Source organism: Vidua chalybeata, chromosome 1 (assembly GCF_026979565.1).
Source record: "Vidua chalybeata isolate OUT-0048 chromosome 1, bVidCha1 merged haplotype, whole genome shotgun sequence".
Lineage (NCBI taxonomy): Eukaryota > Metazoa > Chordata > Aves > Passeriformes > Viduidae > Vidua > Vidua chalybeata.
Genome location: NC_071530.1, coordinates 31392536 through 31453483, shown reverse-complemented (window position 1 = coordinate 31453483; position 60948 = coordinate 31392536). Strand labels below are relative to the sequence as shown.

Below are 60948 nucleotides of genomic sequence, written 5' to 3'. Positions count from 1 at the left end.
TCATGGAAATGTGACATTCCTACCTTGAATGAAAGGAAAAATAAGTCTGAAGTCTGCAGCCATTTTAAACAGGTGTATGTTGGACAGGCCAGGTGTGGTCACCAGGGGTCTAATCATGTACCAGTTAATTCCCCTGACCAATCTGGCACCAAGTGCATCCTGACATTTTGAAAAAGAGCTGTGTTCCAACCTCTGGTGCTATGTTCAATGACTTGGTCTTTTTCATCAAAGGGGAAAAGGACTCCACATTTTCTTCAAGCTGGAAGTTTAACAAACTGACAAATTTTTCTCACAGACTGTAGAAGTTTCTGCTGTTTAGCCCTTCAACAGAAGGCATGACACACCTGCTCTGGGCTCCTATTGGCACAGGAGGACCTGGGAAAAATTCAGACTCACACAAGCAGTTTGTTTTGATCTCTGTTCAACATTGTCCTGTTCTTTTCCTGCTCAAAAATTTATTAAAATGAGAGACGTAGAGCAATGCCAGCCTATACAGGTGGCAAGGTCCTGGTGAGCAATGCTTTCTTTCCATCACCTGGTAGGTGTTCCACATATCTCTGGCTTCAAAACTTTAGAAGAGACATGAAATGTTTGCATTCTGTCACTATAGACTATTGGCTAATTAGAGCCACCTGATAAAATATAGCAGTTTCAGTCCTCTCTTCTAGTCATATGTCAACACAAAAACTGTTTCACTATATTTCAATTGACTAATACAAAATTATGACCTCCATCAACAATCCAAAATATTAACACAGACATTAAAAAAAAAAAAATTAATTTGTAAACATGTGACCATTTCAGGTTTTATTACAAACCTTTATCAGTGATCTTTAACCAGGAGTAAAATAGGTAAAAAAAATATTTGTAAGTGCAAGCTTTTTGCAGAACTAGCGTCTCATAAACTGAATAACATAAACTGAATACCAGCTGAAAAAGCTGTCATTTCATTATATTTCATTATATTTCTTTAAAGTTTAATTTTATATACAAAGTATTATATTAGCTAATTATTTCTTAATTGCTGACTGCCTTAATTTTTTTAGCAGTAGGATTCATCTATCTACAGGTTTGCTGCATCTAAAGTATCAAAAACATGCTGAAAAAAGTGCACATACTAATTGATTTTGCTACTTCTATCTCTCTCACCAATTTTTATGACAGGAAAAGTATCCATATAAAGGTTAAAACAAACAAACAAACAATGAGCCTTCTCAGCACACAAAAAGCTCCTGCATCTCTTATGTAACTTAGCACCATGACTTACAGCCTCATGTTAAGAGAAATTATGAATTACTTTGTTAGACTTACACACATAAACACGAAGTATACATTTCACTCACTCTACCCTTACCATCTTCTACTTCATTGAGAACATCCTGAAAAGCTGGGTAACAGCTGCTTTCTTTGGCCTTTAAGATCTTAACAAATCTTTTTTTTTTTTAATCCAGATAACACTGAAGCTATAATTTTACAAAAGAAAAAAAAAAAAAAAACAACCAGTTGAACATCATGGTTGTCTGTCAAATATATAGAACTTACAAGCACACTCAGAGAATTAATGAATAAATATGTCTCAAGCCTACTAGCAAATTAATACTGATAAATGCTGCCTGAAATCCTTGGAAAAGTAAAAAAAGTAGGGAAGGAACTGAATTCTTCACAATTCTCACTCACCTGGCATCATGGCATCACAACAGTGTGAATAACAAGCATGGAAAAAGCAGAGGATTAAACACAGCACCCAACAATTTGGAAAGTAAGTAACCTTGCCTATATTTTTCAATTAAAAAGAGCTATTTTGCTTGTAACAAGCTATGATTGTTATCATTAATCAACATTGTCTGATTCATGGCCAAATTTGGCAATAATTTCCTGAATATAAACTTCGTTCTCAAACTCATTTTCTCCAGAGGGTGAGAAATGTCATGGGAAGAAATTTAGAAGAGATGGACAAGAACAACAGAATCTCTTACAGATATTTAACCCCTTAACATTAACTTCCTCTTATATTTAACTCAGATTTTCTTCTGTAATTTATGCAAACACTGATTACTTTGGGAAACCACGATAAACTATTTGCAAAAACAAAACAACATAAAGTTGTTTTGGTGCCTCATTTTTCAAAGTGCATAGAGAAAGGCAATCCAAAAGAAAGCTCTCCTTGATGTTTGCAAAAATATCTGAAATCTCTTGTTTATTTTTAAATAAAATGTTGTCTTTTCTTGCTTTCCAGAAGTTCAGTGCAGTTTGGAGGCCTGTATGAAGACCATGCAGAAGAAGAACAGCAAAATCCCTTCTCACAGTGTCAGGAGTCTGCTGTGACCACCATTGATTCAACTGCATGCAGCAGAGTCCCGGAATTAGAACCTTGTCTACAAAATACAAAAACAGCCCCTGAATTTCAAAGCAAATACTACCTCATGATAATACATAGCTCTTCATCCCCTATTCCTATATGTACTTTAAGGATGAACAACACTGAAATTCAGAATTTAGTTCTAACTGCAATAAGATAAAAACATAAAAAATCCTGAAGACAGAGCTAAAAGACTATTTATAAAGAACAGATCATATTTCAGCTGTATTTATTAATCAACACCATGCCCAAACACCCTCTCAAAAATTTTTGGCTGCAAATCCTTTGAATGGCTCCTTGCAGTCATTGCAGAAGTGAAAAAATCTGCATTTTACTATTTAATTTCCTAATGTTACATGGTAATCTGTTTTTCTGAAGAAACACGAGAGTTAACATAAATATAAAATATTAAATAGATCTTATTTCATATATTTTATTACACTTTGCCAGTGTTTACAAATAGAGAAACTAATAATAACAGCAAAGCATTTTAATAAAATACTTATGGAGCATTAAAGCTCACATTCTGTTCCACACTTTATTTTTTTTCCTTTCACTTAAGCCAATTCATCAGTTCTGCCTCAGTTTTAGTTGAGTTTTTAGTACTGACACTACTCTGCCTGGCCCACTTGCTTCACTGCCATGACACAGATCAAGGAGCTGATCCTGGCCAAAGCCTTCAGATGATTTGTTATTGACAGGATTATAAATCTTCATTTATCCAACAACTGATTATCAATCATCTCTGTACACAGTCAGTCCCAAACTGAAGTCAAGACTTAGGTTTGCTTGAGCTGTGAGCTCTCTAGAACACAGCTCATAATGCTGCTGTTTCTACAGGTAAGAGAGGCACAGCTGAATAATTAGTGGTGCTCTCCTTTTTGATGCCATCCTTTGATATGAGTGTTAGTCTCATCAAAAACAATAAGATGCCTTTTGTGATATGAGTTTAGTTAACATTATATGCTCAAGGCAACAGAGTAATGCAATCTATTGAAAACACATTTAAAAGGTAATTCAAGAGAATAACCCTATTTTGTACTCTGGAACCGTAGCTTCAGCTGATTCCAAATTCTGATGACTCTACAGACTGCTTAAGTCTTACCTTTGAAATTAATAAACCCAAAATATAAATTCTTGAAAATTCATATTTCAATATGACAAAACAATTACACTTTGTACAAAAAAATACTTTAAAACATTTTTCAGTGCCAAACATCAAAATTGGTAAGTGACCTTTGAGTTACAGAATTCAGGGCTATGAACCCTTGCTATGAACTCAGTTTTAGGTCCCTATGCAGCTAAAGATGTGCTGCTACATCCATAATGTGTCCCACTGATTCCTTTCTGTGCCAGTGACTTACAAACAAGAAACTGGAAAATAACACAAAAGGAAGCAATAAGGGAAAATAGCGGTGCAAGTCTGCTTTTGTATAAGTAGTTACAAACTCATGGTGCAGTTTAGCTTGTTTTGGCAGTGAAGACATGAACAGCACAAGAGCAACCTCAGCGTAAGTGAATAAAAATTGCAAAGCAAGTGGCCAAAAATCCTAGAGAAGCTAGGATGAAAACCACAGTACTTTTATTTGTCTGTTTTAACCATTATCCTACACCCAAAATCTAATTTATTTGGGCCTGATAGAGTAACAAACAGGTTCTCCAGCACCTTGAAGCTCAGGCTCCATCCTAGCCTGCCCCTGAGCACCAGCAGCTGCTCCAGGGCAGCAGAAGTCTGCTCTCCCAGAGCCCATCCTCCTCTCCTAAAAGCCTCCTGACATCTGGTCAGCTCCCATCTCATCCATGAGTAGGGCATGCCTTACCCTGCTTGTGTGCTCCCTGGAGACTCATAAGGCAGACATTAATTTAACGAGTTCATTTGTGGCTTTATGAAGTAATTTATGCTTCCTTAACACAATAAACTCCTTAACCTTCACAGCCTTCATAAATCTGATAGGGTTTGGATTTGCTCCAGTATGGAAAAAAGGAACAAAAATGTCATTGAGAAGGGTTATGTTTCTGTTTTTGAACACTAAAGCCATGTTATGAGAGGTAAGTACTAGATTTAAATATCAAAGTTATAAATTAAACTCCTTTTGTATATACTGAGTGAGCAGTAAATTCATGTCTAAACCTTTTATTTCTCTTTCAGTATCTCCTTTGCAAAAGGTTGTAAAATATTTTAAAATAAATTTTAAGCACTTTGCAATGACAAATATTTTGTGGTTTTGGTTTGTTTTTTTTAAATAACACAAACACATGGAAATTGAAAGTTACGAGATACATAAGATACAAACTTTATCAGGTAATCTGGGAAATTCTGTGTTCCATTTGCAGAATATGCTAGTTAAGTAAACAGCCACAATAGTGCTACAGGTACCACTTGTGACAACCAGATCTTATATATTCATCTCCCTAACATCAAACCAAGGAAAAAAATAATCCCATTCTCATGTGAAGCAGAAACACCTAAGCCAGCTGAATGCCTGTATCAGTTTTCACAAAAATTAGCTTCCTTAATAAACAAAGATTTAGCAATGAACTGTGAACTTATTCGCCAACTTCCTCTTCTCTTTATGCTTGTCATTATTTGCTCTGGGTCTTTTTCTTTTCCCTACTAATCTGAAAAAAAAATCTTGACCTTTCCAAGCTGCTCAACAGTGGATTTCAGATGCATTCAGGTTGCTGTGCTTGGAATCTTTCTGCTTTGATGTTGATGGGAGTTTTGTCACGGGCTTCAATCGGGAGGAGATTTCCGTCTCGGTAGGGGAGTTGTGGTTCTATCCCTGCCCCTATTCATAACCACTGCCTCTCAAGATCAAACTGAAAAGATAATGACCAGCCTGAAATCTGAACACTGCTAACAAAGTACTAGCAGACAAAAAGAATACTTTTCATCTGCCTGTCATTGCCATTGGTATTTATACACAAAATCTGTAATACTGCAACATAAATGGCACACATTATTCCCTCTTTGAAACTTCATTTTCTTCCATAAAAATGCAGGAGTAATAATTAAAAAACCGTTCTGTGAAAATTGCTTGGCTTTTCTCATCTTAAATTTGAGTTTCTCCAAGTCTGACCTATGGACACGAATCACTACATTCTTCTCCCTCCAGCCAAAATTTGGCTGCATCTGTACATCAGAAAATTTTTCACAAGACTGGAGTATTTGCATTTAAAAACATGTTATTTTGATGAGTCAAACCTCAAAATTTTGGAAAAGAGACCCAAAAAGTCATTATCAGGACCAGAGGCATGACTTGGGAGTTGGAAAGGACAGTACAAAACCTTTAATCCATGATGTTGCCTTTTTGTACCAAGTGTAAATCTGCTGTTGCTATAAGGCAAAGTTTCCAAAGCAATTTTAAGAGAAATTTTATTGCAAGGGTAAGATAGGAGTCTGATCTGGCTTGCAGTCTCTCTCTCTCTCCTTTTTCTTCAAAGTGTTGAGATAGACTCAGTTGAAAAGTTGAAAACTAAATACTTCATGTTAGTCCCAGAACATTCAGAGCACAAAAAATATACTGAAAATTTTGTACCCAGTCCTAATTCTAAGTGTCTTCTACATATTGTTAATAAAGCAAGAGATTTCTAAAGAGCTTTATGACATATACACTAAAAGAAGGTGTTTTTCTTTAAGAAAATCTTATACAAGTAATTGTTTTTATAGTTTAATCCTAATAACTCTTACGTGACACATTGTGAAATCTTGTATACAAATCTCTTATGATTTACATTTCAGAAGCAGCACAATTTTAGGAAGACTCGTGCAAAATTAAATATTCCTTCTCTTATTACCTTCTTATGAGCTTTCCTCCTTTATGAGCTGTAAAAGTCTTTCATCTTGCAACTTAATAAACTGCTGTTACATCGTGTTGTCATCAGAGAGCTGACTGAAGGTAACGATTCCTTGCGTGCCCAGCTCTGGTGTGGCAGCTCCACATGCAGGAGAGGCAGTTAGTCATCACTGCCCACGAGGGAAGTGACTCATGCCTCATCTCTCACAATGACGTACACTGGACAAGAAGTACATCACCTTGCACTGTACTGGGGATGGCTCTGGAGACTTGAGCGCAAGGAGGAATATGTCTTCCATGCAGTAAACAATTCAGATGACAGCAGTCACACCCATTATACAAAAAGCAACAGAAAGAAAGGAAGAGTGACATGCTACACAGAACTAGGCCTCCAGCAACAAGTCACTTCTGATGATTATATTAGAAGTGGGATAGCTACTTTTTAAAAGAGGCACTTTCATTAAGAGCTATTTTGCATCAGTTGTCTCTGGTGCCAGTTAAAATATCATTCTCTTTTTATTTTCTTTTTTTTTTTCCTGATTTATCACAAGAATTCAGATATAAAAACCTCTTCTATGAAGACCACTGTGTGCTGGAGAAGTGTTTGAGCCAGCTCCCCAAACTGAAGGTCTTTTCTTCTATTCTTCATCCCAAGGCAGTCTGGGGTGTTCCTCATAGCACAGACAGCTTTCTGCACCACCTCATGCAGCACCCAAATCAAGTCAGATGCAGGTTATTGGTTTGACAATACCACTGCTGCATTTCTCTTTAGACAGACAAAAGATGAGGAGGGATTCAGCTGCCCATCAGAGCTCTCCAACAACTGATGCATAATAGAAGCCAGAACCTCAGCACATTTTGTTTGGACAGAGTGAAGAAAACCTGATATATAAATAGGAAAGTTTCAAATCCAGAAAATGCTTTCTAGAACACCTATACTACACAAACATACATATTTCTTGTTCTTCCTTCTAGACTTGCTTTCCCAGCTTCCCTATGGATATTCACTGACCTTTCCCAAGCCCCTGGGCTTGGATATATGATCATACACATCACCTTTTGAAAACCATCCCTGGATATGCCATAACACCTTTCATCAGTGTCATATTTTAATATATATAATTGCATTTAGTAATCTCTGCACTGCCAAAAATACATATAGTCTTTTCTTCCAGAGAGCCTGATTGGTAGGTAACAGATACAGAATCAGGGTCCTACTTCCAGATACCAGCAAGTTGCATTTAGGAGATGAGAAAAGACTCTCACAGACCTAACTCTGTTCAACTGTATATGCTTGATTCCTTAAGTTAGTGGGAACTAGAAAAATAATTCTGACAGCATAATTTCATAATAAATTGTGTCTTCATGTCCAAAAATAAACTAACTCTTCAGATTCTTCTTCGCCAGGGCTCTGTATTTCATGGCTTGGCAGCTCTGCAAGTTACTGTGAATTTCTCTGCTTGCTCAGAAATACAGAACTGAAATTTTCATAGAAGCAAAATGCTTTTAGCCCGCCTGAAAGAGTTAACAGCCATTATTGAGTACAGGCTAAAGTGAGTGCTGTCTGGGACAATACCAACAAGAAATTGGTTAATTCTGTGACACCAACAAGCATATACAGCATTAAGTGACTCCTAAAATGAGGTGGTAGACCACTAAATGGTATAGGGCAGGGGGCTGAAAGGGACAGAGACAGCTCCCCAGCAGGGGAGTAATCCCCTCAGAGAAGGTCAGCTGGCTTGTGGCATAGGTCAGCAACTGGAGGTAAGAAATAACAGAAACCCCTGCTATAGCATAAGCATGACTCTATTGGTAGAAGGACTGGAGGGAGAAGGGGATCTGCTTTGCACAACTGAAGTGTTCACAGATTTTCCCGTTGGACACTACAGTCATGGAAACAACTCACTTGCTACAAAGATTTTAAATGGAAGAAGTTTAATACAGTTCTTGTACTTCTAGTTCTCAACACAGATGTCACAGAGCCATTACAGCAGAAAAATCAATGACTTTTGTCAAAGTAAATGGCATAGAATATCTTCAAAACCATACACAGTCAAGGGAGGAAAGGTCAGGAAAAAGACTGACACTGTGAAGCATCAGTATTTCTTCCTCTTGGGCTTTATCAGACTTAAACTATTCTTAAAATGCATCCAGCTTACTGGATGAGAGATACAGGTGGAGCCTCACGGTGATGCAAAGAAAAGATGCACCAAGAATTAATTTTTGAACCTGCTCTGCTGGTCAAACCAAGGCTGTGGAATCAATTTGAGGTTTTGTCCAACCCCTGTTCCCTCAAAAAAAAAAAAAACAACCAAACAACTTTTTTTGTTTCAGACTGACACTAAATTCCATCGAGAGACGACACTCTCACTGCCTTGGTTGCTGGTCTCTCTTCAGATAACAAATAACAAACACTTCGGAACTGAAAATAAGAAGCACAAACCCGCTGCATTTCCCCACTACCCACCCCGGGAGAGGGGAGAACACCCTCTGAAATTCCCTGCGAAAAGCCCCCGACGGGCCGGCAGGAGGCACCCGCGGCGGCCGCCGCCGCTGCCCAACCGCTGCCTCCCGCGGGACTGCGGCGCCAGAGAAAGGGGGCTCGGCCGGGGAAAGGAGGCTCGGCCGGGGAAAGGGGGCTCGGCCGGGGAAAGGGGGCTCGGCCGGGGACAGGGGGCTCGGTCGGGGAAAGGGGGCTCGGCCGGGGACAGGGGGCTCGGCCGGGGAAAGGGGGCTCGGCCGGAGAAAGGAGGCTCGGCCGGGGACAGGGGGCTCGGCCGGGGACAGGGGGCTCGGGGCCGGCCCCGCTCACCTGCCGCTGCCGGGGCTGCCTCGGGAGCCGCGCTGGGGCACGGGACGCAGCTGCGCTGCAGCCGGCTCAGACATTTATTGCCCCACGCACACACCGATCGCCGCCCTGACCGGTCCCCCGCCTCACCGCGTTCCCGTCTCCCCGGGGATGGCTTCCCCGGCCCCTTCCCGCTGTCGCAGCCGGGGCACGGCGCTGCTCCCTCCGCCGGTGGAGCGGAGGCGGCCCGGTCTCTCTGCCTGGACGGCCCCGGGGGTGGCGGCGGAGCCCATGCGGGAGGGGCCGGGGGCGGAGGGCAGCGCGGCGGGGCTGGAGGGAATTCGTGACCGTTCACAGCGTCGAGTCCCCATGGAGCAGCACTGGTACATCCTCCTCCGCGCCGCCGGGAACGTGTGAAATACGAATCCCCCTCTCAGCATCTCTCTCCGCAAATGTGTACAAAAGTGCCATAAATTAACTGTTTGTTGCCTGCCCGTTCCTGCTCCCCGGCGCGCCCGGGGGATGCCAGAACAGCGCGTCCGGTGGGAGCTGTTAGACATAAACAAGACCACAAATGTGCGGCTCCCACTCGGAGCTCCAAAATAACGACTGGGACAGGTCCCGCCGGGTCCCGCTTCCGCTGCTGCGGGGACGCAAGGGCAAGGGGCTCAGGAGGAAGCAATGCCCCGACAGCGGTTTCATTTGGGCAGCTCTTAGTTAAACTTCAGGCCATGAGAGTAGCAACCGCCTCTTCCACGCGGTGGGAGGACAGCTGCTTTCTGAAGTTACGGTCACTGTGCAACAAACATTTCCTACCGGGATTTAAAACTGCTCCTCTGCTTGCTTTTTGCAGAGAAAAAAACCCGGGTCACTAGTGTTTGCCTTCACAGCTGCTAAAGCTGCCTAACTGTATCTGACTAAGCACAAACAAAACACTGATATTTTCATAATACATGTTTTCAACCCAGTGAAAGCAAAATATCAGCGGATGTCTGAGAAAAAACACCCATTATGTCAGCTGCAAGGAAAGCCAGCTTCACTTGGTGTCTGACAGGTTTCCCTCTGAGGTTTCTTCAGTTTGGCACTTTCAGGCTGCTCATGTCTCTACCAGCTTATGGTGGTCTGCCAAGCTGTAGAGCATCTCTGCAGACAGCCACTCATCCTGGAAAAAGTTGATTTCTGTCATGCGACTAATGCAAAAACACCCTTATAAAATACGAGCCTGCTCTTGGCATGGGCATCTGGAGACCTCTGTAATCGTGGCGTTGTTTTCAAGAAAACATCTAGGATGGAACTATGAGTTGAGTCTACTACCAATGTACCTTAGAGACGGGTGCCTCTGAGTGCACAGAGTCCTGTGCTGCTGCATGTACAGCTCTCTCAGGAGCTGAGCACGAATAGTGAGGCAATGCCCAGCAACCCACCTTGTGCCAGACTGCTGCCCCACAGACCTTTGGAGCTGGCTTGCTTCCTTTGTGCAAAAAAACTGTACTTCTGCTTGATGATTTTTACTCTCCTTATTTTGCAGCACATGGGGCATTACATTTCTTCCCCTGGTTTCTTTTCTGTGACCACCTTTGTTCTTATGTTCCAAGAGAAGGTGATTACTTTCCCCTCTGCAGGGGTCAGCCAGAATTCAGCAGTGTTGCTAGGGCTTGGAGCATGGCTCTCTCACCAGTGCCATCCATTTGCTTTTCATGCTTCACTTGGTCAACATTTAACCAACTTCCAGAGCACTTTTTCACCTCTCTCAAGGAAACTGAATTTTTTTTTTTTTTTTTTTTTTTACTTCTCTTGCTCTTTAGAGACATCAATCTGTGCAATATAGCTCCTCACAGCCAAGCTTGTGCTACATCTCTTTCCTGGAATCACAGAGTGGCAGAGAAAACACCTGTCTTGGTGCAGGGGTTTTCCAGGCTTCCCCAGACAAACCTTCCTCTTGGGTCACAGCCAGAGGAGTCTACAAACTTAAATGGGCACAATGAAAAAAAAATTATCTATTATCTATCTATCTATCTATCTATCTATCTATCTATCTATCTATCTATCTACCTACCTACCTATCTGTCTATCTGTTGAAGGCAAGTAATTTCCCCATTTCCTGTGGCGAAATAAAACATGCTTTAAAGAAAACTTAAAAGATCTATAATTAAACAAGGATGAAAAATCCTAAAAGTTGACCCAAAGTCTCTTCTTGACTTCTGTAACCTCAGTGACTGTCCTCATAATTTGTCCTCAAGATTTACTTGCCTTATTCTTTTCTGATAATCCTTTTGTTTCTTTAAATCTCATCTCAAATATTCAGCAGAAAATCTAGGAGTGCACTTCAGCAAAAGTATGGATAAAAGCTTTGATGTAAATTTTCTAGTTAGCTACTGCAGCTGTAGCACAATAAATGCATGTATTCAACACTTTATATAGAGTGGATATTTGAATTTTTTAGTTGGCCGGTCATATGGACAATTAACAGATTGTTAACAGACAAATTCAACAGTAATTTGAGATCATAATAATACATTTTGAGGGATATAAGGTGACAGTTGACTAGACATACGTGAAAAAAATATTGATCTCTAAGATCTCAGTGAAGTAGTATAATAGCGCTTTTGTTCTCTGAAATGAAAAAGGTTGGCACCTTCAAAACGTAATTTTCTGATCCCTATTAAAAACTGCCTGTAGAATTTTCATGGAAAGCTTTGTTTAGTTAGTTCAGCTGAGGGATCACATGGTACATTCTGTCAAGTCATTGAAATGAAGGGATTCATACAGATTATTGCAGTACATGTATTTTTATTTCTTCAATATGATAAAAAAGTAATCTCCAAATTCTTTTTCTGAACCTGTGACACATTTGAAATCTGCTATCAACCTCCACAATAACTTTCACTTTTGATTTTCCTCCATGTATCATTGCTGTCCAACTGGTAGGGGTTTGTTGCAATAAAAATTTGTCTCAGTCAGTTTCTTTTCACTGCATGTATTCCTGTGTGTTTGCTAGATATCTCCTCAAGACCACAGATGATGATGATTTTTTTTTTCCTGCAGGGCATAAACAAAACTTGAAAAAATGGAAGAGATCAAATAGAGACAGGATTAAATTTAGCATTTTTGCAGGTAATGCCTCTTTACATATTGGCTTGTTACATACTCCATTGTTCTCTAGCTCTCTACTCTTCACATGCATATTGCCATGTCAGCTACCACCAATTAATTAGATAACAATCTAGACTAGAGTTCTTAAAAGAGTGAGAAATTTTATTCTAACACTGTGGTAATAGACTACTGTGCTAAAATAAGCAGAACATAGAGGCTATTGAACAGTCACAACTAAAGGAGGAACAAGGGTGCAATCACTAATTATTACTGGCTAAATAGCAATAATAAGTAGCAATCGTAGCAGCTTCTAGGCGATCCTCAGTGCCAAACTAATTTTGAAATCTGCAAATGTAAAAAGAGAAGACTACCCAAAGGTTTCAATCTTAGTTTCAGAAAAGGCTTCAGGCATTTATTTCAACGAAAGTGAAACTTAGAGACACCAGTGTATAAGTGTGGATTGCGTTTAATGCAAAAGTCATATTTACTACAATACATCTGAATTACACCACTTGAATGTTTTCAGTAAATTGACATTGGATGCCAGTGAAATCAGTTCTACTCATATTTAAGAGCAGGAGCTTAAATGTATTATTATTTCACATCTTAAGCTCTTACAATTTAAACCAGAGTATTTTTATTCCATCAAGGCTATGAACTTTATTTCTATGTAGTTTCATGCTGCTATAAAAGAGAAAGAGAAAAAAAAACCTGAGAAAAATTGAATTTTTTCTCTGTAAGTAGAAAAATCTCTCTGGTTTATGACAATCTGTAAAAATTGATTGCTTCTCTTAATGTAAACAGATGGTAACATCCAGGATGATTGACATTTGCTATGTCCATGCACAGCTCCCAGGGGAATCTACTTTTAACCATATTCTACTCTGTCTGCAAGTCCAGCAGTAGGAAAAACAAATACTGTCAAGAATTTCCACTTTCAAAGACCTTCCAATAGTGAGTCTGAGTACTCTCTGACTTCTGCTCAAGATACAAAGAAGCTGCTAGCACCACATGCAAGGCCAATGTTGTGTCAAAAGTCAAAAGCATAAAAAAATGTGTATTTGCAAAGGGAAAATCCTACCTATTCTCCACCTCCTTCTAGCTCAACATGGTAATTACTTATGGTAACTACTGCTTTTCCTGTTTGTGTAGTATAATTTTAGACTCCATTCAGGTTTTAGTTCTTCAGTCTCCTGTTTTGTAATGTACTCTTTTTTCTTTTCCTAATTAAGTATTTTATCACCCTTCTCATCCTATTCTTAGGTAACTCTTGCCTGCTTCAATTATCTTGACTTCTTTTCCCTTTATGAGCAGCAGTAAACTTGAGTGACTGCTGTCAATAAAAATGGAAGACTTCAGGGGGAAAATGTACACCAACCAGAATCCTGTTTATGCTCTAGCTACACCTTTTTTCTCCTTTAAATAAACACTTCTTCCACATCTAGTTATGGAAGTTTCCTGTTAGGAATTGACATAAAATGATGAAAAATCTGGCATGCCTAAGCAAAAATTACTGCAGTACAAAAGGAAAAAGAGTGACTGGAAAAAAATTACTTCACTTAGTTTGGCTTTCACTTTCTTGGCTTTTTTCCACTCACCTGTTTAATGTTGCATATTAATCCCTTAGATTATTAAAATTGTAAGCAGAGGATCTATTTTTGCAAGACTGAAGTAGAACTGACAAAAAGGAGTTAGTAAGAAGATAGTGTTTTATATATTTGGTGATGTACAAACTCAAGAACCTTTAAGTCCTGAAAGATGTATATGCCCACTTAGCAGACACACATATTAGCATCAATTTAAGTTAGGAAATTGAGCTGTGAAAGTAAATCAATACCTTATTAATTCACCTACTTTTAAAAAAATTCTGAATGTGTCTAGGTCTATGCAGAAAATGCTTCTCTTGCTACTTGCTTTCAGTAGTTTTAAGAATCTTACAGAAGTTTGACAAATGTGTCAACACCAAAAGCTCGGCCAGCTTTGAGATCGGGTTCTTCCTTGAATTTGGTCCAACACTTCCCTTTAAAACACATACAAGAGACACAAGGTATGCATTCAACTGAAAACAACATAAAAATAATGCTTAATAGAATTTTAGATCAGCAGCACAAACATTTTTTGATAAACACTCCCTGCCCTGCAAACTTTTATTTTAAACTGTAGCTTGGACTAAGCTTCCATAATATGTGGGGATAGAACAGAGATCTCATTCAACTGAAATACTTTCCAAAGGAGTTTTCCAGTATAAATATTTAAGGGAGAGCACTTTTTTTGTCTGGTCTATGTGTTTCTGCAATGTGTTTAGCAAGAAGCAAAAGGTTATTCAAATAAAAAGCTATAGTATTTGAAAATGCAATGAGAGAGGTCTTAATGGCAACCTAGACTAGCATAGAGCACAGAGGCATGAGGGAACAGATGCAAGAGAGAAAGTGAAAAAAACCAGAAATGCTGTAAAATGTGTATCTGGTAAAGAAATCTCTGAATATTTATGGTCTCCAATACACTTCAGTTAAGAACAGTTTCTTCTTCCTAGGACAAATGATAAAGGGTGAAACATTTTTTTATTTTTTAAAAGGTTGTGCTAAAATATTTTTGTAAGAAATTACTAAATGCTGAAGGCTAGGCATTTTCCATACACAGAAGTAGAAATGATAGATACAGCTTTGAATTTGTATATTATAAATCTTACATTGCACACTGCTACTCATGTAAGTCAAAGAAATGCCTATGCTCCTTGACCTGACAATTTAGAAGTAGGTAAATTTTGGTACTTACTATGAAAACCATCCAACAAACCATAATAAACTGATCAGAAAAATGCCCATCACTGTATCAACAGTAGTTGGGCAAAGAAGCAATCCATCTGCTTGTGATAACCTCTGCTCTTTTTTTAGTGAGGCTCTTCTAGAAAAGGTATCTCGCTGTCTTCTCTCCATGGAAGGTGCTATCTAGCAAGCAAAGATAGCACATGCCAGCTCTAGGTCCCCACAGCACTTCCATTTTCATTGTCAAATCTCAGGATATCAGGAAATGATGCAAGTAGCTTTGAGGAAACGAAAAGGAATGGGAAGCAGGGACATGGAAGTTCAATGGAAGTTCAATTAGGAAGTTCAATATGAATTAACCCTGATATTTGCTACCTAGCGAGACAGAAAATAAAAGCTAATGGAATAAATATAAAATGTAACTTTAGATATTTTTAGCAATGCAAGTGAATTTACAACTGCAGATAGAAATACTCGACTTGGTGTCACACTTCATGATTTCCAGAGTAGAATGATCACATTTGAAGAACTAAAAGGGTAAAATGTAACATGCAGATTCATCCTTATGTAAGAATTTGTTATTTTCTGATATTGAATATTTGAAATGGTGTAAGCAGAGGACTAGTCTCTCACCAGTAATGTAGAATTTGCTTCAAAACGCACCACTGCCACAATACTAAAAAATTGGCCAAGGAAGACATTAGTTGGTCAGATGTCCATTTACTTTGAATTATGACATAGATTGACTTCAGAAGTTTGACATTCAAAGAGAGGTCACTGAGAATTTAACAAGTATTTAATCAAACATATAATAAAGATATATCTTTCCTATATCTCAGGAAAGATGATTCTGTTTTGCAGTACAAGGTAAGAAGTCTCAAAGTATAAATTCATCTTTTGGAAAATGGAAGGAAGTGGACTTCTTATGTGTATATGTGGAGATTTAGGGACATGTTTTAGTGGTGGGATTTGCAGTGTTAGCTTTTCAGTTAAGCTCAATGATGTTAAAGGTCTTTTCCAACCTAAATGATCCTGTGATTCTCTATGCATTTCTTCCTTTGTGAAACAGCATTACTTATTTGCAGCAAAAGTATGGTAAAGTCTACCATAAAAACTTCCGGCATTTAAAGAAAATAGTATAGCATTATCATTAGAAATTTGGCATACCGTGAAAGTTATTTTAGTATAACACAATGCAGGAGCCTGTCGACATTTCACTAAGAAAAGCTCAATATCTTTTCTATGAGTTGAAGTCAGTGCTTTCAGGTTTCCATCTATTTGTTCTATTCATTCCCTGTGTGCGATACAGTGACTTAAGTCTTCGATTATTTATCTCTATCAAACTCAATTATCTTTCATTTTCTAAACTTGTATTTTATCTGTGTGTGTGTGCGTGTATATGCACATATTCCTTACCTTCAGAAATTTTTCCCTTTGGTTATTCCTTTGGTGTGTTCAGGAACAACCATAGCTTCCATTCACAAGAGCTGAACAAACCCCACAGAATTCATGCTGAGCTAGAATCTGCTGGTTTAATTCCCTGCTGGGAGTCTGCCAGTTGGGAAACGCTGACCAGCAAGTACAGGTCTTAATTACACAAATCCAGAAGCTGCTGCCAACCTTTCCCCATTGAGAAGCATTTGTTTTCTAGTGTTCTTCTTGATGAACAGATTATCATACAAACATTATTTATTGCTGCTTTATACTGTAAGCAATTAAATGAAGAAACCTTTTAAACTCAAGGGAACTTTAATAGGTTACTTGCAAAATGTTATTGCAGGCAACAACTTGTACATGATTTTAGTTCCAAACCCACCAAAAAATTATACAAATCAGCATTGTAAAAGTGTCAGATTAATGCCATACAGGCTTTGCTGGCAGAATTAATTTCTAAATTCTAGATGTGGGGAAATGTTACTCTCATTTTTTTCCTTTTCCATTTTTTTTAGAAAAATTTACAAGTGAAATATTACTACAAAACTTTTTTTTTTATAAGGAATTTTTGCAAAACATTTACATTTTTACCATCAACTATTTTTCTGTTTCAAAATCATTATGTAGATTTAATACCCTATGCTGCACATCAATTCTTGCGGGATGACAATTCAGTGACATGCATAAAAAAACACCACAAGGCATTAAAATGAAGACTTAAATACAAATATTGTTGCAATAAAACAGTTATAAAATTGAAAAATAGGACCTAAACATCATGCTTACTTAACTTTGACAAATTAACTTTTTCTCCTAGATTACACACTTTTATTACTGCTCTCGTGAAAGAATGTGATAAATAATGACTTAACACCAATTGCTAATGTAATCAGCAACACATACACAAACCTAACCAAAGAAAGTATATTGTAAGAAAAAAACTATTCTAACACTGGAGTTCTACCATGGTAAATACACTTTGCACTGATAATTACAATAAAGCAAAATTTTTAATGGTGGCAAAGGGAATGAACAGTGAAATGCCATTAAACAAGATACTACTGCACATCTGTGCCCTATTACTTACAACAGCTATATCCCACTGAGTCAAATAAAGGACATTGAAATTTACGATCCTTTTAAGACAGAAAAGTGGATTCAGAATGGTATGCAGAACAGACTGGCAGAATGTTTCTAATTCCAGCGGTAAAATGTGCACCTGCTAACACAAGTTAATGTACTTGAGATGCTATGAAGCCAACCAGATTTAGATTTGGATACATCTATAATAGGGATTCATTGCAGATTAAAAATTACTTCAGTTTCCTATCTGCATACATAAGTATGCATGAAAAAATTACATATGAAATGGTTGTGCAGAATGCTTGTAACTTCAGTTTACAAAACTGTTAACTTTTAGGAAATATGATATTAACATTAGGAAAGTTCTTTGCATAAAGTAATGTAGAGCACTGATTGTGAAGCATAATGATAAAATATATCTTTGACGTTTCATTTCCTTTATAATAAAATTAACAGTTAATACTACCTAATGTTCATCTGTATTAAATGTAACACCTAATTGATTCTGACATTTTAAATCCAGATACATCAGTTAAGAGTACTTTAAATAAAATATACAAAATAATGTACAAAACCCAACTAAAATTTAAAGACTCTGTTACAAGTCTAAAAAAGCTTTAAGAAACTTGAAATTTATAACCACAGTGTAAAATTGTTTTTCTTTAATCTCAAAGCTTTTTATGTAAACTGAAAGTATAAAATACCCTCAGCTTAGTATTTTGCTACAAAGGGCTGGCCTAAAGTGTACACAGTGTAAACAATGGTATTTCTTTTGCTTCAAAAATACAGATAACACCACAAGATTGATAAATTGTTCAGATGAGAAGTATATGCTCTTTAGGGAATGCACAGGGTACCTGTTACATCTTGCAAGCTAACAGCTACCACACACATTCTTCCTTTCATAATTTGTAGGGGAAAAAATCATCTTGTTCTTCTTGCACTGTACTTCCTTCAGTTACATTAAAATATTTTGGTGTATAAATCTCCTTAAAAACTGGTCATGAGAATTTATTAACAAGTGACTGTAGATGTAAAAGGTTATATTTATGCCTAGATTTATGCCTAGGGGAAGTAATTAAAAATCCTGAGTATGAAATATTTGGCCATCTTTCCTCCTTGTACCTACTACTAATTTTCACATAGAAAATGCAATTTTTATTGTTGTTTTTTCTTTTTTTTTTTTTTTTTTTTACTTTTCCTCTATATTCACTGTCACATCTGAAAATGTAATCAACCTTTGAAATCAAAAGTCATGTCCCAAAAAGATGATAATATTTCTCTTTTCCCAGTTTGTTTTGTGGTTGGAGGGTCAACATAAGACTTGATAAATAACAGATATTTATTACCAGCCTACATATTATCCTTGAAGAGAAAAGAGATGGCAATATTTAAGGGGAAAGAGAAAATGTTTACTTATTTCTTTCCTTATTAAAATGTGATCACTTTTTTTCTTTGGCTATTAAGTCAAAGCACAAAGAACTCAGCACATTAACCACAACATAATAAACTAGTATTTACAGAGAGAAGATATTGGACAACACTCAGTTGTCTGATTGATTTCCATGAGTTCTAACAAAATTAAAACAATCAAACACCTAAGGTCGAGTTTTTCAGATTCAAGTTATCTATGAGTTAGAAATGGGCCACAGATGATTTAAAATACAGAATCATACAACCACAGAATGGTTTGGGTTGGAATGGACCTTAAAGATCATCTAGTTCCAACCTCTTCGCCATGGGAAGGGAAATATAAAATGAAATGAGTTACCAAAAATTGACACAATTTTTTTTTTCATTCTACATAAAGATATCATTACTTTTGTAAATCATATGTTAATATCTTTCTATGGTTTTATCTTTCCTACTGTTTAGACTAATTCTACATAGCCTAGCTGTCCGCACAAAGAGAGGAATTAGAGCTCACTGATTGTCATTTATACACACTACTATAATGTAGTAGTCAAAATTAATCTGAGGCCCACCTCAGAACCACTTTGCAGCATGCATCATCCAGCTGCTATTTGAGTAATTCCAAAATTTGAGAAAAGATGGCCAAAATTAACTGATGTGTTGTATGGACTGAGCAAAACCCCAAAATATGTCCACTGTTGTTCATCCTGTGTTCTGTTTTGCTGTGCCTTATGGGAAAAGGATGCTCTCATTAAAATATTACAAATTTATGTTAAAAACAAAGTGCCTTCATCAAATGGTATTAATCCTAGTCAAGGTCCACCCAGTTTTACATTGATACTATCAGATTTCATAAACACATTAACATACAGTGCTAAAATAGGGGGGTAAAGATCACTTAAAATTGTTACGGAATATACAGATATATAACTAAAAAAGTACAGTATGGAAATATTATTCCTCTATCTGTTTATCCAGTCATCAATTTGCGCTGTTTGTATTTTTGAAATTTTTGTCTTGTTGCACCGGTGTACACTTCCCATGCTGACCCTCCAAACTGGAACACTTACAGAAGTCATGACTGAAAAAAAGATTTCCTGCTCTGTAATCCACTTTACCAGCCCACTTCCATATCCTGAAAGGTATGTAAACTTAAGTGCAGCACTAGGTGTCCATATAAATGATCCTTTCAGAATTCTTCCATGTTTGTTGAAACGTTAGGGGTTGCTGGGTTTGAATCTTGAGAAATGGCAGCAACTGTGACAATTCTTGGAGAACCAAGAACCTCAGTAACTGAAGAGTCCAGTTCTCCTGAGGTAACTATAGCAAGGGCTGTTCCACCACCCTTCTTGTTTTGATGAGTTTTGACATGTTTTGAGAGATGGTCACTTCGCATAAACCTTTTAGAACATTCTGGGCATTCAAATCTCTTTTCACCTTTTTAAAAAGAAGAAAACCAAAATGTTACTGAAAGAGAGCACTGAACACTGCTTGATCATCTGAATCTCACCCTATCCTATTCACTACTCGATGTCTCTTTAGAAGAACACCTTTCCCAACTGTCTCATTTCCAGGTGTGCTCTGTTCAGTCACAGGCTTCTGGCCACTACTCTTCACTACTAAAATGTTCTCAACAAGTATTTGCCATGCTGTGATCATCTGACGAGAAGTTTGAATTTCAGGACACCAGAGAATTTCCATAAACTTCCATAAACCTATCAGAGCAAGGGAGGTAAAAGCACTCAAAGAACAACTTGGTAGCATTTTTTAAGAATACTTTTGAAATTGAGATTACAGTGATGGGAAACAAATTTGGAAACATGAATTCCAATGTTCCATGAAGATGTATGAAATCTACACCAAGAGAGACAAATTCAATTTACCAAAAGGTCCTGTTACTGTTCAAATGTAATTAGTGCTTAGACATCAGGTGCTCCAAGTTGGGGGAGAAGGGACAGGGAGGGGGAGATACTCTCCTGGGGCTACAAATATGAAGGCTGATACAATTTTTCAGCTTTTAAGAGACCAACACTTCCATTCTGAACTGTTAAGAGACTTTGCTTTATCAGTTCCCATTTGAAACTCTAGGTAATTTCCCAAGAAAACCAAATCTAGTGTATGGACTAGGTTAATAAATTTCTTAAGGACTGAGCTAATCCAAGGGAGGAAACAATAACCCTGGTCCATGGCCAATCCTACGTGCCTGACCTAAATTTGTTACATTTAGATCAGGCACCAGCTAATGTACATCAGCTATCTATGATGAAATGGTCATCTCTTTCTAGCCTAGATACAAAAGAACAGTTGGAATAGATCCCTTTTTATTTCTATGATTTCACAATCAGCTTAAATTAATGAAAACTGGAATCTACCACTTCCTTGTTTTAAAGTTACTTTGTTCACATTTAAGGGTAATTTTCAGCTAACTTAGTAAGTGAGAACCTTGATACCTTTGTTTAACTATGGCCACTACGATTCAGACTTGCTGTACTATGGCTACAGAGCGGGAAGACCAACCTGTGTGGGTTCTTCTATGCCTTTGTAACTCATCACTCCTTGTGAATCGCTTGCCACAAAAAATCCAGTTGCAAACAAATGGTCTTTCACCGGTATGCCAGCGCAGATGTGCCCGAAGATGAGATGTCTTGCCATAAACTTTTCCACAACCTTCAATATGGCAGATATGCTGTTTCTTTTTTCCTGGCTCATTGCTGCCTCTAAAAAGATCGTATTTAAACAGCTAAGTAGTTATATTCTAAAACATTACCAGCTATTAGGAGAAACATTTCATGCAAAGAGGCAATTTTAATCCCTGTCTAAAAAAGCCCACACAAATGTACTTTCTAATAGAAAGCATTCAGAATCTAGGCAATACAGAACAATCTCGTTCCCAAATGAGGCAAGCTGTGATAAGGTGCTTAAATATATACTGATAAAAGTTACACTTACCTTCCTTCTCCCTCTCTGCAATTAGGACATGAGCAGGCAACTCTTCTCAGTCTCTTGCCAGGCTGCACTTCCTGGTCAGAAGCTTGTTGAGCTTGTTGAAGCTGCACTTGTGTTATCTGATCGGGACTAACAGCACCAATTGCTGCATTAGCAATGCCACCTACTGCTACCGTTACAGGAGCTATTGTGGCTTGCTGTACTTTTACTCCATCCTGTCCTTGCTGTTGACCTGCAAAATAAAATTTGTTTGTACCTTTTATTAGTCATTTCAATAAGTGAAATGCGCAAATAAATTTTACACATTTACATTAGGTGGAAAAAAAATCCACCTAATGTTAAGGGAAGCCACAAACAAAATATTAAATTGAGCCATTTTCCTGAAGTATTACCTACCTGCTAGTTTAATGTAATTTGTTATTAAAACAGCACACAACTGCAAATTGCTGATGATACTAAGAAAAATTAACTAGTTTAACAAATGTATTCTTTTTCTTAAAAGCTGAGATAGGGAATATCTTACACAGAAATATAGTTCAGTCAATTGCCAATTAATGTCTCTCTAATAACCTTTGAACTATATCTGCATTCAGAAAACTACAATTAACTAATTAACAAGTTGGCACTTTATGGCACTTACAGAATTGTCACTTCTCTTACAATCTGTCCTGAATCAACACTGAGACAGAAAGGAACTTCTGAATGAAAAAGAAACTTGGAACTAGACTTGAACAAGCTAACATACCAAAGTTTTTCTGAGACTGTTGTTTTGCAGGATTCTCTACTCAGGATGGGGTAACCCTGGTTAGATGTATAAATGGGGGGACAAGAAGCAAGAGCAGCCCTGGGGAAAGAGATCTGGTGTTTGGGTTGATGGCAATCTGAAGATGAGTCAACAGTGTGCCCCGGCAGCCGAAAGGGCCAGCTGTACCCTGGGGTGCATCCAGCAGAGTGCAGTGAGCCAAGGGAGGGAAGTGACTGGGATGTGACTGTCCTGCTCTGCTTTGCACTGGTGCAGCCTCACCTCAAGCACTCTGTGCTGGTTTGGGTGCCTTAGTGGAAGAAGCACATCAAACTGTTAGAGTGTGTCCAGAGGAGGGCACCAAGATGATGAAAGGTCTCAAGGGCAAGATGTACAAGAAGCAGCTGAGGTCACTTGGTTTGTTCAGCTGGGAGAAGAGAAGGCTGAGGGGTGACCTCCACAAAGTCTACACCTTCAAGGGAGGCAGTGGAGGGAGAGGTGCTGAACTCCTCTCTCCTCTTTCTGGTGACTAGTGATAGGACATGAGGGAATGACATGAATCTGCACCAGGGAAAGTTCAGGTGGGACATTAAGAAAAGGCTCTTCACTGAGAGGGTGGTTGATCACCAGAACAGCCTCCCCAGGGAAGGGATCAAATGTAATTCCAAGACTGATTTGATGAACGAAGAATTCAGCTTCTTGCACAAGTCCATTATCTCATTGGCTTTCTTGATCTAAGGAAATCTGGATTACTGGCTTGATATTAAAGCAAAAGAAACGATTCTAATATAGGTAAGAAGAGTAGTTTCTTGAACAACAATGTAATATTATGTTTGTGTTAAATTTTGTACTATACAGACTTAGAAAATACATATAATAAACTAAATCTGACACAGAAATGACTTCCAGTCACAATATGACAAGATGCCAGCCCCCTTAGTAACAGGAATGGGACAAAAAATGCTGCCATTTTCAAAAATTCACTGCCTTCATACAACTGTGAAATTAAAGGAAATACTATCTCCTTATTTAGAGAGTGTAACAGGCAACCAGAATTCTTTAGAGCAGAATACAATATTTAAGACATGAAAGTCCTCAGTATTGAAGCATTCATTTAAAATTTAGAAATTCCTCAGGGATAACATGATTCAGAGATATTTGAATGGGTTTTAATGACTTCTGTAGCATCGATAACAGACACCACCAATGGGGATAAGAAGAACGCTCTCTCTGAAGTCTAAAATGCCCAGCTACTGAGTTGACACATAACCCTGCATGGGACAATGACTACTTCGTTCACACGATTGCTGAGGGGTAACAGATGCTTGCACAGACTATCTTGTGGAACACCATGCTACCAGGCAGAGACAAAATCTAACACACACCACCTAACACCACCACATACATACCTGCACATAAGTTAGTACTGAAGAACATGATATACAGAGAACCTCCCAAAGTGACTTGAGTTGTCATCTAAAGGCCACTGCTGGCTACAGGAAGCAGAATAAATCTGGTTTCTGCCTAGGTCAGTACCAGGTTATTTTCACCTGATGCACTGACCAAATTTTCCCAGTTATTTTCCTTAGTTTATGACTGGAAGTTGCATCTGATCTACCTAGATATGAATAAACATTAATTCCTTGTCTTCTTAAGAAGGCCACAAATACTGACAGACACTGAGTGTTTTCACTTCTCTGAAAAGAACAAGGACAAGCCCATAAGAGATAGCATTTGAACCCCACTTGCTATTGGACAGATAGTTAAAACAAACAAAAAATCTAAAAGGATTCTGGTATCAGCAGCAAAGAAAAAATAATTACAGGTTTAACCTTGAGTGCAGAGTCCCCATATATTTAGGATAGAACCATGTCTTTATTTTCAGAATAGCAATGTACTAGAAATATATTTATTTCCCATACTTTAATAGGAAAGAAAAGCACTCATGACACTCCTTGAGGGAGAATATGATAGGGTAAGAAAACATGATATAAATGTAAATAGTAGTATCAAGTACTTTGGTCTAACAGTGGCTGAAGAGGGTATTAGAGCTCCCAAAGAAAGTGGTCCTGGGGCAACTCCTTGTCAGGCTGTTAAGCTGTTGGAACACTGAATGCTATAAACAGCCACAGTCAAAAAAAGGCTAATAATTTTTTTATATATAAAATGGCTAATATGATAACATTCATATGATAATATGATTGCTTGTGATAAAAACCAGTTGCACTTTCTAGTGAGCCAAAGGTAAATGAAAAGAAGAACTTGCTCAATGCTATAAATGAAGCATCTGTGAATGGTCACTACAAAAGTTAAAGATATAACATATATTGTGACCTACTGCAGCCTCCTATTCTATTTTCATTATCAGTAACATTTCTGAGTACACTGTTAAGAATTACACTTTATTACAGTCTCTTAGAAGGATGACTCCATTTACGCCACGAAGTCCTATTGGAGCAAAGAAGCCCTGAGACCTAATCAGTCTGTGGTCAGAAGTTTCGTTGAAGAGGATAATTATCTCTTTCTCTCTGATTTTCTTGAATTGATATTAAAGTTCTGATGCAACTTTTCCCGGGCTGCTGTCCCGAGGTGACTTTATGATGTGGTATCCTGGTACCCCCATTGTCTGCAATTTGTTCATAAAGGGCCCTGTAGCTAAACTAGGGCCAGAGAGAACGAAGGGGAGAAGGAGAAGATGCACACCATTTATCAGCAGAAACTTCATTTTTACTCCCGTGAAATTCGTTTTCTCACAGACTGTGCTGCCTAGCACAGACAGCAAGAGAAAGGTAAGGCTCTCAGAGTGCTCTTGGAGTTCACAGCCATGTAGCTGGGAAGAGCAAATGGAGAGTCTTTCTTTACTTTTAAACTAGCTTCTAGTTCATTAGCTGAGACAACAAGTTCAACAAGTTTTTCTCTAGACTGTGGCTTCTTCAGAGGAACTGTTCAACTCTGCTGCTCCGGCCTAGAAGACCAATACTGAGGACCCACGCCAGCAAACGCCAGCATGGAGAGGCCCACATCCTGCCCCACCCTGGACACTGCCTTGCCAGCTCCTATCCCAGAAAAAGCCATGCCTACAAAAAAACCTTTAGACTCTGAATCTACCATCTCTTCAGAGCAAAGAGAGGTTTTATTGTTTAATATTATTTTTTTTTCATGTTTGTGAGTACTTTGCTCATTAAATAAAACAGTTTTTCCCACTTCTCTCAAAGAAAATTTACCCCCAAACTGGCTGGGGGAGGGACCACTTGAATCTACTTTCTAAAGAGACCCCTTCAAAAGCTGCCTCCCTAAATTCACCCTAAACCAAGAGCTGTCAAACCAAGGCTTTTCAAGTAAGATGCGAATTGAGACACTTGAATCCTGAGGAGGATGACTCCCTTTCTCATCCCATGATTACTGGTTAATATTCAAAATATAATTCTAGGATATGACAAATAATTTATAGAGAAGCCTATTCAGCATTTCTAAAAATCTAATATATTTTGCTGATTCCATATGAACCAACGTTCACTGTCCAAGTACTAAGACAACCAACTACACAAGGGTCTTTTGACACTTCTTCAGAGTATCAAGCCCCACTGCTGACACACACTTTACCTTTCTGAACTTTCTTTCTCCCATGTGAGGACAGGGCATATCTTGGAATACAGGATACACACTACTGAGCTACACCTTAATCTATTTATTAAACATAATACAGTGATGCATTTGAATAGAAATTATTTACAATAACGAGAAAAATTACAATAAAAATACAAAGGGAACAATTCCAAGTAAGGTTGCTCAGGCAGACAATTACACTCCCCATATGGTTTCAGTTAAACAGTAATAAGATGACTGCTCTTTAGCTAGCATTAACTAGTTATAACACTTTCTAATATGCATATTGATTTTTTCTTCTTTAAATTAATCTCATGAAGTCGCTATTTTAAACTCTCTTCCCTTGAATTCCACTTACTAAATTCAGAACAGAAGGTTCTGAAGCTCTCAAAATACCATGCAAATTGCCTTATTTGAAGAACCAAGCCACAACATTCAATAAGCAAATCTAATTTTTTGAGGTAAAAGAGTAACTGAAGAAAGCACACATACACAATAAATATTCTTTGTCAGAGCTTTACGCAGCTATGAGAAAAAAGACTGAGAAATTCAGTAATGTAATTACTGGACTGAATTTTTGTTTTGAACTCCTGAGAGAGCACTCCAACAAGCTAGCACACTAGTAATACACAGGATAGAAATGTATCTATTCTCATTTTAAAGCTGTTAAATAAAAGTCTTTGTTCTTTGAGAATAATAGGAATGTATTTTAGACCAGCTGAAATATCTTTTCTCCTGAAGAAAAATCAGAAAATTTTCACAAAACAGCTGACATAACATGCCCAAAATCTCAAAGTGAGTCTGCTATAGTCTTGAGTTGTATGGGATTTTTTTTACGTTATATACTAGAGTTCTAGGGATCACTAGGGGATTTAACTTTTACATCACTTGCACTTACTAAAGAGGAAGAAAAACAAAGGGAATATAAATGGAAGATAAGAGAATTTAATTATTTCTTAAATCACCTCTACCAAAGAAAAGATACTGAGAAAATGTTGATATGAGTTTGTCAGCAGCCTACTAAAGTAAATGAGAGCAACTTCTAGAAGTTTAAAACCGAGAGGATTTTTCAGTTGAGAGTATCTAGGTCTAAACTGGCTTCTTATTAAAAAAAAAAAAAACAAACCCAACAAACAAACCTGCTCACTCTAAAACAGATATAATAATGATAATGTTATTCATACAGGAAGAGAATGATCTCTTGACACTTTCTAGATGGAGGAAAAAAAGCTTATTAAAAATATTCCTTTCAATGTTTTACTAGAGGCATTAAATGCTATTTAAAGCCTTCCAGAAATGCTGCTACAATCAAGAGATCAGTTGAAATTGCTTCTCCCTGACATATTCCAAGCCACAAGACCTGATATCACTACACTTCACCATTCATAATCAAACCCTTCGGTAACAACAGCTCATGTTTCAGCACACGTTTCAGAAAGGGGCCTAAACAAATCAGTCTGTGAGGCAAGAAAGTCACACTTCAGTTCATGTATGTTATTCTGTATGAGCTGTGAAAGCAGTCATTGCACACTGACATCTGCTTTTGGAATAGAGAAAGTTTTCTCAAGTTCCCATGATTTCTTTAATAATGATTCCTGAAATTGTGAAATATCTTGATTAAAAAAATTATCGCTGAACTTGCACATGTCTGAGCTTTATTGAATATACTGTGAGGATAGAAAGGTAAGTTACAACCAAATGTTACAAAATAACAATGATACAAAATAATATTGATACTAAATTGCATTTCATTTGCTCTCAGGCCTAAATTCTCTCTTGCTACTGAAAAGTAACTATTTCACCATAGGAGAAAATGCATACAGCAAGGAAACCTGTTACAGTATTTACTTTACAAATCCAGTGCAACAGAAATCTCACTCAGTGCATTACAAATATGATTATGACTGAATAGAATTTTTTTAAGCTTCCAAATAAAAGAACCTGCATGATCTTAATCACTAATCTTTCCCACTTAAGCCATTAAGTAACTACATTACTTATTAACATGAGATACAGGATTATCAAGATAAATAATTTTATTCTTCATCATCACTTGCTCAGCTTTCCAATTTTGCAGTAAAATTGCATCTTAGCAGGTAGAACTCACATGTACTTTCCCATACATGAGTTTGTAACACATTCATGCAAGAAAATTTAACAACTTTAAGTAATTACTATGAAACCAAATAATATACACACATATCGCATTTTCCATTAAAAATTAATTTGCAAAACCATAACAGCACTTGAATGATTTAAGAAAGCTAATGCATGGTACTTAAAATGTACTTCTCTACAGAATGATTGACCACTGGTTATTAGGCTTGGCCATCCATTATAAGCAAACCAATCTTCCTTTTACCACACACTACACCTGCTTTCCTACTCTTGCTCACCTGAAGTAGCAGGCACAAAACTCAGTTGACTCTCTGAGGCAGAAGGGAAAGAAAAGGACTTAACTTTATATTGATCTACAGAAATCATGAAAGTAAAGCATTAGAAAATTGGATCTCGGAAAGAAGAGAAATTTAAGACTAAGAAAAGAATACTTCTAAGTTCTGGTACATAGTTCCTCAGAAAAAAAAATTATATATTTCCTGTTGCTATTGTGCAATCAGTGTTTAGCAGGCAAAAGATGAGAGCATCAATGACAATTATCTCAGTAGGGTGCACCTTACTGCAAAATCTGAGAAACACTTGGCAAAATGTACCTAGAGCTACAGTGGATAGTGCTGCAAAGAAGAAAATTTTTTCAACTGTGTATTCTAAAAAGCAAAGAAAAGGCTGCAGTTAGAATCCATAATTCAATGCATATTACTATAAGACAGTCTGCAGAGTTCCAAAGCTATACAGGCATCAGAGCTGATGCAGCAACTCACCCATTAACAACTCATTGATAGAAAGCAATGGGGAAAAAAATTCTCATCTTCCTTTGCCCTGTATACACCAGGTACTGTAAACTTGAAAACATCCTTTAATATTCTTTTTCCACAAAGACATAAATGTAATTTACACTAAGATGATATCTATATACTTTATATATTTATTTGTAGTACAATATACTTATAATAACATGTCTATATGATATAATAGAATATAGTGTTTTGATTAAGGTATAGCCAAGTTTTAAATATTGTTTAAAACTATGTGCCAATAGTTAGAGATCCTCAATTAAAAAAAAAAAAATCTACTATGAAGGAGGTTGCATGCTGAAAAAAGAAGCACAAATCACATTTAAAAAATGACATACATGTAAAGACAACACTGAATTTAAATACTTACAAGGATGATGATACAGTATGCTGACAATTCTGCTCTCTCTTCTAAACAGTGGTTAATAAAGATTTTTGAAGAAACAATAGGTGACAAAAGAAGAATTGCCCAGAACAGACACTGCAAGTATTGATACAAAGGATTCACACATTCTGTAGAGAAGATCAGTTTGGAGTAAGGAGAGGAACTGGATTCACCCAGCTACTACAGGGGTCATCACAAATCACAGCATTGTGTCCAGATGCTACTACAAGCAGAAAGTTTCCTGTGCAAACTGCAGTACCAAATAGACAACTGTCTTTTCTACCTCCTACAGGGGCACTGCAGCAAGTTTCTATCTTTTGTCCACGGCTAACTTTGTCAAGATTTGTAAGAACTTGTTATACTCTTTTTCAAGAGATTTTTAAGTCTCAGTGTGTTGAAAAATTACTGAACTGCATAGTAACTATGCTGAACTTCTGTTGAAAGTACTGCTTTAAGAGTAAAGTTTAAGACAATAAAGGTAGAAGGGTTTAGGTATTTTTAAAAATATGAAGTTTTTTTATCCTTTAGTGCAAGAATCATATTGGTAACCAAAAAAAAAAAAAAATCAAACCAATGCCCCAAAAGTTTCACCAAGTTACTTTAATTATTTTTCAAAAATGTAAGGCTTTACCCAAGTGCTTTAGGACAAGCTGAGGGCAGTTCAGTATCTTGAGCCAGAAAATAAGTTTTCCCAGCTGGTAAGACCTTTAATTAAACTGAAAACAAGTGTACTTTTTATTACTTTATTAAACATAGGAAAGAGCTACCAGAAATACAACACAGAAAGACCCATACAAAACCAATATAAGAAATCAAACACAGAGCTAGAACTATAATTTCACAAAATTTAGTCTTGAACAACCAACTGGTGGTTTCAGTTAAAGCAAGGCAATGTCTCTGGTTGTTTTGGATACTCTGACTTCAAATGAAAAGAAAATAAGGTCAATTTATTAAGTATTCTAAAGAAGGAGATGGAATCAGAAAAGTAACTTGTTTTACTAATGAAAAGAGACCCTTCCAAAAAAAACCTTGATTTTCATCATTATTGAAAAAACAGTCCAAAAGTATATTTAGAGTGAGTGTCCAAGAACACTTCTTGCATTGATGAACACAAGTACTTCCTGCATGCTGAAACTTAGAGCAACAGCTGAAAACCTAAGTACCAGCTGTGCTGCAAAGTACCAGACACACTGCATGGAAACTAGCAGCAGATGTAAGAAATTGAGATTCTTAGATTTGCTTTTATGGAACATCTACCTCTGCCCCATCCCCTTGCCCCAATTCTCAAATTATTCTACAGCTTATAGCCACAACAGAACATGGCCAAGCTCTTTCCTTCAGCTCTTCCCCCCAACTCTTAAACATGGGTAGGACTAGAAAGAAGCCTGTGGACTGTCTGTCTCCACAGTCTGACTGTGGAGCTCAATAACTGACAAACTGAAAAAAAAAAAAAACCAAAAAATCCCAAAACAAAAATCAAATTATATCTTACACACTTCTGCCATATGGCAATAAAAATGCACTCAGAAAGTGTCATTTTCTGCATCTCCATTCAATTAATGAGTATTGCCATGAAGTAGTAATAACTGAGTCTTGAAAGGACAGAAGTAAGTTAACATGAAAAAATATAAGCTAATGTTCTAGTACTCTATTTGGATTTTGGGAGGTAGGCTGGGAGCTTTTCTGGGTGGATATTATGGGATTTTGACTATGCTTTAGCTGGCTTACATATTTTACACTTGACTAGAAGGTTCATGAATTTCCTTGAAGTAAATATTTTGTCTGTATGAAATATTATGTTGATCAAGATAAAAGTAAATATGAAAAAAAAGCAAAGAGATTAAATGGAATTTAAAGGATATTATGAGGAAAAAAACCAAGATTCATAAAACATTTTTAAAGATCTTATACAGCAAGACTTAACATGAGCCACAAGCTTTGGTTTTATTAACAGCCAATGGATGAATAGGCTGACCAATATTAAAACTAACTCATTTATTAAAGATGTAAAAACTGAAACTTTGTTATAGCTTTCATCAGGCAAGGACCAACAAGATCACATATTATGGAATTACAAAAGAAGGGCCAAATAAATCTGTAAGATCCAAACCCATGAAAGTTCTGAGATTTTCTGTAACACTGTTAACCCTACGAAACTGTTTACCTAGTCTTGTTTTTTGGACCAGAACAAAGTGAAAAGCTTCATGTTTTTGTCAGTTACTTCCTGATGATCAAAGAAACAAGAAAATCAAGGCCCATTTCTCTTGAACTTCAGTATTTTTCTCAAGGGAAAAGCGGTCACATCATCACTTGAAACTATAATTAAGGAAACTCAGGCTTGTACTTAATGTGTATCCCAAGGGTTTTTTTGGCAGGAAGATATTAACTGATAATTCTCTCTTTACAACAAAATAATACTAGTCTGCCAATCTATGAAGATTAAATATGCATGTAGGGGTGATACAGTTTTCCCAATGACCAACTGATCAATGTGCATGACTGTTATCAGCTTAAACACCAGCAGCATTAAACACCAGAGGAAACTCCACTGTTAGGAACAGATGCATACAGAAATCAATGTAACTGTATAACCATACCCCAAACTAAACTAAGCTTGTGCTCTGATGCCACATTTCTCAAGAGACTAGAGATGTCCAGAGCTACTGTTTTGGTATGTGTCATAACCAGAGAAAAATATTAATTTTAAAAATTATACTCCATTATACAGTCCTGACTACTTCCAAAGCTACCATGCTATAGCATATAAATCAAGCTACTTTTATTAACTAATTTATCCATTAAAATAATTGACCACTAAAAAAAAAAGAGCTGTTTTTCAATAATCATAGAACACCCTGAGTTGGAAGGGCCCACAAGCATCATCAAGTCCAATGCCTGGCTCTCCACAGGGCAACCCCTAATAATAACACTGTTTTACTTGAAATTAATATTCCTCTTAGAACACAACACCCCATTCCATATACAGTTATCTTTTTTCAGTAATCACCACTGCTATTAAAATGTTTTTTAATATATTAAAACAGTAAGAAATTATTTATTACATCTACCAGCTCCAAAATCATACAAGACTTAGAACTCCAAAATTTAAGTTACAAAGAGGAAGCTGTTGAAATGAAATTCTGAATATGCTTCTTGTCTTTCCCTCGCACCAGGTGATAATGCAAGAACAAGAAGGTTGGCTTAGTGCAGATCTAAGTATGCTTTAACAAAGAAAAAAATACTAACAAGCTGTTGAAGATGTGCTGTATCACTCAATTCATTTGCCTGGCATTTTATGAACAAGAAAGCTCAGCCAATTCTTTTCCTGTTCTATATTCTCCAGTTTCTGACAACAGGGATTGAGAGAGGGGATAGCAAAACCCAACATTCTCAAGACAGGGCCTACATTTAAGGCTTACATTTTGTTCTTGAAGTTTATAGCATAAAAATAGCTCATTATAAACCTATTTTACCTCGCAATTACGAGAAAAGTTGGTACTTGAAATGCTTCCCCTTCCCACCTTATTTTAGAATTAATGATAAAGTCATGCCTTGCTACTCATAGGTCAGGCAGAAAAGGCTAGTTTTACTGAGGCATATTTACCAGGTTATTCTCCATTGGCAATTTATCTGAACAGGCAGATTGCACATTCCTTAGGCATCAAGTTCAGAACCACTATATTGACAATTTTATTTTTGTGCTAACACCACCATGGCTAATGTTTGTTTTCAACTGCCGTTTGTTGTCAAACTGTTTCTGCCACTGTATTGAATTTCAGTTTAAGAAAACCCCATAACCAAAGCAATTTTGCCATTAGGAGACTAAATGCTTCTCCTGTAATTACTTTGAAATATTTGAAAAGGATGCCAGCACTATAATATTTAGAACATTGTGGTTCTGCAACAATTCTCAGCTCAAGGCAGCCTGAGAACAGTTGTGACTTTTCATTACTTGGGAAAAAGTATGCTACATTTCTATACTCCTCCCATACACTCTCAGAATGCCAAGTCACATACTATGAAGTAAAAAACTAAGACATACTCCTTTTTTTGCTTGTTTGTTTTAAGACAGCTCAATACTTTGTACTTATCTTTTTACTACAGATGCCACAGCTTGCAGCTTGTTTCTTTAAAGATATTTGCTGCATCTGGCTTGTCAATGAACATCCAGGAAAACACTGCATGTTATTAAAAAAAAAAAAAAAACATGCAATCCCTATCCATCAGCTCCTTTGATTTCCACCTTTGGTGTTTATATTTGCCAGTTTTCTCATATGTAATGTGGCTATTTTAAACCCCTTTCAAGTTCTTACCACCTACAGGAATCCCTTCTTGCTTAGCTATACCACTCACCAAGTTCTGTTTCTGGACATACTATTACATTAACAAGAGAGGAGCCCCACAGGACATGTTGTCACAAAAATGCATTTTCGTTCATTCAACAATGTAATGTCATATTCTAGGACTTCAGACTAAACACCTTCCCCTCCCTCAAAATCTAGCATACATTATAGGGCATAAAAGAAGACTGTGAATAGTATGAAGATGAATCAGGTATTTTAAGTTTTCATAATAGAGGAACTTAAGAACTTTAAATAAAATGTGTCTTATGCAAGAATTAAAACACAATATATTACAGACAAATACTGAATGCATAAAAAAATAGGCAGACTCAGAAAAGACAAATTCTGAGGAAAAAAGTCCATCAAGAACTATTAAACTTGTTCCCACTTTGGCTCAGAAATATGCAGGAATGAAGGAAGAGAATCTGAGCACTGCTCTTTGTATGCATCACCTGCAGTCAGCATGAGACAGGGTCAGAAACACTTGATTTTTATATTCATTGAATCATAGAATGTTTTGGGTCACAAGGCACCTTTAAAGACCATGTAGTTCTAATCCCCCTGCCATGGGCAGGAACATCTTCAGCTAGCTCACATTGCTCAAAGACCTACCCAACTTCACCTTGAACACTTACAGGGATGGGGCATATACAACCTCTTTGGAAAACCTGTTCCAGTATCTCACCACCTTCAGAGTAAGGCATTCCTTCATTATGTCCCATCTAAACCTACCTTTTTTCAGCCTAAAACTGCTGCCCCTCATGCTGTTACTGCCGACAGGTGTTGGCAAAAAGTCTGTCTTTCTGACAAGATCCTGTTGTATATCTGGAAGGCTCCCAGAGCCTTCTCTTCACCAATTTGAACAACCTCAACTGTCACAGCCCATCTTCATACAATAAGTGTTTCAGCTCTCTGATCATTTTCATGGCTCTCTTCTGGACTAGCTGTAATAGATCCATGTCTGTCTTCTCGTGATGATCACAGCACACTACTATGGATGGGGTCTCACAACAGTGGCAAAGAGAGAGAGAGGATCACATCCCTTGAACTGCTGGCCTTGTTTGTTTTTATGTAGCCCAGGATACAATAGGCTTCCTGGGCTGCAAGTGTACATTGCCATGCATATCCCATTTTTCATCTACTAATATCCCCAAGTCTTTCTCCACAGAGCTACTCTCAATCTATTACTTCATCACACAATCTACACTGAGATTACTCCACCATCACAGGTGAGGGACCTTTCATTCAGCCTTGCTGAAATGCAGTGATATTCATATTGGCTCACTTCTCAAGCCTGCCAAGACCCCTCTTCATGGCATCCTTTCCCATAAGCACATCAACTGCACCGCTCATTTTGGTGCCATCTGAGAATTTGCCAAGGGTGCACAGAATCCCACAACATCATTAGTAAAGATACTGACAGTACTGGTCCCAGTACAGACCCCTGAGGGACATCATTGATTACTGATCTACATTTGGAGATTGAATCATTGATGGCAACTCTGAATGCAGCCATCCAGCAACTTCCCTATCATCCATAAGATCTGTATCTTTCTAAGGCTACTGTGAAGGACTATGTTAAAAACCCTTACAAAAAGACATGGCAGATGAAGTAGATTATTATCAGCAGCTCTTCCTTTACCTACTGATACAGTCACTCCAGCACAGAAGGCCACTGGATTAGTCAGGCATGATTTGCCCTCTGTGAAGCCATGTTTGGTGTACATTTGGGACAACATGCTGGCTGTCTCTAACCACCTCTGTATCCATATGCCTGGACATAGCTGGCAGAAGGTGTGTTCCATGATCATACCAGACAGAGATGAGGCTGACTGGTTAGTAGTTCTCAGGGCCTACTTATTACCTTTTAAAAAAATTGGTGTGATGTTTCCCTTTTTCCAGTCACTGAGTGACATACAGTTAATCTAATCCATTTTTTTTCCTGTTTAAAGAATTGGGTAGAATGCTTCAAAGTCCTCATCAAACTTTGACTCACAATGACAGTCATGTCTAAACAATATATAGAGTCTTTGAACTGCAAGTCCTAAAACTAATGACTGTCACACAAGAAGACTTAATAAAGAGGGAAAGAGAGGAGAAAGCCTTGAAGATAGGCTGAAGCTGGATGCAGACAATTGGGAAAATGCACAAGAAATCAGGAGACCTCAAGGTACTGACAAATTGCATAACTACTAGTCACAGTGATGTGAAAGTATCTGGCCAAAGAGGGAAATGCATTAGTAGCTCACATTACTACAGAGTATGAAACAGAATGGCAAGGGTCATTATATATTTTTAAGTAATAGGAACACTTGGCATTAGATTTCATTGTCATTAAGAACTATTTTGGAGCCCATCGCACACCCCTACAAAAGATTTAAAACTCTCCAGCTTTACTATTGCCAGGCAATAGACTGTTCTACTGAACAGAAGTCATTGCTCCAGGTTATTCTGGGTGGATGAACTCCAAATTCCCCATAATTCAGGCCATGTCACCACTCATCTTCAAGAAAAAGTCTTGAACTTGTGTTGCAAAATGATGGAATCTGATAACTTTTGCTTAAAGCAAGTAATCTTGGAACAAGTATACATAAAATACAAACAATATTTTTGACTATTTTAAAACAAAATAATCTAATTTGTAGGGGTAAAACATCTCCATCATCATGTAACAAAAGTACCCTAAGACGTATCATTAAGGTAGATATAAGTTTGAGCTATTACTTTTTTTTCTCATAAGAAAGAGGGAATTTTTCTGAGGGACAAAAAAAAAAAAGACACCAAAAAAACCAACCAGAAAACTCCACAAAAAACCCATTAAAAAAAAAAAAAAAAAAAAAAAAAGAGAGAAAAACCAAAATGAACCATCCAAACAAAACAAAACAATTTTACAAACTGTATCGTTTTCTTAGACTCAACTAGTACTAAAATCAGTTCCTTTCACATAGTCTCTTACACTGTCAATTAACACATCTAGACAAGTCTACCTTATTTTAAAAAGGGGCTGGGGACAGGAATCCTTTGAACTTGCATCTGCAACTCTCACAGCAGAAGCCTTGAAAAAAGGCAAGGGTATTATCTGCTTTTCCCCAAGACCATTGGGGCTAAATTTAGGAAGTTGCCACCTATAAGATTCCAGGCTATCCCTCTCCACAGGGAACCATGTGCAAATCAACTGAGAGAGCAGAGAAGAAATATGTAGTGCAGAGCTTGGTAAAAGGCTAAGACAGGTACTGATCTCAAGCTAGGCAGGTATTAGTAAATCCCTGAATGTTCAAGCAACCACAGTGGTTTTTATGTAGCCTGTTGTTTGTCTTGCTCTTAATTAAGCAACTGATTAAATATCTGGTTTTAATGCTCAGAAACTTAACTGGTCAAGAATAAAACTTTCTTCTGTACATTTAATTATGCCTTTGACTGACACTTTGTACACCTTAATAAAATTTTATGGAATCACAGATTGGTGTAGACTTTGAGGGACCTCTGGAGAGCATCTGGCTCCATCACCCTGCTGAGGCAGGGCCACCTACAGAAAGTTGTCCAGGACCATCTCCAGACAGTTTCTGAGTATCTCTGAAGATGGAGAGTCTGCAACTTCTCTGAGCAACCTGTGTCAGTACTCAGTAGCCCTCACAATAAAAAAATAATTTTCATCACTGACATTGAAGTTTTCCCTCAGGCCGGAAAGTGAAAGATTGTGAGAACTTCTCTGCTTTGCCCTGTGTTTTTGGCCACATGCAACATATAACCCTAAGTATGGTACTTACCAGGATCAGTTTTTGAACTTCTAACCGAAAAATACACCAAGAAACCCCAAAAACACACTTATACATCTTCCTAGGTTTACCGTAGACATTCAGTAACAAAGGTTATGAAAGGTAGACCAAAATATAGTATTTACCAGAAGATCTTAAGGTTTTTCTTCCCAATGTGAAATTTTTATCTTTTGGAATTTAGAATGGATTTGACAAAACAACAATAACAAAAAACACAACTCCCCCCATTTCTCAAAATTTTCTGTAAGTCAACAATTCTGTTATAATTTTAAATTAAGTATTTTCTTGCTTTACTATTTCATTAACTACTGAAAAACTAAAGGAAAAAAGTGCTTAAATATCTCACTGTGGAAATAACTAGGAAAACCACTGTTCATGGAACAGAAATATGACATAAATACAAAAACAGTTTTTTATTGTGATTTTAAAAGTTTTTTCCCTAAAAACTGGCTTGATTGAAGGGGTTTGACTGAAGGACAATGTAACTTCTTTTCCCTAATAAAGTTAGAGCACCTGAATGAATGTATGGGATGAGTTCTTCACTCAGCCTTCTCCTTAAAATTTTCTGGACATCCTCCACACAGCTCATTTCTAACACCTACTTCTACTGCTCATTTGTGGCAAATGATCTACTTGTGGAAAGTTCAGCTTATTTTCAAAGCACTTCACACTGGCAAGCTCAGGTACTGCAGAAAAGAAATACCAGTCTGCAGATATTGAGGTAGCTGAGCTGTTCGTTTTTCAAAAGGTTTCCTGTGATGATGCCTGGGAATAACAAAAAAAAAAAAAAAAAAAAAAAAAAAAAAAACAGCAAAACCAAGGAAGTTAACAGCCCTGATCAAGTCACCTTATTCTATTTAGGTGGCAAGCAAAGTTTAGATCTTAGCATGATTGCAATTTTCTATTTCATAACCATTCTTTCCTTGGAATCTTAATACAGCATTAAGGACTGCACATCATGTTTTTCACTTTCCATTCTACCATGTCTCCCATTCCCAGGGTGTAGAATCAGGAAGTTTCATAGGACAGAAGCAAAGATAAGTAAGGGAAGGAAATGACAACTAATCTCTTGCATTCCAAAAACTTGTTCCTTCTCCATAACATCAAGTCCTGGGGGAGAAACAGTACCTTATTGATAAAGGAAAGGAAAAAATGTCAGAATACTTATAGAGGGGGAGCACCTCTTCTATGGAGAAAGGCTGACAGAAATGGGGTTATTCAGTCTGAAGAGAAGAAGACTCTGAGGAGACCTTACAGCACCTTTCAATACCTAAAGGGGCTACAAGAGACTTGAAGAGAAACTTTCTACAAGGGCAGGTAGTGACAGGACAATGGGGAATGGCCCTAATATGAAAGAAGGTAGGTGTAGATTAGACATAAGAAAGAGGGTTTTTTACAGTGAGGGTGGCAAAACACTGGAACATATTGCCCAGAGAGGTGGTGGATGCCCATCCCTGGAAGCATTCAAGGCCAGGTTGAATGGGGCTCTGAGCAACCTGACCTAGCTGATGTCTCTGATCATTGCAGAGGGGTTGAACTACATGCCCTTTAAAGATCCCTTTCAATCCAAACTATTCTATGTTTCTATGATTCCTTTTGCTGCCAAGAAATTATGGAAACAGCCATAAGGTCTACCGGGAGCAGGGCGGGAGAGAGTGGGTACAACGAGGAGGAATTCATTGGTCACAAAATGTAGTCTAGTTAGCACACAAACACTGTATGACTAAGGCTTGGCTTGTCCAGGACTATACCTGTGATTCATTGCCCTTTTTTCATCCTCAAGTTACCAATCTCAATCCCTTTATTTTCCAAAAGACATCATATGCAAGCACAGGTAGGGTCAATATAACCAACAAAGATGATATTCCGAATCTCTTGCTCTAATACCTGCTAGTGTGTACTGAATAGTAGTACACCATTAGTAAGCAGAGAAAAAACCTATATGGAGAAAGGTTTTTCCAGCACCTCCAAATCTAGGTTGTTCCCAAAGCAGGCTTCCTATGGAGTCCCCTACCAAAGTAGAGACTTCTGCCTAAGAAGACCATCAACCAGCACCTTCCTATCAAGGAAAAAAGTGTTCCAAGGTAAATAGGACTGCAGCCGCTCAGCTACAGCTAACCAAACTTCTCCCTGAACCATTACAGCTAAACACAAGGTCAAGATTTTAATTCTGATTACCCAGATTAATGTTTGTATGATACTCCTTAAATAAGCCAGGTTTAGTTCATCTAACTCAGCTCTTAGTATTTCAACATGCCATGCTGAGAAGTACCATAGCAGACAAAATTCTCCCAATAGCAAATTTCTTACTACTAAACTATGTTAGTAGCTATGTCTCCTCAAAAACATTTCAATCAAAAAGGACGATTTTTTACCCAGTTAAACATCTGTCATCTTAGCATACGATGCCAAACCATTTAAAGAGTCAATATGATACTAATGTTTGCTTATGCAGACTTGACAGCAATTAAACATGATGTGTTTTTTCTAACAGTTTTATAGTAAAAAACTGTGCCTATAGTCAGGCTGTTGTTGAGAAGAGTTTATTGTAACTACTACAATAGAAGACTTTTACTGCTATGACATAAACCCAAGCTTAGGTAATCAAGTTATCAAGCTGACAAAGATAACTCCTGCCTAAATCAAGTTTTATCTGAAACATTAAAAGTCAGCAAATTTTACATAAAGAGGTGTCCTTGTGGGACACTGCAGAGACCTTGCACAGAGTTTACCATAAAACTAAGCTCAGTTATCCAGTCTAGAACTTTTTAATAGATCCTTTCCCAACTATTAGACCAGTATAACCAAACAGGCAATTCATAGTACATATCAAAAGTTCAACAGCAAGTACTGAAGTAGTCACCAGTTGGTTTTATATTTTTATTTTAAAGCAAGCCACAGAAACTATGAGCAAGCACACCTTATTCCACTCAATCTCTTTGCAGAACTCAAACTTTTAAGAGAACAACTTTATGAGCTAGTGCAGAATGCAATGAGTAGTTCCATATGAATGTATGCCAGGACTCAAGGTATCCCAGCTCACATATTGCCACTTCTCATTCTACATCCCAAAAAGAAGATTAGGAATACTGCCTGGTTGGAAAAAGCTTTTTTGTGATGTCTTTTAAACATATCAAAGTTCTAACAGTAAAGTCTCATGTTCACTTCTGAAGCCTACAAGTCTTTAGTAATACGGAGGACAGAAATATTTAAGTATACTTTATCAAATACAAACAGTTCCATTTCAATTGACACCACTGGTAATATTAATTCAATGTTTAGCAAAAATGTCAGCTCTTTTAAAATCTGAATTTTAGTGATAAGTGTAAGGTATTTCCTCACAGTTAAGGGTTTAATGTTCATTACAGAAAATTCTGAAGGAAGAGTGCTAATCTAAAATCATCTAGTATTCTTATAATAATAAAAAAATAAAAAACAAACCAAAGCCACAAACGACCACCACAAACAAAACAAAGCAACCATACAAACAAGCAAAACCCCAAAACTTTGTCAGACCACTCACCCGCAACGCTGGTAATGGTAACAGGAACTCCTTGAACTTGAACACCTGCAGCACTCAGGTTGGCAACACTTACTGTTTGAAGATTAGGTACTGAAGCAAGCTGGGCAGCATTCAGAGTGATGGGGGTACCAGCAACAGCCACCGGAGCAATCTGGGCAATGGTTGTGCCACCACTTGAAGACACAGGAGTAATGGTTAGTTGTTGGGGTAACCCAGCATTTTGAACTTGCAGATTTGAAAGGCTTTGTAGATTCTGAACCTGCACAGTTTGCCAGCTGATCTGTCCTGATGGTGTTAAAGTTGGAGCCCTGATGAGCACCTGAGTTGGGCTCACTGCCTGCAGCTGAACATTCTGCAAAGGCTGCTGCTGGATGGTCTGTATAGTCTGCCCTGACTGGAGCTGAAATGACTGTGGAGGAATAGCCTGAATAATCTGCTGTTGAGGCTGCTGGATCTGTATCTGCTGCAGAATAGGCTGACCTACGATCTGGACCTGTTGAAGGGAACCTGACTGATCCTGGACGTTCTGTAGTCCATTGGACTGAAGCTGACTGGAGCTCTGGGCTTCGGAGTCTGTAGCAGTTGTTTGAGGATCTTCAGTTGCCTGCTCTGAACTGCTGCCCGCTGCGCTCGTGTACTGGCCTGTTTCTGCAGAGCTTACCAGTGTGTCACTGCTAGTCAGAGATGTTGAGGCAGTGGTTGTAGCAGTGGAAGATGAGGAAGGAGACTCTGGCATGGTACTACCAGAGGCAGAAGTGACAGGCGTAGACGCCAGCTGATTTCCATTGGAAACTCCACTCTCAGTAGACTGGCCAACTTGCCCCGAACTTCCTCCGGTGGCAACATTGTTAATCACAGGCAAAGCCAGTGTTACCCCACCAATGTTTATAGGTAGCGTTGTTACAACTTGTGCCTGAGTACCAGGAATAGTTTGCAGTTGCAGTGGTATGGAAACACCGGGCCTAATTTGGACTGGAACTGTCTGATTTGCTAGGTTTTGAGCAATAACATTTCCTGAAGCTGTCCTGTTTGCAGTTGTGAGGATAGCTTGATTATTCCCTGCAGGAATAAGCTGAATTTGACCCTGTATGTCTTGGAGACCAGTAGCATTGGAGGGATTGATTTGACCTTCTGTTGTCTGAACCTGTGGAATCACTTGGTACTGGACACTACCACTTGGGTTCTGTACTTGAATGACTTGGAATTGTCCAGGGGTCGTTGCAGATGAATTGCCTGATTTGGTTTTTGAAGGAGATGCACTTCCATTGTTACTGCTGGAGGGACTTGCTGCACTTGAGGCAACAGAAGATCCTTGCTGAGCGACATTATTTTCTTTTGAAGCAGAAGGAGCAGCAGCAACGAGCTGCCAAGCATTTCCAGCAAGCTGAGTCGTTACCAATTCCAGCTGTTGTGGCTGATTCTGAAGCTGCACCAAACCTTGATTTGGGTCTATAATAATCTGCTGCTGTCCAGTTCCTTGATTCTCACCAGGAGTTCCTATTTTGCTGCAAGTGGCTGCTAGCAAAGCAAGAGGTGAAGGCTGAGAATCCTATCCATAAAAAGAGAAAACAGAAAGAATTCAGGACAAGAGTGCAAGTATGAAGCATCAGAAGTCAGCATTAAGGTTCGCACAGGAAGCCAAAAAAAAAAAAAAGAAGGTGCTTTAGAGACCAATGATACAGCTCTGAATAAGGAACTATGAATTGCTGTAAATAATCTTTAAACATAGTGCTCTCAAAAGTCTCTAATTATCAATGATTATGTGACAGCCAAGACCTCAACTGCATCATCAATTCAGTCTTTTTTCCCCCCCTCAAAATAAAGAAAAAAAATTAAAACGTTTCTATTACAGGGAAAGCAGCTGATCACTGCAAAATGCAACCAAACAAACATGTCCAGGCAGTAAAAACACTGCACCCAACCAACTGTGTTTCATCCAACCCAAAGAAAGATGCCCTGAGCAGGAAATGCTGTTAGCTGAACATTTCATTTTAAATGCTAATACTTTGGGCACTTCCCTATTCGGGTGTGTGTTCTTTACCTGTGAGCCTCCAGTTTTCCCTTTTTTATTATTATTGTTGTTATTCTCTGCCTCGGGAGATTTCTCTCCCTCTGTGGGCATAGTTTCCTCCTTCTTTTGATCTGCAAAAATATCAAGTGTAACAGGTTAATTATTCACCTTCATTTATACAATAACAAAACCTATGAGCATATCCTTTTCGGTTCCCAGCTTGTCGCTTTTGCCTCTTCATAAAAACAACAGTACAAATCATTATTACAAAAGAACGAGTCCTAAGAAACGTGGTTTGAAACCCAACCCATGGGGGCTGGAGAGTTAACACCCAGAAAGGGGAGGTTTGGTTTCCTCTCCCAGAGACAGCAGGAAAAAACCACCCACAACCCTCCTCCTCCTCCTGCCCCCTAAAGCATCGACGGCCACTGAGTGGCCGCCGATGCTTTAGGGGGCAGGAGGAGGGTTGTGCATGGGAGGGAAAGAGGGAGGAAAAGAGGAATGAAGGAGGGAAGGATGTGCACAGGAGGGAGGGTTAGCGAAGAAAGGGGGAATGGAGGAGGGAGGTACGGAGGAGGCAAGCCGGAGGGGCAGGCAGGAGAGGAGAAGAAAGGGGGCATAAGAGGAAGCAGCACGGATGGGCGGAGGGGCAGCAAGAGAAGAGCGGGGTAAGAAGGGGGAGAACAGAGGGAAGAAAAGGGGGAACCCGGGAGGGCGGGATAGAGGGGGGATGAAGGGTGGAGGGAGGAGCAGAGGGAGGGAGGGGTGTGCACAGGAGGGAGAGAGGGAGGGGGTTACATACCGCTCATCCCGCATTAATGCCCCGCTGAGGCGCCGCTCTAGGGGGGAGGAGAAGGAGGAGGAGGAGGCGGAGGGTGGGGTGGGGGTAGCGGGGAGAAGGCCGGTCGCAGCCGGAGCTGGGAGGAGCGGGACGGCCTATTTTTCCACGAATGGCCGCCGCTGGGCTGTGGCGTAGCTGCCTCTCTCTCCGCCCGCTGCTGCCGCCGGCCTCAGCCCGCCGCCTTGAGTGACAGCTGGAGCCCGGGGTGGGCGGCGCGGGGGCGGGGCCCGCCGGGGCCCCAACGACGCCCACTGAGCAGGAAACCGAGCCCAGCCGCCGGCCCCTCGGTTGCCCCGCTCCGCCTCAGCCCGGCTCCCCACGCCGCAGGCACAGGGGGCGGGCCGGAGGCGGGCCGCAGCCCAGGGCCCTCGGCGGCCGCCTCCTCCTCCTCCTCCTCCTCCTCCCGGTCCTCTGCCCGTCCGCGCCGCGCGGGAGGGGCGTGGCCGCCGAGGCGCGCGCGCTCCGCGGGGGCGGGGGAGTGCGGGCGCCCCGGGCTTCCGCGCTCGCGCCGCTCGCTTGACAGCGCCGGGCGGAGGGGCGGGCGGGGGCGGAGCCTCGGGCGGAGCGGGGCGGGGCCGGGCCGAGCCCTCAGCCCCGGGTCCCGCCGCGGCTCGGGCCGATGATGGAGGGCGCGCGCGCCCCGGTCGCCAGCGAATCCGGCGAGGGGGCGGGCGGGGCCGCGCGCGGCCACCGGCCAACCCGGTGGTGCCCGCCCGCCTCGCGCGCTCGTAACTGACAGCGCGCGGGAAGCCCCCGAGCCGCCGCTTCCCCTGAGGCGCGGCCCCCGCGCCCGCTTGCCCGGCTGCGCAGGGAGCGGGGAGGAGACGCCCCTGCGGCTTCCGCGCGGCAGCCAGGGCCTGTTCGCTCTGCCGCCTCTGTGCTCCTTTGTAACAGCCTCCCGCGCCAGCCCTCCGCCTGCGGGCGGGGGAAGGGTGGCTCGGGGATTGCGTCCCCACCTGCTGCGTGGAGGCAGGAACTGCTTCCTCCCTCGCCATTGGCTCGGCCGCAGCAGTGGGCTCACGCGGCACGCCGGGATATGTAGTTCTGGGCTGGGGTGGCGAAGGGCGCGCATGCGTGGCGGCGGTGCCGGCAGGTGCCTCCGGCGCGGTTCGGGGCGGGTCAGCCCTGAGGCGTCAGTGCTCAGCCTCGCTGCAGATTCACGGAGAGGGAGTCAGTCCCCGGCACGCTGTGCTGGACTAAGCTGGTTGTTGTTGGATTAAAACCAGATGAATTACCGTGGTGCTGCTGTTTTCCCGCGATGCTTGTGCCGTTGTTCCCTGCGGCTTCGGCCCCGCTCAGACTGACTGGTTCGGAGCGTTAGCTGGGCAAGCCGGAGCTGGTCGTGGCAGCTGTGGTAGATCTACAATAGATCTGCCTCCATGGCAAAGCCTGGTAGCCTTACTCAGATTTGGGGGAAAAAAATGGTGCACCTGTGCAAATTTTGTCCACTCAAATTTTTTATACTATATGCCCAAGTTCTTTGTCAAGTGCAAAATCACCAGCCTCCATAATGATTAGTGGCACGGAGCACCTCCTACAAGGGAAAGCTGAGAGATTTGGGGTTTTTCAGCCTGGAAAAACGGAGGCTTTTTGCAGCCTTCCAGTACCCAAAGGGAGCCTACAAGAAAGATGGAGAGAGACTATTTTCAAGAACTATTCGTAGGACAACGGGGGTATGGCTTCAGTCTGAGAGTAGGTTTAGATTAGATACCAGGAAAAAATTTTTTACTGTGGAGGGGGTGGGACACTGGAACAGGTTGCCCAGAGGAGTTGTGGATGCTCCATCCCTGGAAGTGTTCAAGGCTAGGCTGGATAGAGTTCTGAGCAACCTGGCCTAGTGGAATGAATTTCACATGGTAGAAGGGTTGGAACTAGATGATCTTTAAGTTCCATCCCTATGCAGGCCATTCTATGATTCTGTGCTAAGTCAAAGACAAAAGTGCCAAAGCAGTTCTTTACCAGCTGTTCAACAGTTTAATCCTTCAAAGGGAGGAGGCCACCCTCCCCTCAATCCCTACTCCAGACCTCCAACAAACCCTTTGGAAGAGAGGAAATGTAGAAATACCATTGTACAATAAGCAAGTGGTAGTCATAAGCCATAAGCATGATACAGGCTGTTTCCAGACATTGTACAGACAGAAAACACAGGTCACAAGAAGAAAATCACAGGACAGAATAGTCGGGGTTGGAGGGACCCACAAGGACCATCGAATCCAACTCAGGTGTTAAATTGTCATAGCAGTGACTGAATGATGTTTGTTCCCTACTATGAACATAACACAGCCATGCTCTGTATCTCCGTTATGTTGTATTGTAGTGGCAAGACACCAAGAACAGACCAAGTGTTGGGCCAAAGGAACTTCCTTCACAGGAAGTTTTTGGGAAGTTAGGATGTGCATGTACCAGGCTGCTCTGGGAGTATTTGATTCCACCTCAATGCAGGGTTAGACAGAATAATTTTCTGAACTCCATCACAGTTCTGTAGTTCTAAAGGTTTCTATTTTCTAAAGAGACAATTTTCTTGTGTCAGTCACTGTGGTGTGGTTTTATTCCCAGAGCATTGCTCCATACTTTTTAAAGGCTTACCCTCTGTAGTAATGAAAATTAAAAACTACGTTCCTGAAATTGGCCCATTTCCCAACAGCGTACCAAAGAAAGGTACACGAAAAAGGTATCACACATAACATAGTTAAGATTGTTTCTTCTTTGTTTTCTACAGTGTAAGTGTATCTTCACTTCTTGCTCCCCCAAACTGTCCAGCCCAGTTGTTGTGAATTGGGATTCTAAGGACATCCCACTATTGTGCTTTTAAAGGACGTAATTAAAGCTTCCTTCTTTCATCTAGAAATTCCCCAAAACTGCTTGAATTCCTACCCTATCTTCGTGGCAATTGTTTTCTTTTGTTTCACAGCAACAACAGTTGGAAAGGGATCATGACAAATGCTGAATTATTTGTGTTCAGACAAGCAAGTGGTGGTAGCTCACAGTTTAAAGCTCAGCCAAATCCAAGTGCCTCCTAGTCAGTGCCAGAGAGCAGCAAGACTAGGGCTTCCTCCTTAGAGAGTCCACTGCCAAGTCAGGGCAATGCCCTCCTGGTCAGGGCACCACTCTTCACATCCGAGCAGGTTTGAGGTAGTGACAGGACCTGCTGGTGATCCAGTGGTCATCAGATGAGCAGGAGATTGGGCCACCTCCAGCACAGGGCCAGAGACAGGACAACCTGCAGCTCACAGGGCTTAGCCCTGGGGCTGAGCTCCATGAGAGCTCCAGTCCCTGGACAGTGTGTGGGAGTGTATGGTCAGGCTGTTCAGAGCATCAGAGCTTTCCTGTGCACTCAGCTCTGGGAAGCAGAGTACAGGGCACCTCCTGAAGGAGGGGGATGTATGAAGAACAGGCAAATGTGCTATCAAGGTCACTCTCCTTTTTTTTTTTTTTTTTTTTTTTTTTTTTTTTTTTTTTTTTTTTTGTGAGAGACTGAGGTTTTAAGTCCTATGTAATCTTTTAAACTTTTACTGGATTTCTATCTGAGGCTATAGGTACAGTGCTTTTGAAAAATTTGCTCTAGGGTACAAAGAGTAAAATCTGTCTCAACTCAGCAAGTGATTGAAGTGACAGATAAAATATGGTGGTGGTGTAGGTGGTTTCAGTAGGGGCACCATGATTTTCATTTTTTATTTTTACCATCCATAGTTACTCCTATACCACCTACTCTTTCCCAATTTCCAAATGTCACTCTTGCTCAAATTCTTTCTGCCAGCTTAAGCTTTCTGAGTCTGCCCCTTTCAGCATTGTTCCCACATGAACCAGTACCTTCCCTTTGCACCCTGACATGGTTGTTCTCTGTGGGCTTTGATTGAAGTCAGCAGCAGTCACCTGTTGAGTTATATGAAAGAAAGATAAGGTCTGAGGATGAATGTCTGTTGGCACAGGAGTTCCAGCTGCTAATGGGGATCTATGAAAGTAAAACATCAGAAACAGGAAAAAAATAAGTAAAAGGCTTTCATTACCAATTTCTTTCAGGCTCAGAACTTTAGAAGTGTGTTGTCACCCAGGAAAAGAGCACAACATGGAAATGTGTGGGTGAGCAGAGACCCACTGAAATATGAGGTTCCTGGCAAGATGTAGCTCAGGCATAGTATCACATGAGGGTGGCTGTAGTTGGCACAACAGCCCAAACTAAGAAAATCCACTTAATGCTGAGTCTCTATTGCTTTGTGTCTCTCACACTGTGAACATAATTTAACTACAAAGAGCTTTGCTCCTTGTTTTTGATACTTTAAGTATCCTTTCTCTCTATCCATATGTGCAGTTTTCTGTCTCTTGTTTGTCACTTCTTCTATGTCCTGTTTCTGTTTTCCTAATATTTTCATTTTCTTTATTTTCTCCAACTTTTTCCTGTGTGAATTGAATTCCCTGGGTCTTGCTTTTCCCATTATTTTTTGCTACTTTCTTTCCTTGTTCTAATAGCCACCCATTTCTCCACCTCAAAAATATTCTCTCACCCCAAATCCCCACGTGTATGTTGCATTCTTTTTTTTTTTTTTTTTTTTTTTTCTTCCTTTCTCCTCCTTTTTAAGCTCCCAAACTCTTCTTTATCACTTCTGGCTTGCTCTTTAAGCTGTCTTTAACATTCATTGATTTTTCACCTAACACACTGACTGATATTTTTGAACCTATTTAGGCATGACTCTCTAGAGCACAGTGGGGCTTGTAATGCTGAACAGAACAACATCAAATATCTTTACAAAGGGAAAACAAAAAAAAGAGGGGGCGTGAAGGGGGAGGGAAAGACAGCTGTCTGCGTGCTCTAGTTTCATTGGTTCCCTTCTCTACTCTCTGCCAGCACTTACACAGGTTGCATTTGGACAGAGAGAGACGAGAGGCCGGCAGCTGCAAACAGCAGAGACAGTAATGACATGGTGGCTTCACAAAACTGTAAGTTCAGTGGTAGAATAGCTTGTATTAAATTAAAAATGCTGCAGCCCTTAGACACAAGGTGCTGAACTTCTATAAGACCACACTGTTTGACTGAAGCTGGGGGTGATGGTGAGAATATTTATATAAACATATGAAGGAGTGATTTTTTTTCTGCCAGGATTGTGTAAGATCAAGTATCAGATAACCATATTTCTGAATGAAGCCAGTTTGCCAGCCCAAAGGCTCTTTTGCCAGTTCTTTCATGCTCCCTTTGTGCTCTTGGTGCTGCTTTGCCATGGAACTCAAATGTTTCCCAAGAAATATATGCAGGTTTGGGTGCATATTTACTCTTATACTTCTGGTGGTTTTGTTGTAAACTCTCTCAACTCCATCAACAGCAACTTTGAAGAATTTGGTGATGGCATAGCGTTACTCATCAGACAGAGCCTGGACCAGAGCCACAGTGGAAATCGTGTGCTTGGCAAACAAGCCCCTTCAGCATTGTTCCATGTGATCCCAAGTGAACCAAGCAAGAGGTATTTTACCTACTTGGATGCTGTGGAAAATATCTATTGACAACATCATGGAACTTGAGCAATGATTTCTTTTGTAGCATCCTCTCTTTGCAAATGCATCAGCCTGGGGGACCTCAGACAGCACAGGACTGGATTAAGAATCCTGCCTTCAGGAAGACAAGTGGTAAAAATGAATGGTTCAGTTCTGATTGCCATGGCCCTAACTTCTCGAGGCCTGAAACACAAAGCTCCCCTTCCTTGTACTGCATTCAATTGTACCTGCTTCTCACTCACCTGATGTTCTCCTAGCATTTTCTCATGTCATTACTGTGATGCAGTTACTATGAGAAAGCAGGTATGTCTCAGGCACTGAATCAATCACTTACTCTGAACAAGATTTATGCGGCTCTAGACAGGGCCCGTGCACTCTGCACCCTGCTACTGTATCAGCTCTGACTATTGGATGACATTGTATCAGACATTGGGAAAGTGAGCATTTAGCTTAGGAAGGGAAAGTGAAATCTGCCTGACATTACCAAAGATATCAGACTTTGTTTCTTGTGACAGTAACAGGTGACAGCTGCAATCCAGGACTTCAGCATATCCAACGACATAGTGTGGAAATTGACTTCAGGACATTCACTGAGGAACTTCCCCTACTAGGTCAAAAATGTGTTTTTCCAACACCCAGATTCATGTCATCCAGCACAGAGATGATCTGCATACCTTAAGGGACTGATAATTGTCTTCTGTATTCTTTTCTATGCTCAATCTATTGCAAGTTCAAAAAATAAAATCAAGCCTTGCCTGAAGTATATTTGAAGTCAGGGAATTACTTCGTTCTACTTGTCATTGCTATGAAGTATTTTTGGCTTCTCTTCTCCTGTCCCAAGCTTCTGTCCGGTGTAAGCCTCTGCAGACATCTTGCCTTCTCCTTTCTCCAAAGCCAGAGAGTCCTTGTTGGCTAAGTGTGTGACATATCCTACCATCATCAGTCCTAGATTAAGTAGGGAAGGAAAAGCCTTGAGAAACAATTCTTTCTGATGAGGAGATAGATACTCTTAAATATGTAACAAAAAATGTAGGAAAGCTATGAGTAGAATAAAGTCTGACAGAAAATCAAGGACTTTTCTTTGAGGTAGACAAGTACACATAGCCAGTGACCACTTGAAAGTAATTAATCAGTAAATTAAAAAAAGGTCTTAGTGAAGATTGCCAATGGATGAGCTCATGAGCTTGACTGCCAGGGTGCAGGCACGGTCCCCAGTGGCCCTAGTGGGTCAGTCTGTTGATCTCAGCGTGCTGGGAGCTTGAGGGATCCTAGCCTTCTTGTGTCAGCAAGGCCAGGAGAGAGCTGTGGGACACCAGGATACAAGGCACCTCCATGTATCACCTAACCCTAGTGTTATCTTCCATGGTTGTTACAAAAGCTTGCGACACAGTGACTCCTTCCTTTTGATCTAGAGCTTGGAGATCTGAACTGGTGGATGTGGTGGTTTAAACCCAGCCAGCAAGTAAGTAACACTCAGCTACTGGCTCACTGCCCCCTGGCCTGGGTGGAATGGGGAGGAGAAACTTCTGGGTTTATATAAGAACAGTTTAGTAATTAAAATAAAACATGAAACACTAGACATCAAACATAAAATATAATAATAATAATAATATGTTGTTGTTGAGGCAGGAACGGGAATGAAATTACTCCATCGTCAGAAGGCAAAGAATGAACTTTATTAGCAACTAGTGTTCCTCTTTTATAACCAGGATCGCTAAAGTGAAATATGATTGGTCTCAAAGTGAAAACCTATCACACCTTTGGTGCACTATGAATAGCACACAGTGGTAGAACATATCTATAAACAATATGAACAGAAAGAGAGATAATAAATAGTTTACATTCCTCTCAGACTTTTTCCCAGGCTTAGCCTGGTAGAAATCTCTCTCCTTTTCTTTCTGACTGAACTGAGAATATCCATAATAATAGTAATAATGAAAAATTGGCAACAAAGAGAGAGAAATGAAAATAAAACCCAAGAAAGACAAATGAAGCACAATACAATTGCTCACCACCTGTTTACCAACATTCAGTCCAAGCCTGAGCAGCAATTGTCTCCTCCTGTCAACTCCATCCATTTATGTACTGGGGATGGTATCCTGTGGTATGGAATATCCCTTTGTCTAGTTTGGGTCAGCTGTGCTCCTTTCTTGCTTCTTGTGTACCTGTTCACTAGCAAAGCTCAGGAAACTTGAAAGTCCTTCATTTAGAGTAATTATTTCTCAGCAGCACCTAAAATATCAGTGTGTTATCAACATTGTTCTCATACCCCACCATACCAGCTACTAGGAAAAAAAAAATTACTCTAGCTCAGCAGAAGCCAGGATAGCAGAGAGTACTTTTTCCCCATCAGTGCAGCTGAGGATGTATCCTAGTCTACTACCACTTCCTATTAAAATGGTTGTTTAAATTTCCTAAATAACCTCACTTGCTGTTGATTTTCCAGTCCCAAAATGCTGCCAGGGTGCTGAGATAGGGGAACTGTGCTTTGGGTCTCTGCATGACTAATTATTTCCTCTACTTGCTCAACAACATGCTTACACACTAGTCTTCTCACCAAAAAGAGGGCTGAACTTCTTATCATTAATATTGTACTTCTCATTCCAGAACTCTCTTTTTGTGCTGAGCTGCCCCACCTGCATTTGCAGAACTCTTCTCATGGAGCCAGATGTGATGCTCTAATGGATCCTGTCTTTGTCATCATTGCCAATATATGATTACACAGAAAGTCGTGTCTAATGTAACCAACTTTGTAGTCTCATTTTATGTGGCCCATTGTGTGCAGGAAACTCTTGTTGCTCAGGAAGTCTGCCTGCATCTGTGCTGCCACCGAAAGCATTGCTGCTCTGCCCACATACATGCTTTTTGCTTGGTTCATCTTCCAAAAATGGAGACACTGTGATGGCAGGTGTGGTGATAGGTCCAGGGTATTTTATATTAGTTGTTTAAAGTTGGTCAATTGAAACAGTTCAAAGACAGAATCAAGTCTATCCTGAGTTAGAACGGACCCATCAGGATCATTGAGTCCAACTCGTGGATTCATGACTTCTCTCACCTATTCCTTGCAGTGAAACCAAGCTGGCAGTTTACAAAGTACCAGAGAGTGGGAAAGTGGGATGAAGTTCAACCAGGATACCAGGTAACATGCCTGTTATATGTATAGGCATAAGCAGGACACCCTATGTTCTGTGTTATTTGCAATTCGTAATCCAAATTTTGTACATGGCACCAGTGACCCAGCTTTGCACAGGTCTTGTATTAATAAATGTAGATGAAAGCTGCATGAGGGACATGTCAATTACATTGTTGGTTCTTGTTTGAGAAAATCAATGAATGTACCTGGAAATTCAAGTCTTCAGGTACAGTAGATGGAGGGGGGAATGGGAGGGAGATTTTTTCCTCCTTGAACTCTAATAGAAAAGAAAACAGATGAAACAAGCACATTCCATAGTCTCAAATATATTTTCTAGCCTTGACTCTTCAATAGGATACAGTTCTACTTGCATTAAATTTCTGAGGAGAAGGAACCAAGAACATGAGCCATAGATTCAATTTTTACTGAGCTCCAAGTCTCAGTGCATTTTATTGTGAAAGAATAACCCTTGTGAAAGAAGTGCACTAACAAGGGTCCGTATAGAAGTAAAGTTGTAGTAATAGATAATTTCAAGTACCCAGGATTAATGACTCAAATACCACTGAAGGATATAGCTAAGAGTAGCAAATTCTTGTTACCGCAAAGGACTGCTTTAAGCAGTAGGTGGCTTTGCTGGTGCGCAAGAGATTTAGTCCTAAGTAACAAATGAGATCTGATTTAAGAAGTAATTATAGCTGACTCTCTCTGTCACAGTAGCTGCAAGATAGTGAAGATTAGTGTAGTAATCTTAACTGTAGAATGAGTGTCCACAGGCATAAGACCATTAAATCAAAGGCAAAGTATTTTAGAAAATAAAATCCTTAAAATCAACCTGGTAAATATTTAGCTACACTATAGTATAATGATTAAAAGAACAAACATACTGCATTAGATAGTTTATTTGAGTAATAAATATGCCTATAAAGAGTTAAAAGCAGCCCCCATGATGCCAGGGGGAAGCGTCAAAAACAGTGTCATCTGCATTCTGTAGCTGATAAATGTGTCAGAGAGGTTCTGTGAGGAAATGTAAAATTCAAGTGGTCAGAAATAAATCCAAAATAAGATAAATATTTAGATTCAAAGACCTGCAGGCATCAACAGATGCATCAAGCTGTCTTGAGAGAATGGATCAAAGTCAGCAAGAGATCTAATCTCTGTAGATGTTACTGTTTAAAACTAGCAGACCACTAGGGCATGAATTTCTGAAAGGCAAGTCACTGTCAGAAACTGTCATGAAAATATTTAGTACTAAAAAAAAAAAAAATAGCTAAAATAAGTTACAACTTTCTGTTTCTTTGAGACTGTAACAAAAGTAGCAAGAATGAAAATCCAGCAGGATCCACTGTTTGCCTCTTCCTCAAAGGAATGGAGAAACTCTGAGGAGTATTTTTCTAACCTCTTCTCAGAAAGTAGTATGGTGGAGATTATACCTCAGCTTTTTGGTGACCTATTTCTGCCTGTAGCTATCCTTAGATTCAGAATTTTTCCTGTTTTATCCCAAATCTTTCCAGCTGCAATTAAAGCCAACAAAGTTCTGTCATGCCTTCAGTGTCATGAAGCACAATCATGAAGAGGAATCCCTGCTTTTCAGAATTTTCTATGTATTGGAAGGTTGAGATATCACCTCCACACCTGCCATCAGTCTTTATTTTTTAGAGCAAATATTACCTCTCCCCTTTTCAATCATTTTCCATATTTAAAACCATTTTTAATGTACTCTTCTTTATGTACTATTGTATTAGACTACCCCAAACAGAGGCTTCTGAAAGGTGAGTTAAGAAAAACAATTACTAATCCTTCCTTACCTATGACATCTATTAGAATGTCCCAGGATGAGTTTTTATGTTTTTCCATCAGTGTGGTATCATTGATTCTATTAAATATGTAGTTTATTGTAACAGCCAGGTCTCTCTCTACAGAGCTGTTAGTATTCTCAATTTTGTATTTGTATTTTTGTGTTTTTGCATTTAATTTTCTTCTAGCCTCAATATAGTACTTGGTCATTGTATTTATTGAGTTTCATATTATTGATTACAGACCACTTCTCCCATTTATCAAATTCATTTTGAATTCTAATCCTTCAGCTCCCTTGTACCCCTTTTCCGTGGCAGTTTTTCGAGTGTGCTCTCCATTCCATCAACCAAGTCATAAATGAAAATTTTGCATTGGATCAGATTTTGGCCAGACCCTAGCAGAATACTATAGTATATATCCTTTATATTTGAAAACAAAATATAAATAAGCCTAGGAGTATGAGAATGTTTCTGTACCCTGTTAATAAGAATGTCAAGTAAGATAGTGCCCAAAGATTCCCATAAGTTAATACACATCTCTTCTGCTGCTTTTTTTGCTACGAGCCAGGTAACCTGTTAAAGAAAGAAAACACAGCAGTTTATCGAACTTTTTTTTTGCAAAAAAAAATCTTTCCTGCCTGTTTCTTTTACACTGAACCTCCAGGTGCATTAAAAGTGTCAATTTAATAATTTATTAGACTATTGTTCTTGATGTTGAAATGATGTTGACTGCTGATTTTTCCTTTCTGAAGATGATATTTTGTTCTCCCCTATTCAGACTACCTGTTGTTCAAGAATTCTTGAAAACAGTGATGGCAATGCAGTGTTATAAATGTTTTAATTCTAGGACCACTTCACAAAAAATATCTGAGGTAAATATTTAGATACTGTGTGAATATAAAAGTTGTGTCTCTGTTCTTGGAATTAATATTTGACACTTGCTTCAAAAGGGGAAAATTAAGTAAACACTTTTAAATACAAAATTTGCAAGACAAAACAAAGTAAAATAACTTTTCAGAAGGAAAGCTGTATAACTACTTTATTAGTATTCTTTGTAGCTTTAACAGACTTTTCCTTCTAAATATTGCTGAAGCATATTAGAAGAAGCTAGTTAGATACTTACTAATTTTCTCTATCCAAACTACTTTATAATAAATTACTGGTTGCCAAATTGCGTCTTCAAAATAATTCAGCGGCGAAAAGAATTTAAACGTGAACAAAAAAATAATAGAGGTAGTGAGACACAGAAATACTGAAATACACTGTATTTACACACAACTGGCCATTTTTATCTCTTTACCCCTCAGTTTTCCCACTCTTGCTCCACTCCAAATCACCTAAACATCTCCCTTTTCCTGCCTCTGGATCCTCCCCTAAACATTATGTAGTAAATCCTGTACAACTTGAAAATGCTTTTCTCCTACACTGATGTATCCCACCCCTAGGCAGCACCTTTTCTTGGTCTGAAAGGGGATCTAGAGAGGTACTTTCTTGCACCACCTTGTCATGATGGCTTTTTCACCTGGACACTGGGTCCCTGCTGGGACAGTCCAGGGAGGGGCCTGAATAAAGTGTTTGTTTCTTGGTAGTCCTTGGTTCAGGTTGTGCTGTGGCCAGCAGGAGCAGGGCAGTGATTGTCCCCTCGTACTCTGCACTGGTGAGGCCACAGCTTGAACCCAGTATTCAGTTTTGGCCCCCTCACTACAAGAAAGACACTGAGGTGCTGGAGTGTGTCCAGAGAAGGGAAACAGAGCTGGGGAAAGGTCTGGAGGACATGTCCTCTGTGGGAGCTGGGGTTGTTTATCCTGGAGAAAAGGAGGCTCAGGAGGTACTTTACTGCTCTTTACACCTGCCTGAGGGGAGGCTGTAGCCAGGTGGAGTTCAGCCTCTTCTCCCAGCTAATCTGGGATAGGACATGATGAAAAGGCCTCAAGTTGTACCAGGGAAGGTTTAGATTGAATATGAAGAAAAATTTCTTTTCTGAAAGGGTTGCCAAGACTTTAAACAGGCTGCCCAAGGAAGTAGTGGATCACCATGTGTGGAGGTATTTAAAAGACATGTAGATGTGACACTTAAGAACGTAGCTTAGTGGTGAACTTGTCAGTGCTGGATTAACAATTAGACTCAATGATTTTACAGGTCTTTTCAAATGTAAATGATTCTTTGATTGTATGATTCTAGGTTCCTGCCAGCTACTCTGCCTTCCCTGTACTACTCTGGACTTGTGGAGATTGGTCCTCAGTGGTTTGATGACTTCTTTGATGGGTCTGAGGGTAGCCCAACAGGGTATAGTTTGGGTTCCCCATCCTTCCACTGTCTCTCTGAGCATCTTTGTGGGTGTGCAAGTGAGCTTTATCACTCAACTGAATAGCTCTTCTGCCACAGATAGCACTCCGGATAATAATAAGAAAAACCAACAGAGATCCCAAACTACCCTTCTTCCACCAAATAGTTATAACCTTTCAATTGTAACTGATTTTTGTTAGTGAAAGTTAAACCTCTCTGGAGGAAAGCACCCATTTGCTGTTGGCTTTGTAAATATATATATTTGATGCTATGAGTTGTGGGAGGTGATTACAGCAATTTGTTCCTTCTTCTCTTATAGGGAAAAAATATCAGAAAAACAGTGAAGAATCACCATTTTACATTGGTCACACTTTTATGGTTTCTTTAGTGGCTTTCTGTTTACCTTGGTTTTGAGTTAAATTATGATGGAAATAGAAGTGATTTCTTTTTTTTATAAAGAGCTTGTAGATTGCCAAGATTCACTTCCAAAGAGTTAAAAGTCACATTCTAAATCATAACAAAATTCTTCTCTTTTCATCAAGTTTCAGTTATTATGTGAGAAAAAAAAAGAGAGCTGCTTTTGGATACTCCTTGGAATTACATGATACTCAAAGAATCTGTTGCTAAGAAATTGCAGAGTTCACATTTTTCTTCTTAGCAGAAGAATGTGGCCATGAACAGCTCTTCATCTGCCTTAGAAGAACACCTTCATTTATAGCTGTATATTGAAATTTCTATTTTTGAGCACACAGTTGCCTGGCATGAAAGACAGCTTTCCTAGGTGGGGAATTTATTGTACGTTGAAATAAGCAGCTCACAGAAGTGGACAGAATCAATGTGACATCACACAGCCCGTTCATGTTAGTCTTCACATGAAGAACTACTAAAGAGTTGTAATGTCAGAGTTATGTCTCTTGTAACAGTGGATAACAACTCTGCACTGGCTAGATGCCTTCTGCTGCTCTCTAAGCTGAACAGGAAATCTAATTCATCTCATGTGGTTTCCTGATGAAATATATACTGGCAATGACAAATGTATGAGCGCTGCTAAATTCAGTTGATAGATAGTGAAAGATACCTTCTGCTTTTTTTTTTGTTTTTTTCATTTTTTTTTTTCCTACAATGAAATGTTAAACTTGCCAAACAAATGACTAAAGGTCAACATAAAATACAATATGGAAATTGCTTCTCTCTTTACTTACCTGAAAAATAATAACTAAAACATAAAGAGAGAGAAAAAGAGAGAGAGATTTCTATTTTAATTTGTATATTTTACATAGTAAAAAATGGAAGATATTCTCACTGAAGTAACATCTGTCCTGAAGTTTCACAAGGGCACCTCACAGTTCTCAAGTAAGCTCTGCATTGGTGCTTAACTGAGATAACTAAAGAGAATGAATGAAGTGCCAAACTCTTTAGGTACCATTAAGTCTCCCTCTTTGGGAAGATATGCATTCAATCACTAGGGAGAGAAAACAGCCAGACAGTGAAAACAGCCAGACAGTGGCTGCTGAAACCACACAGTGGTGCAGGTGAAATATTTGGCTATGAACAGCTAAACTATTTTGTCAGTTTGGCAATAAATTTTATTCTAAGTAGAATTGTCTGGTCCACATCCAAATGCTGACACTAGCTGTTTTTCCTGGTTCAAACAGAGTGAGAAGGGGAACAACTGGGATAACCAAAGTCAAACCTGACACCTTCTGTTTCATGTGATCAGTAAATATTTTGTGCAAAGTTCCTGCAGTCTCTGTGTAAAGCTGAGATAGCTGGCACAGCAAAGCAGGTAGCAGCACTAGAAGCAAAAAACTGGCACGCTGGAGCTTATGCCAGTTTTATTCCTTCTGCTATTCTGTATCAGAGGACATGTTCTGGATTCTTTATTTTCTACTTTTATTTTAAAAAATACTTTTGTTTTGACAGAGTTTGTAATCTATTTTTAGTTGCAGAAAGACTTCAGAAACATTTAACATCTGTGCTTTCTCTCAGTTTGCTTGTTCTTGACAATGCTCGCCTCGGAAAAGCCATGATCTTTCAGATCATGGTGGTCTATACTGATCTCACTGGCCATTGCAGCATTAGCCATTAGCAAACACAGTGTTACATTAACTAATTAAAGTCTTCTGGGTTTGGCATTGTACTTACTTGTGCTGGGTTCACATGCAGTTGTGTAGCTTCACAACTGCCTTTAGCCAATTTGAGAAGGTACTCTTCCAAAAAGAATGATTCTTCTTCTTCTTCTTGCCCAGGTGTGCATCACCATTGATTTCCTTGTGGTTGTACCAGTGTGGCCATGCAGAAACTCTGAGAAATTCACTTAACCCAACTGGAAAAAACAGTCACACAAAAGATATTTTCTCAGCTAAGCTGTTTCAGCTGACTGTGGTGATGAAGCAGCACACCCCCAACACCAAAGGAAGTTGAGAAGATGTGGCCAGGCACAAACAAGAATTGCACCCTTTCAGCAGCAGTGGATATCAGCTACAAGAGGTGTGACACCTTTTCTTCACTGTGGGGTTAGCAGAACACCTCTACACCTAATCTCTTTGCTTTCATGAGGCCCCTTCTTCTTTCTCTCCTTTGTAAGAGGCTCAGCAATGCTGTGAGGCTGTGCTCTTATCATAGCTGGAAAGAGAGGCATGCTGTTTGGGCTCCTGAGCTGCCTTTGTTGGCAGCACGATCCACTTGAACACCTTATAGCTGTTACGTAGCTCAGGTTTCAAGCCCAGTCTCCACAATTATCCACACTGGTTTGCAACTTCAACCTGTGTACAGGGACAAGTTGACTGATGTACTAGGAGGGAAAACCTCAGCAGGAAATGCAAACAGGAGAAATTAGTTTGACCTTAGGACACATGGTACAGAGTTAGCTTAAGTTTTAAGTGACTTCACTTATAATAAGTGAATGAATAAGCCCAAGAAGGAGGAATGTCTCACAAGGACTCAGCATGAGACATAGTATATTAGCAGCATCAGGACATGTGGTGATCTCATAGCGATTTTAAAGCATATAATTAAAGTTTCATAGAATATGTGGATGAGCCTGAAAATAGCCAGGAAGGATGAAACAGTTACAATTCTCAAAGCATTTGTGAAAGTTGATCCCCTGTCTATCATGCAGATATTTACAAAGAGAGGCTAATGCTGCTTTAACTGGTGCTCTCTGGAGAGCTACTATGGCATGTGAGACAGGCTGGTCTAGTATCCTCTTTGGCCTTGCTCCTAGATATTTCTCTTAAGACAAAAGCTGAACTGAGTGATCAGGCACTACCATTTCACTGGGTTTACAAGTCTCACAGTACTCTGTGATTTGGAGAATCTCCTTGGCTGGTCATTTCATATTTTTAAAGAATTTCAAGTCTAAATTATATCAGCCATTTTTAAAAATCATTCTTTATTGCAAGCATTTTTTAAAAATTAAAAAAAAAAAAAAAAACCAAAACCCAAAAAAAACCCCTTTCTTGACAAGCCCAGTATCTCCCAATCACAAGTTAATGACCATTGTTGCCAATTCTGCTATTCGGCTTCTGAGGAGAGGATGCTTATGCCAATAGATGCCAATAGTTTGGGAAGAACTGTTGGTGTTAGCCCAAGTGTCTGATCTTTCAATTTGAGCAGAAGAAGAGCCAAACATCTGAAGACTGTGCCTGGGATGTGACTCTTCAGCAGACACCAAATGCACTCCAGAAAAGAAGCGCTGAAAGTATCGTTTTAGTATGAACAAACCTGCCCTACCTACTGACCTTTTCAGCCTATATTTACTGTTACATTAAAGGCAAGAGTCAGAAGTGACTATAAATTATCTCAGTGGCCAAGAAAGCCTTGCTCCCCATGTTCTTGCTCCCATCCTTCCTGATCCATGTGTTCTTGTCTCCTCAAGCACCCATCCTTCCTTGTTCAGGTTATAACAGGCTTGGTTGTGAATTGACACGATCCACTGCTGACTGAAAGTGGTTCCCAAAAAGACCTCATTAGTTGTGGAGCTGGCATGGTGCAAGCATCAGGAGTGAGTGGTCAGTGCTGGGGCAGAAAGGAAGGGTGGGAAGGGCAGGCAACAGTGTGTGCATCAGCTGTGGAGGGGTGTTGAGTCAGCTTCCTAGAGCTGTGGAACCACCCCTCAAAGATGAACAGTCTGTCTTGCAACTAATGACAGTGAAAAAAATACTAACTAATAAGGTTCTATAAACTCTGGTTAACAGTGTTGCTAAAATTGCTAATGAAGGCAAAAACTGGAAGGTGAATCTCTTCAAGCCTGCCTTTGCTGCAGGTATACCACTGATAATGGAGTAATATGCAGCTGAAACTTAATTGGAACACTAAGGAAAGCTTGAGCTATTTATGGTATGTAATAATTTAATAGTACAAAGTGCAATGATTGCAGTAGTATTAATTCTTCTCTTTAATTTAATTATTACTTCTATTTCTTAATTAATAA

General features: G+C 39.4%; 1 protein-coding gene and 1 long non-coding RNA gene across 5 annotated transcripts; one reads left to right on the top strand and one right to left on the bottom strand.

The window, feature by feature from the left end:
- Positions 1–11727: 11727 nt before the first annotated feature.
- On the bottom strand, positions 11728–44191 carry SP4 (Sp4 transcription factor). 4 transcript variants are annotated; one of them, XR_008430856.1, is made up of 7 exons: positions 43779–44191; positions 43007–43107; positions 40966–42514; positions 21682–21910; positions 21250–21449; positions 13892–14057; positions 11728–11983 (listed from the first exon to the last, which is right to left on the bottom strand). XR_008430856.1 is itself a non-coding variant. In XM_053942263.1 (6 exons), the coding sequence occupies exons 1-6, from the start codon at positions 43783–43785 to the stop codon at positions 13972–13974; spliced, it is 2172 nt and encodes a 723-aa protein (XP_053798238.1). In that variant the 5' UTR covers positions 43786–44191; the 3' UTR covers positions 13891–13971. The 4 variants fall into 4 exon arrangements, 2 of the variants coding, with proteins under 2 accessions (XP_053798238.1, XP_053798221.1); XR_008430855.1 differs by lacking the exon at positions 11728–11983 and adding an exon at positions 19803–20169 and having other exon boundaries at positions 13891–14057; XM_053942263.1 differs by lacking the exon at positions 11728–11983 and having other exon boundaries at positions 13891–14057.
- A 3148-nt stretch (positions 44192–47339) lies between these two features.
- LOC128787802 (uncharacterized) lies at positions 47340–50049 on the top strand. The gene is made up of 4 exons (XR_008430858.1): positions 47340–47897; positions 48661–48752; positions 49133–49270; positions 49348–50049. It is a non-coding gene; the product is annotated as an uncharacterized LOC128787802 (long non-coding RNA).
- Positions 50050–60948: the final 10899 nt, after the last annotated feature.

Bases quoted from the DNA above. Each gene is read 5' to 3' on its own strand.
- SP4 (XM_053942246.1), bottom strand. The intron at 42,515-43,006 runs GTAAAGAACACA...TTTTATGGATAG, and splicing joins GGAAAACTGGAGGCTCACAG to GATTCTCAGCCTTCACCTCT. The intron at 21,911-40,965 runs GTGAGTGGTCTG...TTTATTTTGCAG, and splicing joins TACCATTACCAGCGTTGCGG to GTCAACAGCAAGGACAGGAT.